At 41.2% G+C, this 72,089-nt stretch overlaps 1 protein-coding gene across 1 annotated transcript; it reads right to left on the bottom strand.

The window, feature by feature from the left end:
* Positions 1-16,212: 16,212 nt before the first annotated feature.
* Positions 16,213-65,831, bottom strand: ATP6V1F (ATPase H+ transporting V1 subunit F). Its single transcript, XM_044088637.1, has 2 exons — positions 65,548-65,831; positions 16,213-17,193 (listed from the first exon to the last, which is right to left on the bottom strand). Exons 1-2 carry the CDS (start codon positions 65,703-65,705, stop codon positions 16,992-16,994), a joined length of 360 nt encoding a protein of 119 aa, XP_043944572.1. The 5' UTR covers positions 65,706-65,831; the 3' UTR covers positions 16,213-16,991.
* Between the last annotated feature and the right edge of the window lie 6,258 nt (positions 65,832-72,089).

Below are 72,089 nucleotides of genomic sequence, written 5' to 3'. Positions count from 1 at the left end.
TTTATTTAGAATTGACATGTCCAGTATTGGTCTCCAGGCTTTGTCCTTTCTGGGTACCAAGAAAAGTCTTGAGTAAAATCCTTGTCCCTGCTCTTGCTGTGGTACTCGCTGAATGGCCCTCATGTCCATGAGGGATGTAACTTGTTTCTGTGCCTCTGCCCACTGATTGTGTGGCAGGTCTGGCATACCTTTTGCCCTTGGCAGGGTGTGAAAGTGGAACCTGTAGCCCTGGGACACTATATTCAAGACCCATTTGTCCTGGGTGATCATGTGCCAATTTTGAGAAAAAAGTGCTAGTTTTCCCCCTAAGGGGGCTGCCAAAAGATAACTGTTTGGTGCTGGCAGAGGGAAGTCATTGGGACTGTTTCTTGTATGACTGTGATTTGTCTTCTCTGCTTTTGGAGGTAGAAGCGCCCCACTGTTTAGGCCTGTATGAGCCCTGGGGCTGGGATCTCCCTCTGGGGCGTCTGTATCTGCCTCTTTGTGGCCTTTCTGACACTGGAAAGGACCATTTCTTTGTAGGCCAGTTCCTGCTAAATCTGGGTGGCTGTGCCTGTAAGAAATCCTTTACTGTTTGCATAGATTTCGCTTTGTCCTCCATTTTCTTCAACACCTCCTCTGCTTTAACACCAAATAAAGTATCATGCTGTACTGGAGCATCTAGTAATTTTGCTTTAACATGATCAGGTAGACTCTGTTCCTTTAACCAAGCAGGCCTCCTAATGACAGAACCCGTAACTGCGGCCCTGCAAGAGGCCTCCAGAGAATCAAAACCACATTGCAATGTATGCTTTCCCACTTGCTCAGTTGCATGCAATAAATCCTGCATTTCCTTATTTTCTGCACAATTAGAATTTGCCAACATTTTCTGTTTTAGCAGTGACATTAAGTATTGCTGATATTTAAGCATATGAAATTGACAACTTAAAGCCCTCACAGCCAAAGTAGCAGAAGTGTAAACCTTTTTCCCCCATCTGTCTAGTGCCCTTGAATCCCTGTCAGAGGGGATAGGGTTTTTTGCAGTAGAAGCCTTGACCCCTTTGGGACCCTGAGAAATAATTTCTGGGTCAGCAGCAGGGTTTTTATAAAGAAATTTATGAGAATCTGGAACCCTGTAGTATCTGTCTGGTTTAACAGGGGCAGGGGGTAAAGAGTCAGGAGAAAGGCCGGACTCTGAAAATACATCATCTACAATGTCTAACACAGGGGGAATAGCAAGAGGCCTGTGCTGAGGTAGTAAAAGAAAATCTCTAAGTCTTTTCTTTGATTCTGAGTAGTCTTGGCTCTCCCAGTGGAAGTGCTCCCTCATGGTATGCAGGGTTTCCCCAAAAGAAAAATCCTCAGGAGGAGAGGCTGAAGGGATAGATTTTTCAGCATCAGAATCCTCATAGGGAGGAAGAGAGTATTCCTGTTCAGAAGAGGAGTCAGAGGAAATGGAAACCTGATCTGAATATTCATATTTTGTCTCTTGCCTAGGCCTCTTATCAGGAGGGGGATGGGAACCCCTGATCAAGATAATTAGATCTTCAGCCATTTTGAGCATCTGTTTTTTAGGCATGGAATTCTGTCCAGGAGAATGCTGTACTTGCTTCTTTGTCTTTAGAGCTGTTTTAGTCTTTGCTTTGAAAGCTGAGGTAGGCTTTACATATAACTGGGTAGGTCTGAAAACACCCTCAGAAGCCGATGCCTGCTCAGCGGCTCCGGACCCATCCGAGGGAATAATTTCCAAGTGTCCAATACCTTGAGTATCCAGAGGCCTAGCTGGCTCCACGTGGGCATCGGCAGAGGCCTGTGGCTCTGAGGTAGCAGGCATCAGGGGCTGCGAAAGCGCCTCACTGAGAACCGGCAAACCGGGGACTGGCTTAGCAGGAGCCTCGTCGTCAGTTTTGGACCTCGGATGTCTGTCCTTTTCTTCTTCCTTGTGCTTTTTAAAAACTCTGGTCGTCGGCTGTTCCGACGGCATTATATAATTGAATCTTCAGCCAAAGTAATGAAAGGCAAAATCGTACCGATGCTTAACAGTGCGTTGGTTAAATCTAGCACAAAACTGACAGCTAGCAACGTTGTGATCAGAGCCTAGGCAAGGAATACAGTAAGAATGAAAATCCTTATGAGGTATTTGCTTCCCACAAGAAATACAATGTTAACTTTTTCTGACATCGGTCTGGAGCAAGAAAAAAGTTTCCCCAATGGGGTATTTAGCTTTAATGAAGACTTCGGATCTGAAATTCATCTTTGAAAATCTCAGGAGTTGGCCGACTGTCACTTGCGAACTGCTTTTGCTTCGGGCACCGCGCGGCAAGAAAGACTGAAGAAAATGGCGTCGGCTGCATCTTTTATACCCCTGGCGAACTGACGTCAGGGAAGAGGTGACAGCAACCGACGCCAGACCAAGACTTTGGAATTCAGGCCGACTGCGGGTAGCCTGCAAGCAGGATAACCCAACTGTAATGACTGCAACAGTGAAACACAATGAACATCTTGCTTTTGAGCCTCTGCCCACTGATTTAGGGGTAGATCTGGCAAACCGTTTGGGGTTGGTAAAGTGTAGAAGTGGAATTTGTATCCTTGGGGAAACTATATTTAAAACCCATTTGTCCTGGGTAATGAGTTCCCAGTTTTTTGCCTGCAGAGCAATCTTTCCCCCTAAAGGAGCAGTCAGTTGAGAAGGGCTTGAAAGTTTTAAAGTTAAGTCATTGAGACAGTTTACCATAGGGGGAAGTCTTACAACTCCCTGCTTTGGAAGTGGGAGCCCCCCACTGCTTAGTCCTGTGTGTATCTTGGGACTGAAGCCTGAGTGTTCTGCTGGTTCTGGGTTTGGACTGAGAAGGCCTGGTAGAGGCAGGAAAGGACTAATTCTTAGCGGGCCAATGCCTTCTAAATCTTGGAGGCTGGACTTGCAAGAAATCTTTAACAGTTTGCTTAGATTTAGCTTTTTCCTCCATCTTTTTAAGTACTACTTCTGTTTTGTTGCCAAACAGGTGGTCCCGGTTTAAGGGAGCATCCAGCAATTTAGCTTTAACATGATCTGTTAAAGATTGCTCCTTAAGCCAAGCATGCCTTCGAAGTACAGACCCAGTAACAGCCGTCCTGCAAGATGCCTCTAGTGAATCAAAAACACATTGCAAAGTATGTTTTCCAACTTGTTCAGCAGAATGCATTAAATCCTGTAAATCCTTATTTTCAGCATAGTCAGGAATCAACATCATTTTCTGTTTAAGCAATCCAATAATATGCTGCTGATACTTTAACATATAAAGCTGTCAGTTTAAGGCCCTAATGGCCAAGGTTGCAGAAGTGTATACCTTCTTACCCCATCTATCCAGCGCCCTGGAATCTCTAACAGAGGGGGTAGGATTTTTGGCAGTACTAGCCTTAATGCCCTTGGGTTCCTGTGAAATGGTCTCAGGATCTGCAGTAGGATATTTAAAGAGGAACTTGCGAGAGTCAGGAACCCTGTAATATCTATCTGGTTTTCTGGGAGCAGGAGGTAAGGAGTCAGGGGCCAAGCTAGACTCCGAAAAGGCATCATCAACAATGTCCAGTACAGGGGGAATAGCTAAAGGCCAGTGTTGGGGAAGGAGTAAGAAATCCCCAAGCCTCTTTTTAGAATCAGAGTAATCCTGGCTTTCCCAGGGAAAATACTCCCTAAGAGTATGCAAGGTTTCACCAAAAGAGAAATCCTCTGGAGGGGAAGCAGAGGGAATAGAGTCCTCTGCATCAGAATCCTCATAGGTAGATAAGGGTAAATCCTGGTCATCAGATGAAACAGAAATTTCAGAAACCTGACCAGAAGAATCATAAGCAAATTCAGTCCTAGGTCTCTTAGAGGGGGAAGGCCGGCTTCCCCGGATTAAAGTAATAAGGTCTTCAGCCATTCTTATTTGTTTTCTGGGCATAGAGGCCTGACCACGTGGTTGGAGAGTCAGTTTTCTAGGCATGGATCGAGTTTTAGGCCTTGAAGAAGAAGATGGCGTCGGTTTAATATCCAAGTCAGTACGCCTGAATACACCCTTAGAAGCCGGTGTCTGCACAGCGGCTCCGGACCCATCCAAGGTAGAGACATCTGCAGGTTCCACAGTTGAAGCATCTCGTGGCATACCGGACTCTGAATGGGTCTCAGTAGAGGCCTCTGAATCTGAAGTAGCGAGTATCAGGGGCTGCGAAAGCACTTCACTGAGTACCGGCAAACTGGCGACTAGCCTAGGAGAAGCATCGTTGGCAGCTTTGGACCTAGGCAGCCTGTCTCTGTCTTTATCGTTGCGTTTTTTCAGAATGTCGGTAGTCGGGTGGCTTACCAAAGCCATATCTGGATAATTGAACAGAGTACCAAAATATTTAGAAGCGTAAATATACCGATGATGAATAGTTCGTTGTTTAAATAAGGCACAAGACTGACAGCGAGGTACGTCATGGTCAGGGCCTAGGCAAGGAATACAGTACGAATGAAAATCTTTATAAGGTATTTGCTTTCCACAAGAAATACAATTATTGACTTTTATTGACATCGGTTTAGAGCAAGAAAAAGTTTCCCCAACAGGGTACTTAGCTTTAGTTGAAGACTTTGGTTCTGAAACTCAAAAACGAAAATTTCAGGAGTCGGCCGACCGGCACTTGTGAACTGCTTCGGCTTCGGGCACAGCACAGCAAGAAAGACTGATGTAATGGCATTGGCTGCATACTTTACACCCCTGACATCATGGAAGATGAGACAGCAACAGACACAGGACCCAAGACTTTGATAATCAGGCCAACTGAGGGCTACAGCAAGCAGATAACCCAAAAGTGATGACTGCAACAATGAAACATGAAGAACATCAATCAAGCGAAGTTAGAAAAGACTGCGAAGAGAAACTGGATAAGCAATTCACAACGAAAATGAGAAGAGATTTGTATGGCTCCAAATATGCAGTCTAGAAGATTTAGGAATTTTGTCTGTAAGTATTTGCATAGGTGTTTTAATACCTCAAGCAGACTTCAAAGAATTTTTCCTCAGGTATATGGCAAATAATGGATGTGTGATGGAGGAAAAAAAAAAAAGAAAGAGATAATAGGAGGTTACTAGGCTAATGACCCTAGGGCCCTTATACACCTAGCCAAGTACAACCTCTGTTTCCATGAACATCAAGGTATTAAGTGGAACCAAGTCAACAACTACTGTCCCTGTGCAAGAGGGAGACAGGTGACATTCCTGGTGTGAATGTGTGCAATCATCCACATTACACTTAAATAGGGTCAGTGAGGGGCTCTGTTTCACCTGAATTGGAAGTTTGTTCCAGAGTAGAGGTAACCTCTGTGAGACATATCTATCTCTCCAACAAGTCCTGTTGATACAGAGTTCCCTAGAGCGAGTTCATGTTATACCATTTGCTTTATGAATGTGTAGCACTTCCATTACAGCAGGAAGTGAGACTGCTTTATATGTAAGGCAAATGTAACCTCTGAGTAGTTTGCAAGACACAGAGTATAGTGACAGTTATTTCAGTCTGTCAACATATGACTGACTTTTTTTGTAAGAAACCTTTGAGGTCTTCCCAGTTGCTGCAGGTGCCTGGTAAGGTACATACCAAAGGTAGCATTATACCCTATTAATGGCCCGATGAGTGAGGAGTACAGAGGGGTTATAGCCTTTTTTGTTCTGGATGCAATGCCCTTACTTAAGAGGTGGGCGATGTAAAAAGTCTCTTACCACTGCGGAGATGTGGTAGTCAAAGGAAAGGTTGCTGCCAACCTGTCTGCCCAAATCTCTCACCATTGACTGAGTGCTTAGGGTGTTATTAATGTGAGTGCTTAGGTGGTAATCTGTAGGGACATCACCCTTGCGAAAGGGGATGATGCTGCATTTTTTGCATTGAATTTTAGCCCATGACTTTGGTACCAGTCGTTTGTGTAATTCCCTTTTGTAGTATGTTGACATTGTTTTTGGACTCTGACTGCCCCCAGTATGCAATAATAAGCAGTCAGCCATAGGCCTTTTGTTTAAGCTTGCACATCCGAGAAGTTGACTCGGAACAATAGGAGCCCCAGCACAGATCCCTGTGGAATACCATTGGTCAAAGTTCTGCTGGTGGAGGTAGTCACCTTTTTTGGCTGTATGCATTCTAGCTGTGAGCCACTTTGCAACCCACCTTACAATATATTAGTTTATCTCCATCTGGATTAGTTTATCAATAATGCCTTAGTGGAGAATAATGTCAAAGGCCTTGGCCAGGTCCAGGTAGGCCATATACACAGATTCGCCTTCCTCCAGGGCTTTGGTGACTGTCTCAAAGACGTTCACCAAGTTCAAGAGGCAGGATCTCCCATTAACGAAGCCAAACTGGGCCAGGTCAAGTGTTTGGAGATCTCCTATATCTTTGTTGACAAGGTCCATAATTACTCTTTCCATAGCCTTGCAGATTAGGCTAGTCAGGATTATGGGTCTATAGTTGCTAGGGTGTGTGAAGGCCCTCCTTTATGTAGCAGGATGACAGTTGCTGAGAAAAATAAAAAATGTATGTACTCACCATAACATTCCATCTATGTTGTCTATCTTCATTTATCCGTGATAGATGGGTTCAGTTCTGATACTGGAACTGACTCAGCCGTTACTATAGCTCGCACCAGCGAAAAACTCTCAAGCTTCACCTCTACCCACAATCCCTCTCTCTCAATTACCTCAGATTGAGTTTGCAGAAAGGATATAAACATATAAAAACAAGTATATACACATATAAACATAACAGGTCTAAGGATATATGATCTGCTCCACCAAAAATTCTTTAAGGTTGGGGGATGGGAGGGAAGTCAAGGATAAATGAAGATAAGACAACACAGATGGAACATTATGGTGAGTACTTAACTTTATCTAATGTTGGCAATTTTCATTTTATCCTTGACAGAGTGCACAGCTACATAAAATCTTGGGTGGACTCATAGGATATTCCTGAGCACCATTGAGCCAAAGGATGATCTTCCCCTAGAGATCAAGTCCAGTTTGTAATGAGTAATAAAGATATGGGGAGAAGCCCAAGTACCTGCTGCACAAATATCATCCACTGAAGCTCTAGACTGGAAAACTGCTGTGGCTATAGATCTTGTCAAATGTACTTTTATGGGCTTAGGCAAGGTTAATTTATTCTTGTCATAAATAAATGAAATGCAGTTTTTCAACCATTTAGCGAGAGTACTGCTTTACCCAACTTTGTACTGGAAAAGGAAACAAACAAACAACTGACGATTTTCTAATGTCTTTAGTTCTGTGAAGGTCGAAACATAACTATGAATGTCTAGTAAATGTAAGGCATATTCTCCTTTGTTGGAATGATTTGGGAAGAAAACTGGCAAATTAATCGCCCAATTGATGTTGGCCTCTGATACTACATTGGGTAGAAAGGAGGGGTTTGTTCGTAAGGAGACCCTATCCTTATGGAAAATTAGACAAGGAGGTTCAGACGAGAAGGCCTGGATCACTGAAAATCTCCTGGCAGAAGTAATGTCTATCAAAATAGTGTCTTCCAACATAAAAACTGCAGATCACATTCCACAGAGGGGTCGAAGGGGGAATGTATTAAGGCCTGTAGTACTAAGTTCAGATCCCAAGGAGTAGTGGGATGTTTGAACTGGGGTTTTAACAAAAGTGTGCCTCTTAGGAATAATTGACAAAGTCTATATGAGGCTAAAGAACATTCTTCTAAACCATTGTAAAAATTAGAGATTGCAGCCAATTGTAATCTGATGGTGGAAGGGGAAGCTCCAGCACTGAAAAGAGATGCTAATAAGTCTAAAATATGCTCTATGGAAGCAGAAAAGGGATCAATTTGCCTTTCATCAGCAAAAATGGTAAATCCCTTCCATTTACGGAACTATAGTTTTTGAGTGGAAGGTTTCTGAGCCGAAAAGAGGATGTGGCGTACTGGAGATGAAATATTAGGACGCCTGGCAACTAATGGAATTGGAGAACTATACAGTCAGCCTGAGGTTCAAAATATCTGGGTGAACAAGACTGTGCAGATGGACAAAAGTTCTGAAACTGGGTCCGGAATCCAAGTTGTCAAATCAGATAAGGCCAAAGAAAGAGGAACCAAATCTGTTAAAGACAAAAGGTTGCAATGAGGATTACTGTGTTTTTCAACCCGAGTGCTTTCTGCAAAAATTCTGGAATTAAAGGTATTGGGGGAAAGGCATACACAAGACCGGGGGGGGGGCAATTGTGGAGGACAGTGTCCTTGGGTGACTTACCAGGAGGGGGAAAATAATTGCTGCACTTGTTAGGAGGGACAAAAAGAGGTTGAAACAAGGTTAGCCCCAGTGATGGAATATCACTTTCATCACTTCTAGACGGAGAGACCACTCATGAGGCTGAAGGATGCAACTGCTCAGCCTGTCTACAATCACAGTGGAACTCCCCAGAATGTGCGTTGCTATTCAAAAGTGGTTGAAAGATATCACCCACTGCCACACACCTGAGGGCTTCTTGATAAAGGGGGTAAGACTTTGTTACTCCTTGCTTGCTGATATACCAAACCACTGACATATTGTCTGAATTGCAATAGTCCCCTGAGGAAGAGCAGTCTGAAAGGTCTGCAATGCAAGAAGCAATACTCTTGGCTCCAAGACACTGATGTGCAAGTTGGCCTCTAACGGGGACCAAGTAAGTTGGACCATCTTGCCCCAGATAACACCCCCCGCCACCCCATCTGAGAGACATCCATTGTCACTATGGCCATGGGCTCTGGAAGAACAGAGGGACGACTGTGGAGAACTTGTTCAGAATGTACCCACCAAAGATCCATTTTGTAACAATTGGTGATCAGGATTCAATCAGACAAGGCTTGGTGGAGGACAGACCACTGGGAAGCAAGTAGCCATTGCAGAATTCTCATATGTAACCTGGCTAAAGATAGAATTACTGAAGCTGTGACTGACCCTAAAGCTTGCAAGACTAGCTGGGCCAGAACCCTCTTTCTGTGAACTAGCTTTTGAATTTGTACCACTATTCTCTGTAGTCTTTTTGGAGGAAGGGATGCTATTGTTCTTTGAGTATTCAAGTACAGCCCCTATAAATTCAAAATTTTGCACTGGCGTTAAATGTGATTTTGAGATTTACCATAATCTCCAGATGGGTGCAGATATTGAGAGTGTAATTTCTAGCTGCCATTAAATGATGCCTGGTTGAAGCGGTTATGAGCTAGTCGTACAAGTACAGAAAACACTCAGAATCCTTGCAGTCTCAAGTGAGCTGCTACTACTGCCATGCATTTGGTGAACACCCTAGGGGCTTTGGTGAGATCAAAGGGCAGTACTCTGAATTTATAATGACTGGCTTCCAGCCAGAAGCGGAGGAACTTTCAGGAGTGTTTGTCCATCTTTATATGGTAGTATACACCCTGAAGGTTTGAGTACATCCAATCTTCTTTCTTCAGAAAGGGAAGAATAGATTGTACCATGACCATCTGAAACTTTGCTTGCCAAACAGATTTGTTCAGCACACTGAGATCCAAACTGGGTCTCCAATCCTCTTGGATGACTCTTCTGTCCACCTGTTTTTGGATTTTTTTCAATGCTGAATCCCTCTGATTGGGTGGAACATCGGGGATTTTCTTGAGTAGAGGGGGGAGGGTGGGAAAAATGAATGATATAGCCTCTGGAAATGATATGTTGCACCTAGGAATCTGTTGTTAAATTTAGCCAGGTGTTTAAGTGTAAGGATAAGTGTCCCCCAACTGCCTCCAGATGAAGACAATTGGGCCTCCTTTCAGGAATGCTGAAAGGGCTTCTCTATGAAGGAATCCCTGAAGCCCTGGTTTTGTGGACTACCTCTGCCATGGGGGCGGCGTCTTCCATTTTGGTTCCCCCTCTGCCCCTGGTGGAACTCCCTCCATGTGTCTTGAAAAGGCCTTTGGAATTTTTTGAATCACATTTTCCACCCCTCCTCTGGCCCCTGGAAAAGGACCTCTGGGGGGGTGGAGAAAAGTATGCCCACAACAGAAAGGGTCTTACCATCCTTCTCACACCTGGATAAAGTGTCTTTTACTTTAGGAACAAACAAAGATTGGAGCACTGACGAAAGAAGACTTTAATGGTTCTGCAAAGACACACACGGACATCTAGATGTGTCTCCTTATAGCTACACCTGCACCTACTGCTCTGGACATCCCCTCACCTATATGAGTGATCAGCCTCATGAACAAATTGGACACAGACTCCAGCGTGGCTAACTGGGATGCCACTTTGTCTTGGACTTCCTCAGCTACAACTCCCACTGGGGGGGGGGGGGGGGCTGACAATTCTTTAATCAGATCCCGTTGGAGTCTCAAGAAATATACCAAAAATTCAAGGACCTTATAGCGAAGGTCGATGAAGCATAGATCTGATTCCCAAATCTGTCCATAACCAGAGACTCCCTGTTGGGCTGATGGACAGAGAAACTGAAGATTGACTGAGCACATCCAATTGTCTTTTCCCAGAAAGGGAAGTATAGACTGCAGTGTCACCATCTCGAACTTTGATTTTTTCACAGACTTGTTCAGCCTGCTGAGATCCAAGATGGGTCTCCAGTCCCCTGTTTTTTTGGAACTAAAAAGAACCTCGAGTAAGTTCCGGATCCGGTTTGGTCTGCGGGGACTTCTTGGATGACTCTTTTTCTTAGTAAACTTTTATCTTTAGAGTTGCTTGATCCCTTTGAGAGGGTGGAATGTCTGAAAATGATCTTGTTTTTGGGGGTGGGGTGGAGAAGAGTATGTTGTATTCCCTGAATATTGACGGTACCCATTTGTCTTGAGTGATACTTAGCCAGGCTTTTGGGTACAGTGAAAGTCTGCCCCAGACTGCCTCCAGAGGTGGACAGGTAGGCCTCCTTTCAGGATCACTGAAAGGGTCTGCCAGAGACCATAACTCTGTCACCCTGATTTTGCAGACCCCCCTCTGCTGTGAGGTCGGTGTCTTCCATTGTTATTTCCCCCTCTGCCTCTGGGGGAAGATTCATGACTTGCGTCTGGTGAAGCTCTATGAGATTTTCAGAACCACATTTTCCCCCCTTCTGGCCTTTGTGGTAAGGCCTGGTAGGATTTTCAGAACCACATTTTTCCACCCTTCTGGCCTTTGGGGTAAGGTCTGGTAAGGAGGGAAAAAATGTACTCCCATGGCAGATAGAGTGTTCGCACCTGGTCAGAGTCTATAACTTTTGGCCCGAACAAGGATGAGCAGTCAAAAGGGGAGTTAGCGAAGAAAGATTTGAAGGGCTCAGCGAACTCGCAAAGGCGCATCCAAGAATGCCTTCCTCAGAGCAATTCCTGTACCACCTGCCCTACTAGCACCATCAGCAGCATAAGAAATAAGTCGCATAGAGGAGTCGACTACTGAATTTAAGGTAGCAAGCTGGGCCATCACCTTGTCTAGAAACCCTCCAGCTGTGGAACCTTGGAGGGCATCATCTAGCTCCTTTAGGAGATCCCTCTGAAGTCTGGTAAAATGGGTCAAATAGTTCAGTGATCTGAGTGTAAATGCTGCTGACGAGAATGTCCACTTCCCATACCTGTCCATCATTCGAGACCCCTTATTTCGGCAGATGGACAGATGAAGAAATCTCAGCTAGCTCCTTTTTGGTGGCTGCTGCTACCACCATAGCATCTATTGGGACACATTTGATTAAAAAGTCCTTGTCTGATGGAGCTGTTATAAATCTGTTGGGCCTCCTCGGAACAGGTTCCACAGATTCTGGATAGCCGTGCGCCTTTCGACTAATAACGTTGAGATGCTGGTCAAAGGGCAAAGAGACCCAAGAGGTCGAGAACGAAATGCCTCCAGATATACGGACTTATCTTCAGAAGGGGTGAGGGTCTTCCAGCCACCTCTCAGCTTCAGGATCTCTACAATATCTAAGAAGGAGACATCCTCAGAGGGTGACCGTGGGGACACTTCTGAATCATCCAAGTCCGTATCTGAAGTGACGTACTCCTCAGAGGAGTCTAGATGTTTTTTCTTACACGTTTTCTTCCGAGGGACCCTCCCGGAGGGATCCTCTTGGGAACTTTCAGAAGACAGGGACTCACCCAACGGGGCAACCTGGGGCATCGGTTCTCTATGCCTAGGGAAGGATGGTGGAGAGGCAGACACCACCACTTTTGGGGGGAGATTGCTTGGATCAGAGAGTGGAGCCGTCAAGGGTGACGGCACACTCATCACCTTGAAGGCACCACAACCTGGGCCTGAGAAAGCCTTGGGCTGCAAAGAGCCAGGAAACTCCTCTCGCACCAAGGAGGTAGGCTCCAAGGCCGATGTAGGCGCTGAGCTCACCCGCGCCGATGCCCCCCCCCTCCCGAAAGGTAAATTCAGATCCAACAAGGGTCTGATCCAACTCTGCACCCCAGACCAGACAGGGGAGTGTCGGCTCCCAGACCCTTCAACCGAAGATGGTACCGAAGAGGTTGGAGCAGAAGACGGGACCACAAACTCTGGGTGAGTCTTGGCCCCAACGGTTCCACCACAAACACATCCAGGCACTCCAGCTCCGAAACCATTCTGGTCAGAGGAGGAATAGAAGGGGCAGTAGCAGAATTCAGTTACAATTCCTTTTGGGCTGGATGCAAAAGGATCTTGGCTAGAGCAGGAGTCCGAAGCAACCTCCTGACCACCCGCTCCACATCATCATCCGACAGACTCCTGGATGATTGAGAGGATGAGGATTTTACACTGCCAGCCACAGACTGTAAAATAGGTGACTGAAGAACTGAGGAGACCGGCTCCAAGGTTGGGAAATGGCTCCGTATATGGCTCCTAGTCAGTTCCGACAAAACTGGTGGAACCGAAGGAGTAGTCTTTACTGGCCCGAAAGCCTTCAGGTCCGACGTCGTATCCTTAGATAGCTTTTTAGCCAGTTCAGAGGCAGGAGCTGAAGCAGCAGCTCTTTTTGTAGACTTGTCAGACTTTGGGGATTGAGATCATTTGGAAGAGGTCTGGTTCCCTTCTACTGCTTCAGCAAAAGGATACAATCCCTTGATCATAAGTTTATTTCTACATTCCTGCAGTTCTGTAGAACTGAACCCATGACAAATGGAACATGAATCTTGAAGGTGTACTGGACCTAAACAGTCGACATAACTAGTGTGTCTGTCAGTTAAAGACATTTTCTGAGAACAGGAATCACACTTTTTGAATCCTGACTGTTTCACTTCTTTTGCTTCCTTGGACATAGTGAAAAAACCACAGCAAAAACAATGAACACTGCCTAGGAAAACTAGGTTAAAGACAGAGATAACACGGCTAGCAAAACACTATAAAGCTATAAAACACCTCACTATGACAAAAGGTAATCATATAACTGCTACTCTACTTTTTTTTTTTTTTTCAACTAAAACAACAATGTCTCTAACTTAAACGACAAAACCTCTTAGGAAGGGATGAAATTAGAAGGAAAGAAACTGGCTCAACAATGGACAGAAAGGGGAAAAAGATGAACCCTTTAACTTAAACGGGTTCGTTAAAGGTAAAGTAAAGTTTTAAAGATGGGATAGGGAGTTGTAGGCCTAACGAAAGTGACGGCCAGCCACAAAAAGGTAAATCAGGTATTCACCACAGCCAAGACCTAAAACCACCGTCAATTAGCAAAACACAATATATGCACAAATTATTTGGAAATAAATCGAATAAGATCCATAAAAGTATTTCACTTAGCCTGAGCCTAGTGAGAAGCACCCGATCTAGTTTAACAACAAATGAGATCTGGGTTATCTTCCCTAAGCATGATGGGATAGGGTATAGCCTTGAGCCAGTAGAAGCTCTCAAGCTTTAATATTAGGCCGAGACGGAACCGATGCTCGGTTCTGAACCCAACCAGCAAGAATGAAGGTGAGATAGGACAACATAACATCAACTGGTGCCAGAGTAGATGTCACCAGCAGAAACTTCAGAACAGAGGGTTTAAATTTTTTTACTTTCAGAACTGACGGGGAGGTCAGAAAAGAGAGACTTCTTTTCTTGCCTTTATCCACTGAGGATGAAGACAAAGGCGATGAAATGTCTGTTTTCGCTTTGTCTCCAGAAGATAAGGCTTCGCACTAAAAGCTGAGGGACGCAAACTTAAGCTCATTTCACCTTTCCACAACAGCTCTGTGGCTAAAGGCATGACAAAAGCTACAGTCTTCTTGTAAATTGAGGGGGTCCAGACAATATACTCAGACAGAATGAAAATCCAACAAGGGTATTTTATAGCCATACTTCTTGCATTTTTTTTAAACCAGAGGGGCCCTTACTCTTCTCAGTCATGTCAACAAAAGAAGAAGAAGCTAGAAATAGTGACTTACACTCACATTCACACTATAGATAGAGAAAGAACTGACAGAGGAAAGACAAAATTAATTTTTATATATACATACAAACACACACACACACACACACACACACACACACACACATATATATCAGCAACGACAGCCGGAGAAGTACGCAAGTGTATACAGGGAGGGGATAAAAGCTACAAGAGAGAGAGGGGAAGGGAACTATCAACAATGATAGTGGGAAATACCTTTTCCCTTACACTTCTGTGTATCAACAATGATACTTAATGATTACACCAAGTGTAAGAAGAAATATTAAAGGAGATGGAAGTAGTTTTCCTGAGAAAAGGACAAAAAGAATTTACCTAAAACCAATACAGCTCAAAGCAGAGCTAATTACAACCATTTCAGAAAGCAGCAAATGAGATCTGAGGTAACAGAGAGAAAGGGATTGTTGGTACAGGTGAAGCAAGAGAGTTTTTGGCTGGTGCAAGCTGTAGTAATGGCAGAGTCAGTTCCAATATAAAAACTAAACCCATATGTCAAAGATAAAATGAAGACTGACAAAATCAGATCATATGTTTTGGAGTGTAAAGAGTTGGAATGCACAGTCTGAACTGCCTAGACATAGTAAGGCCTTGTTAAGTTGGTGGCTGCCAAAAAAGACATTACTAGAAAATGGAAATCAAAGTCTAAACCAGCTGTATCTGAAGTTGTGAACATTGTAACAGAGATAAAAGAACTAGAAGTGGGATCTTTTGAAAAGTTTAGGAGCAAACTACATATGAAAAAAAGGAAATTGTGGGAGCAATGCATGCAGAATAACGTTTTGGAGGAGGAGTGAGGTTTAAGGGAAGGCAGGTATGGTGCAATTTATTTAATGTTGGACTGATGACAATTGTATAAAAAATGTATGTAATGTACGTCTGTAACTGTGAACATGTTAACTTTGGTATGTGGTGTTCTTTTATATAAATACATGTTTGCCTATCTCAATAAAACTGTTAACAAAAAATATATAAAAGACTGATAGATGGCTTGATGGTTGGAAAGCACAGAGGAGAGAAAGCATATAGAAAAAACACTAGTCACAGCATCATCACTGGGTCTTAAATAAACAAACAAAGGGCTGAAAAATTTTAGTTCATCCCTATCTTTAGAATCCCCCTTTCTGTCATCTACTGCCTCAATCTTGCATTTCTGCTTCTCTCTACTTCTATGGTTATTACAGCTGAAGAAAGATGAGATCTGCAAGAACCTTTCCTTTTCTCTGCATCTCAAGAGGACTTGCTTTCTATAACCATTAGAAACACATACATTTATTTATTTTTAGTCCCCAGCCCAGTCCCAGTGCCCTGTGTCCATGCTGGGTCTACAAGCCCATTTCTTATGCCCAGACTTGCACTGTTTTTTGTTGCGACCACTCGTGGATGCTAAGGGCGTACTGGGTTCTCAACCATCTCTGCATCTATCCTGGGGGGGGGTCTTTATATGTCCTACCCACATCCTGCCCTGCCTCCCATGTTTGTTGATTACATCTGAGGACAACTTTCTTCTTTGCATAATGTCTCCCCCAAGGAAGCATTATTGACAAACTCCATTCCTACCAGGGATGGGCAGTCGCCAGCACCGCTTTGAACATGGGTCGACTAGTCCACACTTGGGGTTTTATTCCTATGTACCATTGGTGCAGCTATTATTGTTAAAAAGCTTGACCAAAAATTAATATTACAGATGGAGGCACTGCAATGGCTACAAGCAGTAGGCTTATGCCTACAGCAGAACTCAAGTGCCAGTATGAGGTGAAATTTAGCAAAAAGACACCGTTCAAATTTACAAGCATGGTGTCACTCCCAAAATACATAGACACAAAACAAGCTTTAGAAAATAAAATTGAAAATCTGGAAAAATACAAAACAGAGAGATTTTGTAAGTACAAGAATGGACATCGATCCTGTTCATGTGGAACCCAATAATAGAATATTTAATATATACAATAAAACATCAGCAATAATTTTATGTAAATTTGTTTACTGGTGTAGAACACTGATCAAACAATAACCGATTACAATCTCAGTCCAGGTATGAGGAAGTCCCAGCAGGTATGTGCAGAAGAAAATCTACAAACCTTACAGTACTAGTGCACACTATTATAAATATCCTGCTACACACAATGTATGATCAGTGTGTGTACACATTTACTAGAACAAAAATAACTAGATATAACAAAGCTGGGCTAGGGAGCTTCTGAAAAAACATTAAGACAGCACTACTTCTAGCAGCCGTCTGACCAAAAATAACTCAAGGCTATACAGAATAAGCATACTGCGATGGCTGGGCAAGGTAAAGTACTGCTGCAGATGAAGTTGAGCTTGCAGGTACTACCATATGAAAGGAACATACACAGATTAGGAAGAACAAGCCACCACTTAGTAAGCAGGACAAAGCTTTACTCATGGTCCAAGCTACAGAGCCCCACAACCGGTCGTGAAAGATTAATGTGCAATCATAACAAAACACACATGAAAATTAATTACACTGCAGAAATATTTTTAAGTCACACAAAACTATCATACACATGCAGTTACTCAAGATTTTTAGTAACACGTGGACCACTGTTTATTACTTAAATAACATAAAAAGATGCATTTATCAATCTTGATAATTTATCAATCATTTTGGATGAAGAAAAAGTCATGCTGCAAAGTTCAGCCATACAGGAATGTTGTGGCTCATTCATCGCATGTCTTCTGCACTGAACATGCCTTTTGCTCTGCGCAGGATCGAATCCTTAGAAGGATCATAAGGGTGTTCTTTAGATGGGATCTCCAACACTGCTGGGATGGAAAGGCTGTGAGCGTCGATTGCATGCCGTATCATCTCAGCAATGAACTGATTAATGAGAATAATTCCTATATCTTCCCGTGTCAGAAAACTCCTGAAACACAGAATAAAAGAGAGAAATGGAATAAAACAACAATTCAAAAGAGGGAACATCAGCAGGGATACACTACTGTACTCCTGACTGTTTAACATTGTATCTAAACTTCTTACCATCTTGTTTTTTTTTCCTATCTTCTCTCTAAACAAGTGGAAAGGAATAACATTTCATACAACACCCATAAAACAAATAAATGAACAGTGATGAAAATAACCCAAAAATTATTTTCACTCATTCACAAGAGTGACAATAAAACAGGTCCTTTCACTTTTCACTCCAATATTAACTTTCATGCCTATGAATGAGTGACACTAACCTGGTAATTTCAACAAATCTCACAATGACCAAGTTTAAGATGGATAGCTACTGGTTACAGAATTTTATGGCATGTATTCTTCGTCTCATGTTCAGAGATCATCACGATTCATTAAAGTTATGCTCCTTCGTCTAGGCTTTACTCTTAAAAAAAATTCAAAAAAAATGCCCTTCCCTTACCAGACTTCCAATAGGTGCTTGTTCAGCAGTGCAGTCAGTTAATCTGCAAGGAAGTTTCAATTCAGTAATCTCTTGCTAAACTATAATCAGTGATTTCACAAACATACCATGCTACCTTTAGTGTGTGTGTGTGTATGTATGTAATATATACAGTATCGAACGTACAGTTTCCCAACACCCTACAGATAGACATCCTAATGTCGAATGCACAGAGAATGACATGATCTGTGCATGTTCTAGGGATTACCCCAGAGAACAGTAAACCAAAGGCAAGTGTTTTTGCAAAGGGGCAAAGCCTTCTGCACCCCCCCCCACACGCCCTGCTAATTATGAAATCACACAATCCCTGGGGAATTGAAATATTCCCCTACTAGGGAACAGTCAATCTCACACACCTGTCAACCAAGTGTCAACCATTTGGCGTTAACCTACTGCATGTCAGAACATTGTGCGACTGATACAGTGACACCATTACATACCTACTCCCCACAGTGTTTCAGTCAGCCTTCAGCATAGAGGTCTCAACTACAACCAAATAACTGGTCAGCAAGAGCTCTGTGTATCGAATAAAAACAAAAATCAGTCTGTAATACCACCTTCTTTCTAATTCAGGCACTGTTTATGATCAGGACTCTAAAACCAGTGCAAGTTGCTGGATAAAAGATATTCCACATTCACTGCACACCAAGCATTCAGTTTCTACAATAACTTTTTAATAAGAGTTTTCAGACTACGTTTGCACAACTGTGCATTCTTAAGCATGTCTGTTTACCTCAGTTAGCATAACATTTACGTTTGAGGTAAAACTGAGAGGATTACACTTACTAATCAATTCTAGCTATTGCAGTTAGACATGTTTTTAAAAATACCTACAAATAGACATTCTCAGCACTGGTTTATAATGTATCATATATGCATAACTTGTATTCTATTATTCCCACATCAAATATATGCATACAAGTTATGCTTACATGATATAACACCAACACCATTATTTTCACATTAAATATAGAACTGTCAATCTTAAAGGCAAAAACTCCTGCACAACAAAACATATTTGTATAACTACAAAAACCATAAAACACAACTGAGAAGAAATCTTTGAAATAGGGCAAACCATTAAAAACAATAAACAGTTAAAATGAAATCCATAAAACAGCAAACCCTAAATTCCAAATACAGCCCGCTAAAACGATGCACTTATTCAAACAAAAATCAAAATATGAAATAAAGCCACAGAAAGCAAGTGATATCAAATACTAAGCTAAAAACATACTTCAAGTAATGAAAATAAAAAGTAAACAGATTGTAAATGACAAAAAGGCCAAGTATAAAATCATAAAACACATTAAATGCACAGAATGCTCCACAAGAATTAAAAAAAAAAAAAATAGTAATAAATGGCCAAGTATAAAATCATAAAACACATTAAATGCACAGAATGCTCCACAAGAATTAAAAAAAAAAAAAAAAATAGTAATAAATGAAAATCCAATCCAAAACATGCAGCAACACCCAGCATAACACATGGAATAAGAAAAGATGATCCAAACACAAACAATGCAGTTGAAACAATTGTAACAAAGAAAAGGAAAGAACAGTCTTTGCTCTGCTCTCTAAGAGAATGTCTTGACATCCATGTTTCCCAATCCTACTTCTGTATCTTTTCTCCAAATCTGGAGCATTACCCAAGGCACATACAAGAAAATTATACCTAGAATAACATCTTCAAGATGATCCATCTTCAGTAACCACTAGGACTTAAACCTCAGTGCTGCTAACAGGCCCTCTTTCCATCAAGCTCAGAGCAAACATTTCTTTACAGTTTAGAGGGCACTGGAAAGGCTGACGAAAATCAAACAAGGAAAAGGGCAAAGAAGAGGTAAAAGTGAAAAAATTATGACAGAGGGGTGTTTGCTACCAAAGCCGGGCGTTCTTTTTACAAACCTAAAATTATAAGTGTCCATGACGTCCATCTTTGATAAGAGGAGGTCCATTTTTGGCAAATTTTAGTACAGAAATTCTAGCTGTTCCTTGTATGGGAACATACCCTGACAACAGTGACTCACGGCACCTTAAAATGATATTCAGTTTGTATGGTTTTGAAAATGTGTTTTAAGAGAAGGTTGATCCTGCATAACTACTATCATTTAGAAAAGCATTAAGGAAGTAGGCTGTGGAGTTGGCCACTGTTCATGAACTCTCAGGGTTGTGGGTAAAGTTTCATCATGTTAATCATTCCAAAAGTGATCTAGTTTGTTAACTGTTTGGAAAGGGCAAACTATATAATATTCTAGTCCAACCAGGGCTTGGCAAATGTGTCTTTCCTAATCAACCTGGTTCTGCCCAGGTAATAATCTAAGTTATCTGTGGACATACGAACTGACATATTACCTGTGGTTGGAATACTATAGGAAGAACCAAGGTGAACTGAAGACTGGTTCAAAATTAGCTTACACAGCAATCCTGGGCATACAGATGAGCTAGTCTTAAAATGTCACTATTCTCCTTACGGAAGATCAGATCCAGAGGCTTGACAGAAAGAACACGTAGATCAGATATCCTCTTAGGAGTAGAAAATATACATAGTTACTAGAAAGTTGTTTTTTTCAGGATAACTTCAACTTAGACAAAGGTGAAGGCTTGAAGAGAGAAGGATCATAAAAAAAAAAAACTCCAAGGTGGAACTATGTACCTCAATTAGAGATGTGGTCAAAGCTGCAATCCCCCCTTGCAATAAAGGCATGCAATCTTTCAAAAATTTTGAATCTTGCCATGAATGAAAAAGCTGGAGACACCAACTGAACCATGATGGAATAAAACTAAAGTTGATGTTGACAAATAATGCAGTACGTTACTTTTCCGTTGAACCCCTACCATGCATTTTAGGAGCTGTATTGCCCGATTCCGGCTTATTTCTTGAACGACTTCCTACTCCGTCGTACACAATTGATGATGAATACTCACTTTTTCCTCTGTCTTGCCTGCCTTCTTGGGTCATACCTACGTTTGCCTTTTCAGTGATAGCTGCCACACACCTGCAGTGGGGTGTCTGACTAGGGAGTGTGAGAAGGGTCCGGAGGCATGTTAAATGATGACTCCAAAGTCCAGAGGGAACACACAGCAGTGGCCATTCATCTGTAATAATCAGTATTGAGTGGTCATAGGCAGAACATGTGTCAGCTGAGGTGATTAGCTGTTGAATCTGACCTGGGTTACTGGTCATCGGGTCGATGCAGTGGGACTGCGGGTCGTGAATAGAAATATGGCAGAAAATGTCGACCTGGCACCTGCACACAAGAGTAGGCTGTCATTGCAAAGGTTCAGTACTATTTAATACACGACTTGAAAGCCATGTCATCTGTCTGATTTGCAGATGACCTACACTTTACGTTGAAAGCAGCTGAGATCGTAACTGTCATATCCATGGGGACTGGGTGACAGCCTCTCTTAATAACTGTAAGCGGGAGTCAATCACAAACAGAGATTTATGGCAAGGGGGACAACACTTGAGAGAAGATAACACTAAACAGTTTGGGAAAAAGAACATGTAGTATCGGGGAAGAAATAAGCCAAAAGCCACCAATACAGCTCCTAAAATGCGTGGTAGGGGTTTAACGGAAAAATACCTGCAGTACTTATGCAACTGGGGAAGAAAAGCCCATCTGCTTTCAGGACAGGAAAAAAATACAAATCTGGAGCCTACAGGGGTTCTAGAGGTAGGGCTGAAGAGGGGGGAGACAGTTTGCCCAAGACAAAAGGTAGTAATGAAAAAGACTAACCTTTCAAAGCTTGGCTTTATGAATGAATCTAATCATTACAGTAAACTGGTGGAAGCAAAAAGGAGTACTTCTGGTTATTGGAGAGCGAAGGCACCCTTTGGTTGTCCTCCCACAAGGCAGGCTGGAAAGAAAACAGGAGAGCCAAGCAGTCACAGTGGCTGAATCTAGGGAAACTGCCTCTCTAGGATGATAGTATGCCACCACTAGGAAGCATTCTGGTTGGATCACCCACTGTCACATACTCATGGCCTTGCAGCACAATAGATAAAAGTAAATCCTCTTTTCAGCAGTGTAGCAAACAACTGTCATTTTATCTCTCTGAATAGAGACCGTCCTAAAAGTTTAGAAGAGATCTCACTTCCAGGACAATGGTGTAAAGACGAGACTCATGAAATAAATAGTTAATTAGATACTCTTGTCTTTTAACACCCTCACCACAGTGTAAATACTTTGGTGTTCACTGTCACTTGATCTGCAACTGGAAGAGACTCTCTAGCTGGTGGGCAACATAAAAGTCTGTCCACCATAGAAGGGTAAATGCTACATACCTTAGATTGCGAATGAGGTGGAGAGAAGAGACAGAATGACAAGTCCATTGAACTCAGAGTCCAATGAAAGATACTCATGTGAAGTATGATGTTAGGAACCACAGAGGTAGATTCTGCCATTGATTAAGCTTCAAAGCAGGATTCTGACAATGTTGTTTTGGAGGGAAAAAAAAAAAAAAAAAAAGAGATGTTGCTATGCTGAAGGACAACTTAAAAGCCTGGTAACTCCTCTTACTGAGGGACTAACTCATGAGAGCATCTTAACAGGGTGCAGAGGTGAGATTTAGAGATGCACATTTATTCTAATGGAGGAAAATACGTAATCAGAGAACTCCTCTGCAGAATAAGATGCTCCTGTGTTGGATCAGCAAATACCTGGTTGTCCAGGCTGGGAAAATCCTGCCATCGCAGCGGTCTGTGGTGGGCTGCAAATATGGACATGCATTTTAGGTGAGCCCAAACGGAAAGGTCCAAAAATGGTATTGGCCGACTCTTACCCAGAACAAAGAAACCATCTTATCTCTACACCAAGACTGCAAGGAGTTAAATATGTCGAAGTTCCAGAATGGATGGAATGCACCATGACATTATGAAAAAACTTTGGGAACAAAGGTTTTTATGCCAGAGATATTTAGAATGGGCGTGAGCTACTTTGTTTTGGTAGACACCAAAAAGAATCTGTAACAAATGCATTAGCTCTCTTTAGGGGTTTTAGCACCTCCTGCACTGCTAACATATTTGACTTTGAGTGGGACTTCAGGCAAGGATAAGACAGGCTTCAGAGTTGTGCTGACCAAGGGGAAATCCCTCAATAATTACTTATTCCCTGATCCAGTAGTTCTATGAAATCTGTTTCCACTTTGCAACATGAAGTGAGAAAATCTGCTGCTATTTCCTGTAGATGGGCAATGAGTCAATGCTGTTCCACTCTGCCCTGAGAGCCGACCACAGCCTCCTGATAAGGTCACTGGAAATCTATTTTGAAAGTTCACAGCCTTGCTGGGAAGATAATCTGAGATCACTAACTACTACCAATGTCCTTTTGTTGTGGCTGCAGGCCACGCAAGAACCACATCTGAGTTGGGCTCCTCTGCATTCAGGAGAATGAATGTTGCAGGGTATGAAACTTAATTATTTGTTTTATTTTACAGTTGTTTACCAGGAAAGTCTGACCAAGCAAAATGCTCTTTTTCAGAGGCGGCCCAGGGAGAAAAGCTCCACATTTATAAATAAACGTAAAATAGATTGTATATACAACATACGGATACAAATATTGGTTCGATCTCGGATACAAGAACAAAATGAAAATACATGTTATACATGTCACTGATACAATCATAGTCTGGGCAGGATACAAAGAATAGCAGTATTGTGAATGTAGGTAGAAAACAAGCCAGTTAAATATACATATGCTTAGTAGGTGTATATTACTCAAATACAAAAATAACAGACAGTGTTCCTTTAGCTGCCTTAAGACATCAATTTCCTAATCTGGGATTGTGCAACAGCAGGGCCATGATTCTGATGGGTGTGATTTGAGAAGATTTTTTTGAAGTTGGAAGTGTTAGTAGTTCTGATATTTAATGGTAGGGAATTCCAAGTTTTGGCTATGCAGTTGGGAGTAAAGGGAAATTCCAGCTGCATTATTAGTTTTGGATATATTTAGGAAGGGATTTGTTACTGGAATGCAATACCCTGCTACTGGAGTAGTGTATTAGTAGATTTTGAAGAAGTACTGGTATTTTTTTCTGGCCGAGTTAGTCGATGGGTGAAGGCGAGTTGATTATAAGCAAGTAGATTTGGTAGTTTGAGCCAGGATAGTTGTTTTAAAGGCAAACAATGATGGGATCTGAAATTTCTTACTGTGGCAAACATTGTGATTTTATTATAGCAAGCTTTCAGTTTTGCTAGGTTAGATTTCTTAATGTTTGTAAGAATTTATGAGACATACAGTAGCATAGAGATAAAGATGCATTCTTGCTATACTGGCCTTTGAAGACTAAGTGTCGATTTCTGTAAAGGGTTCTTATTTTTTTTTGTGAACTTATTTTTTGCTCTGTGATAAATGCATGCTGAATTTTATATTATGGTCAAGACTACTCCCAAGTAATTTTGTTTGGGAAATGAGAAATAATTTTATGCTTCAATGATAAGATATTGAATGGTGGGTGGGGGTCTCAGCTCTAGCTGGATAGAAGGGCATGAGTTTTGTTTTGATAGGGTTAAGTATAAGTTGTGCACGGTTTAGTCAAGATTCCATAGCAATAAAATGACTGCTGGGTGATTTTTTTTTGGAGTTTCTGTAGTGTCGGGGCAGCATAAATCAGTGTGGATTCATCCGCATATTGAACTACTGAGGCAAGTGGGGTGGCAGTATGAAGATTGTTAGTAAAGATAATAAAAAGGAGAGGGCCCAGAATAGATCCCTCTGGAACTCCCAAGGTTGCAGGCAGTAATGGAGAGATTTTGTTGCCATTTTACAGCTTGCTGGCATCCAGTGAGATATTGCTGGAACCAAGAAAGTGCAGAATGGCCAAGTTTAAGTTCCAAGATTGTAGTTAAGAGTTTAGAATGGGAGACAGTATCAAAAGCTTTAGACAGATCAATAAAGATGGAAGAAATTAAATTGCCATCGTTGTGATGGTGGTTAATAATGTTATTAAAGTTAACAAGGGTGGTGGTAGGCTATGATTAAGATGGAAACCATGACGAGTGCTAGACAGAAGACTGTTTGTTATTAAACAGTTCAAGATTTGTGAACGGATGCAACTCAAGGATTTTTAATAATGGTGAAAAGTATAGCTTCTTCTTTCAGCTTTTCCCCGGTTAGGGGTCACAACAGCGGATCACCTGTCTGCTCTTGACTGGCAGTGGAGTTTTATGGTATCGAGTTGCCAGCCTGGCACCCAACCTTCCACCGAAGGCACACACACGCACACACTCACACCTAGGGCCAATTGAATGTGTCCAATCCACCTACAGCAGGTCTTTGGGATGTGGGAGGAAACCGAAGCACCCAGAGGAAACCCACGTGACCACAAGGAGGACATGCAGACTCCACACAGAAGGCACCCCAGCCGAGGATCGAACCAGAGAACCTCTTGCTGTGAGGAGGCAACGCTAACAGCTGCACCACCGCGGCCGCCCAGTGGTGATAAGTATAGCTATTGGTCGGTAATTTGATAATTCTTTACAGTTCCACCTTTATGTAGTTGGACGATATGTGATACCTTCCATATTTTAGGGACTGTTGTGCTGAGATGGATCGATTTACTAATATGGATACTGGATAGGATATTGCTTCTGCAGCAATTTTTTAGATATTCGGCAGGTAGATAGTCAGCAGTAAGTGCAATAGCTTTAAGCTTTTTGAGATATTAAACTATGGTGTTTACTGGGACAGGTTAGAAAGAGAAGTTATTGGGATCTAGTCTGGGTAGGGGAAGAACAATTAATGTATGAGAGGGCTAGTATGGATTCAGTGAAGAATATATTAAATTCTGAGGCTATGCTGTTTTTAGTATCAGTAAGTGTTGGGGAGGGAGTACTAGCTTGTCCTGGTGTAGGATATATTTGACGGCAGGCCAGAATTTTTGTGGGTTTCTTTGATTTTTTGATTGGACACTGCTATAGTAATTTATTTTGTCCTGTCTAACATTTTTTTTTTGTTAGTTGTAGTTTTGTCGTTGAGCCATTTCTCCCAGGCCTTATCTCTAGTTTGTAACAGTGATCTTGTTTCTTTGGTTAGCCAAGGCGCATAACTGGATTTTATCCTTATTGTTAAGGGGGGGGGGGGGCAAGATGTTTAATTCAACCTTTTGTCAATATCCTGAAGTATTCAACTGCAGTATCTAAAAGGGAGATCTTTGAGTGGTGCCCAGTTGCACTTTTTTAAACTAGTTATGAAGTCTTGAGGAATATTTTTTTTTCTTACCTCAGATTTGGTAGTAGGTGGCAAGTTTATGTGGATTTGTTCAGCGTCTGAGAATGCAAGTTGAAATATGGTCACTGAGGATGACTGGGAGACAGTGTAGATTTAAATTTGGCCTGTTTTTAAGAATCTAGTCAAAGACTAAATGTTTACTTGATGTTTTGTCTACTCTAGAAGAAGTCTGCATTGTTTGTGGGAAACCATGTAGGTTAATGTGGTAAGAGGGATTTTGAGAGTTGCAGGAGAGCCAGTTCACATTAAAGTCACCCACTATACTTTTTTTCCCGAAGGAGGGATGTTGTCCAATTTAAGAGGTGTTCTAAAGTGGTCAGATTGTTCCCAGGTGGGATGTAGGCTGCCACTATGTTCAGATGTTTATTTGGATTAATTGTTAGTTTAGTAAACAGTATTTCGGCGTTGTTAAAGTTTGGGATGATTAGGTCTAGAGTTTCTAAACTGAGATTGTTTATGTGTAGAAATGCAATCCAGCTCTTTTCTGTTGTCTATCTAGCCTATGTATGTTGCATCCTGAAGGAAGTATTTCTTTGTTAGGGATGTCTGGTTTTAGCCAGGTTTCTATTATAAGAGATATATCTGGAGTACATAGAGCAAGGGTAGCATGCAATTCTTGTATTTTGTTCATGATGCTCCTGGGATTTATATTAAGTACAGTAGATCTATATCTTTTCTGGAGAGAGTTAATAGTTGTTGGGGATGAGTTAGGGTATGAAGCTCTAGATGGGTTGAATCTGTTTGGGTGCCAGGTTTGGGGTGAATGCCCCCACTAAGTAAGAGCTGCGATGGAATGTGTATACATTTTAAGTATTTTGATATAAACATTGTATTTCTAAGCCTAAGCCTAGTACTTATTATACAGCAGGAACTTCATTGTTACATTTGTTAATGCCCGTTATGTACTTCACAGATAAAGATTCTAGTTGTCTACTGATGTACTATGTTCTTCATCTGTAAATATGTTGTAAGTAATTTCTATGTTAAATTGTTAATCGCTATGTAATCCAATGTAACTACTGTCTGTTTATTTTACTGTGGAGCTTTTCTCCCCGGGCCTCCACTGAAAATGGACCCACGTCCAGTCGGACACTCCCGGTCAACAAATTTAAATAAATAAATAAATAAAATAAATTTCTGTGTAAAATTATGATTAAGATTGTTATGCGAGTAAGGTAAATGGTGCATGGTTTATGTTTGTGTGTTTATATATAGCTGGTGTTATTATTACATTTTTATTTGCTTTAATTGTAATGGGTCTGGGAAAGGGGTAGTGTACATAGATTGTGTTTTTTTAAGTTATGTATGGTTAATGCCTACAGCCACAAGTGCTTGCCCGGTTTCCTTCATACTTACGAGCGGTTCCATTATCCTCCAGACCAAATAGGAGAGGGCCTTGAAGGTAAAATCCAAAAAGGTCCTTTGTGTCCTTAGCATACTCAAACAGATCAGATCATAGTACTGGTGAATGGTAGTACTAGATCCTGCTCATTTAATAGCCCATTTCACAGCTCCGTATGCCCACTTGAACCTTGATAATGTTACTGAGACTGGATGAACTTAGGCCTTGATTTTTTTCCTTTGGAGCAACCTTTAGTCACCTCTTTGGGATTATACTGCAATTCATCTGTTACATCATGCAAACTACAGCATACACATAAGATAGTTTAGGGACTACAAGATAGGGTGGCGGACATGAACAGCTATCCCAAATCTGTTCACATCACGGGACTCTTATTCTGAGGTATGGACAGCTGGACTCTGTGAAGGAGGACATGATAGTTGTATCTAGCTTGTGAGACTCCACACAAATTATATTATTCTCTGAAGGTCAGAAAATCAAGTCTGCCATCTTCAGAGTTCTTCCACACTATCCTTGTGCCTTCCTGGAGGATATCAAGGATATTCACAAAAGATGGGATCATCCAGAAGGACCTGGGTGAGAGACTGCATGCTTTCTGGAGTCTTCTCTGGGAGGGGGAATACAATGGCTCAGCTGGCCAACCCCCCCCCCCCTCAAAGCAGTAACTGTAGGCATTTTTTTTATCCATTTAACTGAATACACTGGGCAAAATATCCCTTTTCAAAAGGTGTCAGAAGCATTACCTGGTTAAGCAACTCATTCCATGAATTTAGGATCACTGAGGGGGGAAAGGGGGGGCTGCCCATTTCACCATCATTAAGGTCCTCTGTAGGAAGATACAACACCAGGTCCAAAAGCTTGCATTTATAGGAGCACTTATTATGCCTCTAAAGAGAGGGGCTCAGATTCAAAAAATTCAAGAAGCCTCTTAGGGACTGGGATAGGGAGGAACATTTGAAAGGAGTTTAAGGAGTGTTGTAAATAAACAGAAGGGAGGGAGGGAATAACAGCCAAGCAAAAAAATCTTCAGAAGTACGGAGGACTGGGGAAGAGGCCCTAATAAATATGACACAAACTGCTATCAACAAACAAGACAGTATTAGTGGAGTTGTCATCATTAGGATTAGTGGTGATTTCATCATTAGGTTAGCAATGGAAATGCAGACACTGAAGGGTTAAGATTTTACTTCATAAGAGGAAATTTTCCTACATCATTTTGTAATTTCAATAACATTAAAAAGACACTTGCAGATTTCATATTGAGGACCTAAATAGTACACGCATTTTATGTGCTCAACACAAGATGGACTGGACTTGCCACAAGGACATTGGGAAAAAGTGATGCAAGGATGTTAATAGTCTAAAAAATAGCAATACTGACCAAGAGAGATTTAATTTTCTGCAAACTGGAAAACTTGTGACTACAAAAATAGAAATAAAGAATAGGTAAAAATATACTTATCACACCAGAGACACTCAAAATCTATTTAAAATAATTAAAGCAGCTTGGCGACATTTCTCTCTGTACAGAACCACACACAAGCAAGACAGAACAGGAGAGACATGGCTGCAACATTCATAATGGGAAGGGGAAACGTATTCATGTTGACTCTCTAAAAGGTAGTTTCTGAGAATGCAAACAATTTGAAAAATGTTTCTGAAAATACTCTGGCCACTTTTTGCGCAGATGGCAAGTCACCTTTTACTCCCACATGGGAAAAGAATCACCCACACCCCTCAAACTTATGGGGAGGTTGGCATATTGGTTAAGGTGTCTACTTTACTGACATAAGGTGCAAGGCTTGATTCTCATATGGAGTAATTGGCTAGGCTTCAAATGGCCCAAGAGGTCAGTTAGCCTAGTACTAATCTATGAACCTATATATACCACTTCTGAAAACCACCAACCCCCTCCACTTCTGAAAACCACCAACCACCCCCCCCCCAAACTTATAAAAACTGCAATCATACAGAAGTGGAGAAAGAGACAAACACTACTTTTGATGAAACTAGTTTTGTTGAAGCTACTTCAATCCTTTTACATTTGCCAAACTACTTTCAGTGAATCAACAGGAATCTAGGGGAAGCATATGTCAGCAGTCTGGGAAAGTTATTTGTTGAGTGTTTCTAGCACCTGTGGCCATGTCTTAGAGGATATCAGACATGATATTTTTATATAGATACACGTGTGTGTGTTTTCTTAATGCAGGAAGATTTCTTATTCGTGCAATTTTACAGTACAGACCACAATTTCTCTAAGTGCAAAAGGCTCTTTTAAGTGCATCATCAAAATTAACTGTTTATTGGGGTTTCCTACCTTGTTCTAGTGTAAACAGAATGAGCTTAATCACGCTTTGCATAGGAAATCGCTGCCAGTACAATTTCAATACATGCACCTGTAGCGATTCCAAGTGTGCAACTGTGATGATTCCACATGACTTGTTTTTTCTTTTTTTCTAAATGGTTGTGCAACTACAAAGTTATACTATGTAAGTAAGGATAATGGGAGGGGCAAAGGTCTCACCTGCCCCTCCCCCATTTTTTTAAAAATAATTTGAATCCGTGACAGGTTTGTTTCATCCAGTTAAAGTTTCAGCAAATTAATTTTAATCAAAACATTGAACGTGTGGCTGCTCAATAATAAATTCCATATAGTGTAAAAAAATTAAACTGTTTTATCCATGTTTACCATTTATTTTACAATGCAGAGTAGCCCAAATTGCGACTACCTTTCTAAAATACGTAAAGTAACAAAATATCTTTAGCTTTGAAGTCCTAACAAGTTAACCTTAAGTCTGTCATGCTGCAAGCACAGCTATCTGGAATTTTGTAAATAATTCTGTCATTTGTGAACATCGATTCGATTTACACAGAACTGTTATGTTATGTACTGAGCTTCAAAGATATATCCACAATGTACTCTACTGGTACATAAAACGGTCAACTTGCAATAGCCGAGATTAAATTACTTTATAGCTGGGCCATAAACAAGAGAAGATATCCCTCCGTTTCAGTGTAGCAGACACAATGTCTAGAGCTAGAAGTTTTTTGTATTGTCTTGGAGAGAAGTAATTACTAGATTTAAAATGTAAAAGTGACTTACTGCTTTATGACTTCCTAGCAGCTGCAAAGATCCGAGAGATACATATTTTTCACAGAGATGTTAAATGATGGACACTAGGGGTTTCGCTTGGGAACTAAAGTCAGGTGACAAAAAGCAATGTCATTTAAGCTACCCCAGCACTAATATTTGGTATTAATTTAAGAACTCTTTCAGAGAGAGAATGGGCATTCTGCATTGTATTTGACCTGGAAACATCCACTCATCATCATCATCATCATTGCATCTGCACTTGCCTTGCTCTGTAATTAAGATTTTAGGGCATAGTATCTCTTTTAAATATAGGTATGACTATAGTTAAAGATTAGTTTAGATGTTTTCTGCTTCTATTTCAGACTGTCCTGCATTGTTGTTTTAAATACTTCATTTGATTTTGAACTCTGAAGTAGCTGTGTTGATTTACTGAATAATGTCTTGTTCTTTTATTATTTTATTATGAAATATATTTAAACCTTTGTGGCTGACATTTGTGAGACATATTCCAGCCCTTAAGAGTCCTTGCACATCTATTTGGTGACATTGTACAGGCCACTCCAATAGCCTTGCTTGGTCAGACTACCATTTGGAAAATAGTAACATCACACAGTAGGATTGAACACCCTTTGTAAGGGCCTTATAGTAGCTGATAAGCAGAGGTTGGTGGCAGTGGAAACTACCTTATAGTCTGGGCAGAAGGGGGCAAAAGCTAGAAAACCTGTGCTAGCCTTCCCAGTGTGTGTGTGTGTGTGTGTGTGTGTGTGTGTGTGTGTGTGTGTATGCGCGCGTGTATGTATGTGTCAGCTACTTGGGCAGGAACATGAAGCATTGTTTGGACAGAGAAGGTGCTGGAGGTCTTGGCTTGGCCCTTCAGCTGAGATCTTAACCCTACAGCTGTGCCACTGGGAAGTCTTATTGGGGATCTGGAGAAAGAGGAAGAAACCAGTCCCAGACTGACTGTAATCTCTGTGTGTTCTTAAGGGAAATTGCACTTTACTGTGTGTGTACTTATCATCCTACCATTGTGTACGGGTCTATATTAGATAAACAAACTTTTGAAAGTCCGACTGTCATATGGTTGACACCATATGATGGAACTTTCAAAAGTTCGAATACCTAATAAAAAATAAATAAATAAACTAAACAAAACACCTACCTGAACGTTTTAAGCAGGGGGGCAAGCACCATGTACCCCCACCCCCACCCTTTAAAGATACCAACTCCGAGATCACATTAGTGCAGAAAAGAGAAATATTTCCATTCTGCACTGCATGGAGATCTCCGTTACAACATTTGAACATTAAAAAATCTGATCATATGGTGTCGACCATATGACACTTGATTTTTGAATGTTCGAACATTCAGTATAGACCCTTGTGCATTTCCCTCACTGTTGCCAGGGGTGAGGATCAAGGCTTCTTGATTACTGAGCCAGTGCAAAAGCGTGACACTCTCCTCCAATTCATTTTCCTATATTTACTGTAAGACATGAAGAGTACCAGGCACTGTGGTACAAAGCCCTAACTGTACCCCAGATGACCATGTCTAACTAGTGGCACAGGTGCTGGAAGGGCCAAGTGGGGGCAGGATGGAAGTGAGTGGCCAATGCCATCTTATCCCTCCTTGGGAGGGAGGCAGCTTGGCTTGCTGAATTTGCAACTACTGCAGCATTAAGAGCAAAGCGAGCCCAGTGCTGCAAGTGCTGTATCACTTGGACTGGAGGTTGCACATTGCAGGAAGTGAGTATGCACCTTCCAAGGAAGCTATAGTAGAGCTACAAATAGGGTAGGGACAGGACAGTCTGCAGGATCTGCAGACTGGCCCACACACTAAAGGCCGACTCTTACCTCTGTCAGGAAATGACTGGGCTAGACGACTCTGGCCCTGCAGGAGGAATGAACTGGTCAAGAGGCGCCACTGTGCTGAATAAGGACAATAAAAAGACCTGCTGAAGTCTCAAAGTATTTTAGTTCCTACAGTGTCCTAGTTGCCCCCATCCCTCCTCATTTCCTAGCAAGCTGGTCTGAAAGTGCTGCAGTGTCTGCAATGCCACATACCAAGAGGTTTTTCAGTTCAAGTCTTGGATGGAGTTCCTTCTGTGGAGTCTGGCTATTCTCCCTATGTTCATGTGGATTTCTCTCAGGTTACTCCTATTTCTTCCCACAGCCCAAAGACAAGCATTAGTTGGGCTGGTGTACATAGGTGTGTGTATCCAGTGCGTACGTGATGCAGAAAAAAAAAGGTTTGCCTAGTATACTCTATGAGGTCACAAGAGCTGGATGTGACTGACATTGAAAGGATGGGCTCTTTTACTTATATCATTCCAGGCATCTCCTACCAATCTAGACACGTCAACAAAAAAACTACCAGCACAAGGTCAATTTTTATACATCTTCAAATAAAAAAGTTATTCACTTAGTAATCCAGTAGTTTAGTAAAATACAAATAGAATTATAATAATTTTAATAAGGTATTCACAGGAATTACTTAGTCTTCTTACTCCCCCTTGCTCTTGCAGACCCTTTTCTACATCTACTGCTTTTCAAATGCAATCTTTAAAACCTTTCCAGAGATACAGCAGTAGTTCTTCAGCCATATTTTTCATTGTATAAAAAGTAGAAAGTCTCGATGTCTGGGAGCACTGCGTCGGCTTTAAGCATTTACCATCTTACCTTGTATAGCTGACATTCATTTGCAGTGTTATTGTACAATGTCAATCTGGCACATTATTAAACCTTAGCCAATTAATCTAACTATAGCCAATAAACCAAATTCTCACACTGTTGTCCTTAGCAGCTGCTGAAAAAATGCTGTCTGGAATAGGAGCACTACATATGTAGCCCTTCCAAAGTGTTTCCATAGCGATTTCCCAGTGAACATGTGAAAGAGAAGCAATCATGGGGACCATAAGACACACAGACACATACATCTTTAAGTAGATGCACTTAAAAGTTCTTACTGCCCTTTTCAAGCACTTAATAATGATCACCTACCAAACTGAGCAGGGCCATACATGATTACCTTGGTTTAAGTTTGTGTCTGCTTATCCAATCAGGACTAGCCTTAAAGGTAATCAAAGCAGTACTCCATTTGACCTGCAGTAGTAACTTATTCCACAGGTGGGGAACACATTCAGTTAGGAATCTTTCCCTCCAGCAGATTTGTTGGTGTAAATTTGTCCCTAGTGCAGGAGTTTGTACAGCTACCACTTTCATGAAATAGAAGCAAGACACAGTTCACCTTTCAGCAGCCAGTAGGCTACCAGGCATAAGGAAAGCCATACTAATTTACTGAGAAAGTTGAAGTATATAAAGTTTGTTGGAAATTATTGGGGCCTGTCTAGCTGAATGATACACTTGGCTATGTACATACCAATGAAGATCATGTATTCAATTATGGGTTTGATAGGGGATGAATGCAGCGGTAGGAGAACTTCTTTGGATCTTGAAGATATTCTGTTTAAATTAACTGAGACAGACAGAAGGGTTTCCTTACTATGGTAAAAATATGATGATCGAATGAGAAAGAAAGAGATGTTCAAATAAATACCCTGGCCTGACTGAAGAGCAGTATCATTTACAACATAAGACTTGGGAGCTTTTCTACCAAATGCTCCTACACTGCTCTTTTTTGCTTTTAGCTTGAGACCATTTTTGGCACACTGGACATGTGCATATTCCTGCCCTTACCGAAGCTGTTCTGCATCAGTGAATGAGCGGATGTCAGTGCCCAGCTTGCAGTTGCCACCAAACTTGGTACTGGCTTGGGTCTCTGCAAAATAAATGCCAAATAGGAGAAAATCCAGCTCTTTATATTTTTGCATTTCTGTTATGCATACCTCAACTGGATTGTATAGAATTCTTGTAATTTTCACTGTAGATGAAAACGCTCCATTACGATCAGTATTCTAGAACAGTTAAATGTATAAGAAAAGAAAACAAAGATGAACAGCAATGACTAAAATGGTGTTGCAGCAAAGTGACATAAAAAGGGAACAAAAAATAATAATTAAAAAAAAACTTTCTAAATTAGCACTGCACCTTAATCTTGTAATGAAGCCAGATGGAGTAAAAATAAAAAAGGATGAGAGAAAAAAAAAAAGCAGAAGAAAACAAAAAGATGAAGGCTCTGTAGGTTTCATTAGCCTTGAATTGTAGACAGAATACCTTCCAAAGATACTAAAATTCTATCATCCTGACTGACACATTAAGAACTATAAATAGCAATTCCACAAATACAGACATACCTCTCAACCTCTGACTAAACAAGTATAGCACTGACCCTTAAAAATCACAACAGATGGTCAGAAAGAGGAGCTCTTTTTTTTTTTTTTTTCAAAACAGAAGTTCTAATACTACACTATATATAGTACATGGGAGGGAATTGTTGCATAAGCTTTGTTTATTTTATAAGCTAACCCCCCATAACAATGAGGTGTGTGACTTTATGAGGAAATTAATAAATCTAGTTGGACCAAGGCTAAAACTGTAAGCCAAAATTATTGTTCTATGCCGAAATCATGGCAGCTGAAAGGTATGCCTACAGTTACTTACTATTCTCTTTTGTAGGATTCACCTTCTGTGCAGTCCCTTTTTTGCTCAGGACTATGTCCAGCTTACAGACACATGCTTTCCACTGGCATATTCTGAGCAGTCATAAGACATGCAGGATTAGCTCCAGGCATTAAAGGAAATGTTACTGTTCTATAGGAATGCAGCACATGCAACACACAGTTGTATAAGCCAATGTAAAGTTGAACCAGTAGCTTTCAAAAGGGGCTAAAACACATTCTAAATGCACAGCTGTCTACCCCTTGAAAATGACAAAAATTCAAGGGGCATTCATATACTACTTCTCCAGCAAGTGGCCAGTCTTTTTTCTCAAACCTAGAGTACCCCACAAACTTCCCTTAGATGCACAAAAGGCTGCATTACTTATTGCCACAAGACAAAACTCCCAAGCTGTTTTAGCATATTTATGCTTAACATTCTACGGCAGTACAATGTCAGATAGCAACATTTCTGCAATGATTTGGGAAGCGTTGCTTCTACCTCTCCAGCTTCAAGTAATTTGCATACATATGTAAAGATTATGAATGCTAATGCAAGCAGACGCAGGCAATTCTTGACTAGAAGTCCCTCTGCTGCTTTTTCTTCATCCTGACCTGCTGAAATACACTTGGGTTAACCACAAGTGTTATCTTTATAAAAATAAGACATCCCACTGACTTTTTAGTGCTCTTTATAGGGATTTTTGAAAACAGCTTTGTAATCACAAAGGTGAGAGATGTGATTTAAGGTCACTACAAGGAAGAATGTAAGTCACCCATCTGTATATTCTGGTACAATCAAGAAGTAGGTAGCAAAGTATTTCATGTAAATTTTGCTCAAGCATATAATTGTGCATATCCAGTTACAGCAATAAGTCTACTTCTGTGACAACCGACTGTGCGTTAATGCAGACTGTTCCAACGGTAGGGGCAAAGGACAATGAACTTACAATCATAATTAGATAGGCTACAAATACATGCCCCCACATGAATTAAAAGAGGAGACAATTCTAGTGTGGGTGCCAAGAAGAGAACTCTTACTAACAAACACTAATAACTCTGTGAACCCTAATCATAGTTTAACCTAGGAATGTGATCCATTCCAGTATGGGATTAAAATGCAAAACACTGGAGAAATTAAACCATGGATGGTTGAAAATGCACAGCAACTAACTGAGATCACTGCCGGGGTATGCTGTTTTTGTCTCAAGACACAGCAACCTCAGTTGAGATTACATTACGTGGGGATAAAAGAGGGGGGTGCAGCTTCATCCATGTGTTAATTGGGAAACCTTTTTTAGTCACAGAAAACTCTTAACTGAAATGCTGTTCTTAAAATATGCTTTACTTCAAACTACATTTTAAATTATTGGCACCAAGAATGGTAAGCAGTGGGGTAACTTCCAAGTCTTGGGCAACATTATCTAACCACAACTTTCCATTTGTCTGTTCAGTGTACCTGCTATGCCAGACATCTATTACAACTGACAACAAACGGGACTCATCTGGACAGCTAGCCTGCCCATTTCCTTAACTAACGGATAAGCAAATTGCACAATTCTTGAGTTAGGGTATTATGAAGCTTGCCACTCCATTCCACTATACCTCGAGGTAGGGCATTACGAAGCTTGCCACCCCATTCCACTGTACCTCGAGGTAGGGCATTATGAAGCTTGCCACCCCATTCCACTGTACCTCTCTTTACCTTATACCCACACAGGGAGACAAACCACGGAATGTGGATGCAGTTATGCAAATGGCACATGAACACCACATACACTAGCTAATAATAGAGCTTGCGATTAATGCTTAGAAATTCAGAGAGATGGAAGTGAGGGAAGGAACTCTGGAGGGCAGAAATCATTAATACAATAATAAAGAGGTGGGGTATTAAGCAGGTTCAGAGACTCTTATATGGCTAACATAAGGTTTACATTAGACATATAGAGGTGGGGTGGTAAGTAGTATATAGCTGGGAGGCGATTCGGGTGTTAGTGAAGACTAGTTGTGCGGCATATAATTGTGAGTGAAGAGAAATGGTTTGAAAGTATGACAAGCTGAAGAAAACTGCAGCATTTATCCTGGAGATGTATGGGAGCAGAACCATTGATTTAACATGTGAAGTTTTAGTTCCGTTTTAAAATGAGTTTGCATTCTGAAATGATTTCACATGTAGTGGGATGTTGTTCCATAGTTTGCCTACACTATATGAATACAAAAAGTCACTTGCAGTATTAGATGGTTTTAGTTATAGTAACTAGGGAGTCTTCTCCAGAGTGTAAAATTCTGTTGGGGGAGTAATGCTGTATTAAACTTGTTAAGGTCTGAGCAAACTTCCTGACTTAGACAAGTCTGTGTATGTATTGTAGTTCACTGAGAAAAGTCTAAGTGATGTGGTAGCTCTAACCAGTTTAATTTTCTAAGTGCTAAGCAACAGTGTGATTTACTGTTATAGTGTGCTACAAATGTGTCTACTTTATTATAACATGGCTCATGTTTGGACAGTTCTGACACTTGAAGGTTACTGAAGACTGGGGCAGCATTGAGGAGAGAGGACAGTAGAGTAGGACAGTAGAGGCTATAAAGGCTTTTGGCTGTGTCAGTGAGGTAGGCTTTTACTTTGCATATTGTACCCAGTTTTGACCATCTGTTTTCTTTTTTTAACCAGGTGTGACACTTGCCTGAATTTCAACTATCCTTCCCACATTGTGACAAACACACTGCTACAATTCCTACCACAAAAGTAGCACTGAAGATGAAACACAGTTATACTTTTGCCATAACCACCCATTTTCACACATTTTAGGGCATTACTTCTGGTTCTAATGTTATTACAGAAAAATGTAAACAGTGAAGGCTTATATGTTAGCATTTTTGCCACTATTTTTTTTTTTACTTTAATCATTACTAGTATCTAGTGTTAAAACTAGAGAGAGAAAAATAGCTGTAGTCCATGTTTGGACATACATACATACTGTTACTAAGCAAAACAGGTGGATCACTAAACCAGTTTAACGTCTGCCTTTATCACAGACGAAACAAGACTGAACTGCTCCTTTCCAGGAATACAGCAGGAAGATTCAGTACAAACAAGAGGCCTGCTGTATAAACTGTATTTGCCCAACCTTCAGCAATATTTACATATCACAAGAGTAATTTGTTTCTCCTTACTTTTGTTATGTTTATACTCCAGTATTCCATCCTCCAGGTTTAAAGATGCAACAATTTAATTTCACATTGCCTCATTAGCAAAAACATTGTCCCTGATGTCTAACACGTATACAAATTTTTATAGACCTCCTCAAATTTACAACTGTACCTTACATGAGCTTAAAACATGTACCAGCTTCTTCAGGAACACAGAGACCTCTTAAATACAATTACTATTACAGACACTGTTCATTCATTCTTATTCTAATTAATGGGCAACACAGTAATGCAGGGGCTAGCATTGCTGTACCACATTACTTGGTTCTTCAGTTTGGCTCTTGGTTATGATGCCTTTTACATGGAGTCGAAATATCCTCCCAGCTCCTATTTCATCCTACCTCCAAAAAGTAGTATCGACACTACATATAGCTTGTTTTTGTTTCTCCTCAGCTTAGTGTTGGTGCTTAAATATTTTAGCAAAAAAAAAATGCTAGAGAAATCCAATGCAATTATGCTACAGGCAGTGATATTTTTCAGATTTTCTCTCTTATTTTTCCCTTTTGATTATCCAACCTATTCGGTGATTGCCTGTTTGTTCCCATCAATACAAAAAGAATTGGTCATTGTATGGGGGCGATCCAGGTAGTCACAAGTTTTTTTTTTTCACTCGGAGAGTGATGTGTATACCTGCAGGTGTGAGGGGTTGTAATCCTTCCCTTGTTAAGTGTGTGCATTCTCACAGCAACACACAAAGGCTACCAAAGCATGCCCCTGGCCTACACATACATGTTATAATCTTCTCTTTCTAGTTCATGTCAGCAGTGCAGCTGACAGTACTACCTCCCTGCCCCAGACAGGCAAACTGACAGTCTCATTCCCACTTTCCCCTATGTGTTACTGTAAAGCCACAGTCACTATCCAGTTCCATGTCATTTGCATCACAGTATTAAGGGCTTTATCCCTTAAAGCATCATGGACCAAGTTTTAAACAGCAGTTTAAAGGGAATCCAAAACTCCCTCCGTTTTCCATTTTTCTTCTCTTGAAAGTAATGTGAAAATAAGTTTTAGCAGACGAAGAACTTACAACAGCTAGGACAATATAACATGCACTGCTACAGCACATGCACAACTAGTTAATCATGTTCCTCAATATAAATCTTTATAACTTCACACAACTTATTAACTCCCCAACCAGACCCTCCAAAGACCTCTTACCTGGCAGCACCTTAGACTGGATTCTAGTTTCCCACCCACACTGCTACTCCAGATCCAGGCTCACTCTTGCTAACACTTACCTAGCCCCATCCCTACTATATGGAGCCTCTATCCTTACCACCTGCACTCCCTCCCTCCAATCTAAACTCTCCTGTTACTATAAGATCGCAAAATTCGCAACTGGCCACAGATCCAACACCCATCACTGTACCTCCCTACACCAATTGAAATGGCTTGAACTCCCCAATTATCTCATCTATACACAACTCATCCAAGCACATAAACTTATATTTAACTCTTCTCTCTGCCCCTCCCTCATCTCAACCTTTAAAATGCATCTTCCTAACAGATGCCTATGATCCAGCCAACAAAATCTAATCGAACTGCATAAACCCTCCCGCCCACCTGGCAAACATCTTCTTTTCTTCTGCCTCGCACGCCACTGGAACTCCCTCCCACCTCTCATCCACACCACCAACAGTCTCTCTATCTTTAAATCTCTTCTCCACTCTCACCTAACATCACTGTGGGAATGCTCTTGCTCCCATCCTACATAATATCTCTATCTATATCCCTTCCTACTTCAAACACTCCTGCTGACACCTTCTTAGTAACTATCTCTCTTTATTCCTCCTTAAAACATTTATATTGGGGTACTTTGCACTACCTTTTACAACTGGAACAAACTCAATTATTAACACTGTGATTCTTTTTCTACCCTGACATTTGATTATTGCTAAAACTGTGATACTTTTCTACTCTGACATTTAACACTGGGATACTGCATCGACCCTGTTATTGATCATTGTTAAAGATACTTTATCTACTCTGACATTTTATTTTCTATATTCTCTTAACCTCTGCATCAGTATCTAGTAGATTCACAGTTATGTCTTCTTAGTACTCTGTGTAACTTAGAATTATTTTTAATATTTTTTGTAATACTGTTATTATAACTAATTGTATTTTTTGTAATGCTGTTATTATAACTAGTTGTATCTTTGGAGCTTTTCTCCCCAGGATTCCATTGAAAACGGGCTCCTCAAGGCCCAATGGACCACCCTGGTAAACAAACTGCAAATAAATAAATAAATGTTCCAGAACTGGCTGACTAAAAATCAACATAACACGATTCAGAGAAAAGTTTTCTTTTTTCCCTGCAAAGTACCTGCTACTTCCCCAGCTGCTCTCACTAATGGGAGATGCTGTGTAAATAAACTTGTTGGTCTACATGAGAGCTTGGTACCTTAGTCGTGTACCAACTCTAACCCTGCCCCTACACATTAAACTTATGAAAACACTTCTTCTTAAGAGTACGTTCAGACAAGTTATGTCTAAAAGTTTGTTTTTCCTTTTTTTTTTCTAACAACTTGAAAAGAATCTTGTGGGTATTTTGCAAGGTTTTTTTTTTTTGAACTGCAGGTTTGGACATAAACGGATGGCATCATAGTATGGAAATCTGCATGAGCGGCCACATGCACAGTGTACGATTCAGAAAAAAAAGGCTGCAATGTGGCCAAGCCAAGCAACATGGTAAGGCTCAGCATATGCTAATACCTTTTGTTAAGTGTTTTTCAAAGTGCAGGTTTCAGCATAAGTGCTGGCTTCTGAAACTTGCTGCATCATGGACCTGTACGATGAGCAGTCAAGAGGAAGATGTGCGAAATTCAGAACAAAAAAAAAAAAAAAAAAAACACAAGCTAGCAATGTGGCCAGGCCAAGCAAAATGATAAAGGAATGATGATTGTATAACGACATTGTAATGAGGAGCATTATGAAAATTAGGTTTTCCGTGTATGCTACTGAGGCAAAAACAAGATGGTGGAGAGATTCAGCAATGTACACATGCCTATGTAAAGGAGCAGCACCCATTAATTATTTGAACTCAGCCAAATGCTCATGTTCAGATTAAACAGATCACCAAGTAACATTAGAGGTTGATATATCATTAGTAAATGTGTATATGCAAGAGGCTCTTATTTTCACTGTGTGCCCAATGCTGTACGATGGCTCATCCAAAGGCCGTGTTTAACATTTTGTGGATTCCACACCACCACCATTGTGGACTAGTACTGTGTAGATAGGGACACTATACAAGGCAGTGTGGACATATGTTGGCCTCGTCTGCAGTCTCATGAGGGTTGTGCAGTACCTATCCCAGTGGATACCAAGGTATGCATGCCTTTATGTATACTGGGGTACCTTTGGCATCTGCCTTGAGAATACTATATCAGTTTCTCAATGCCATACTTCAACACATGGGGAGCATATGTGGCTCCCTATAGTGGAGAGGGACAACACCAAGTGAGAATGTGTTTTTTTTAATTTGGGTACACTCCCCCCACCCCCAACAACTGCTCTTTTAATGCACATAAAGCTGATACATATTTTGTGAAGTCCACGCATGGTACACTCAGTTTCACCTTGGTGGCTGAATCAGACTTTAAATACCTTGATACAAAAGGTGTAACAACCATTAACAATCTTTACATTTTATACAGCAGATTTACATAGAATAATTCTCCTTTTTTATATAGGATTGTTTCTTTTCTCTCGTTCAAATTCTAACAGTCATCCCACTAACGAGCATACAATCAAAAATCGTAGAAAACTATTTACAGTTCAGCAAACAATAAAACTAAACAATCCTACCCACCCACAACCATTTACATACACATGTATCCACTTGGCGACCCCTTCTGTGCCACAGCAATTCAATTACAAGCTAAAGTACTTACCCATCTCTGGTTTTCCATGTCTGGTTTCCCTAATCTTAGCAAGGATTTCTTCAGCCAGGTCACAATGCCGGTTCTCACTTATTCAATTTACCCACTAAAAGGAGTATTTGCTTCCCTTTACTAGCTCTAATTTTCATCTCTCCAGTTTCCCACAATGTTTTCTTCAGGTCCTGTATATGGGACTTGTCTTTTTCCCCCCAGTAAAGAGATTTCCAGTCCTGTTCTCATAACTAGGTCAGTCCTTTTGAATGGCAACCCAAAAGATAACAATGGGACAGAATACAGAAAGAAGAAAGAATTAAGGAACTGATATGGAAGGGTAAGAGAGCAAGAATCCATTGGGATAAGCTTATTAATAGCAGTATGGCTATTTTAGGCTACTTTTTGAACATGAACCTCTGGTCTACTTTAACATCATAGTCATGCTTAAGTTTGCTTGATCTCTCAAATTTGCATGTTGCAGTTTTTGCAGACATTGTCTACAGTCTTGTAGTTCTTCACATTCCCAGAAAATAAGTTCCAAAGTTTCCCACTTCTATCTTGACACATCTCCAGCACCCCTACCCCCACCAACGTACTGAAGGGAACATGCTTTAGCATATCTAGTCTACAAAAATATCCACAGACGCACTTCCATGCAAATATCCCAAACTTCCTGGCTTTGTTAGCTGTCGAGGCACAAGACAAATTTCTTTCTAGTCTTGAGTCTTAATTTGCACCTGTATTTTTTTTAGTTGATCTATTAATCCCAAACAGTTTAAATAACATAATAATTTAAACCAAACTTTAGATTCCACCAAGTTGAACACCTTATCCCTTATTATTTTCCCAGAACCTTGGTTCTTTGTTTTTCCTTTTCCAAATGCTTACAATTTCTTTATGTATAGTTGCACCAGTTTTAGTATCATAGTTGCAAATCATGTTATCCAATCGCCCTCTCCCTTCACTGCTTTCTGTTTTAATATCTTCTGTGTTCTGACTCAAGTACTCCGACACATACCATATTCCTTTGCCTGTACTTCTCAGAGTACCATCCTCTCACACACTTGTTGCAGCTTTTCTTATTCTAGCTAGAATAATCTGCTACCATTTTACATTATACTTACAATAAATAAGCCACATTTGGGTTGCTTTAAAACAGCCATCCAGATCTGGTAGCTTTAACCTTCCTGTTCTACCATCTGTATCCCCTTATCTCAATGCTCTCTTAACTTCTCAAACAAATTCCTGTAGTTCTTGCTGGATTCTGCTCCATAGTTATCATGGGGAGTGTAACAAAAGGATTGACCTACATACAAGGTCAGGAGGACTATAAACATCTTGATTGCCTGGACTTTTTACTCAAATCCATTGTTAGCATCTTGCATTGAATTAACATTTTGAGAACTTCAACCTCTGCCTTCTCTGGGATTCTATTACTGCTTTTCTTCTGGAATTCTATTTCAACACTGTTCATATCCTAGAGAAAAGTACCAAAAACAACCACACGAAGGAATGAAGTCCAGCCGAACTCGCTGCCAAGCACTCCGGATACACTGAAAGCGTTGCAATGATTTAAAATTTTATTTAAGTGTTCTTTTTTAAAAATCCTTGGAGTTTTTTATCTGAGGAATTGAAGCTAGAGTAGCTCGACGAAAAGTGGATTTTTAAAAACGAACGCTTAAATAAAATTTTAAATCATTGCAACGTGCTTTCATTGTATCCAGAGTGCTTGGCAGCGAGTTTGGGTTCACTGTTCATATCCTGTCAACCAGATGATCAAATATCCCATCTTCCTGTGACTCAAAAGAAACTGGAATTCCTGCACTAACCTATACTTGGGAACATGATTACTTACTATTACCTTTGCTTTAGCCTCAATTTTATACCCCACCCCAGTTGTCCATCTCTTTTTGGTACATTGAATAAGGTTTTCATATCCTACTCTGGTTCAGTAATAAACATGATGTCACCAAGAAAATACAAAATTTTCCCATAGACTGTGCCCATTTATACCCAGTATGTGGCTTGTTTAATCTGCATTACCAAAGGTCCAAGACAGAGGACAAACCATAGTAGGGAAAGATGGCAACCCTGCCTAATGCCTCTTGTAAATCTGAGAACCTTATATTACATTTCACTTGTTCATAGGTAGGTACTAGGCTATCGGCTCAATGGCCTAAGTAAGCCTAGCCAACAAGGTTCCTTGGCTTACGCCACCCAAGAAAGTTATTTTCCTGTGCCCCTGTCTAGCAGAGCCATAGAAGTGATCTCTGGGGTCTACTTCCCATTTCTCATCAACTCAAGATTTTTCTTGAAGAGTGCTAATGAGGAATTTTGCTTAACATAGATGGGTAGTTTGTTCCAGAGTATGGGTAGTCTCTGGGGCAGGAATCTATTCCTCCAGCATGTCCTGTTTATTGTGGTGATCAGGTTTAGGTCCCTAGAGCATGTAGCTCGGAGGGATTGGGATTTCTTTAAGTGTAGCATGTCCAACAGCTCTGGGTTTGACAAAGCTTTATATGTTAGGCAGACATCACCTCGGAGTAGGCGATATGCTATGGAGTAAAGCTGGAGTTTTTTGATACTGTCAGTGTAGGGCATCTGTTTGAGGCCAGTAATCCTCTTTGTGAGGTACTTCTGTGGCCTTTCTAGCTGCTGCAGATGTCTTGTGAGGTACATTCCAAAAGGGGCATTGTACTCTATAATGGGTCTAATGATTGTTGAGTAGAGGGGAACAATGACCTCTCTTTTTCCTGGATGAGAACCCTTTTGTGATAAGGTTGCCAAGTAGGATTTCCTGACTACTGTGGAGATGTGATTATCAAAGGAGACTACTGTCCACCTGGGTCCCAAGGTCTCGTATCACACATTTGGCGTTAAGCAGACTGCCGCCTATGTGGTAGTTCATGGGTACAGAGTTTTTACCAAAGGGGATGACGATGCACTTTTTGGCATTGAGCTTGAGGCCATTGCTCTGACACCAGGCATCTGTCTCCATGAAGCCCTTCTGTATGATGTCCACATCATTTGGGGACTTGACTATGGCTCCTAGTTTGCAGTCATCTGCAAACTTCATCAGCCAAAGGCCTTACTCCACTTGTCACTGGTTTGAAGTCAGATTTGGAGTCTGCAACTTTTACAGTGTGGGTACTGTCAGTGAGCCAGTTGGCAACCCATCTTGTGACATAGGGATTTATACCTAGTTTAGTGTGTTTAGCTATAATTCCAGAATGGGGGATGGTGTCGAAAGCCTTAGCGAGATCAAGATAGGCTGTGTGAACCACCTTACCCTAGTCTACAGCTTTGGTGACTGCCTCAAAGATGTCAATCAGGTTCAGGAGGCATGATCTGCCTTTCACAAACCCGAACTGGGTGGAGTCCAGAATTTGGAGGTTACCAATGTCTTTGTTTGAGTTCCATGATGATAGGTTCCATGGCCTTACAGACCAGGCTCGTTAGGCTAATAGGGTGATAGTTCCCAGGATCAGTGGTAGCTCCCCTTTTGTGGAGTGGGATAACTGTTGCTGTGCGACATTCAGTGGGCAGAAAGCCTAACGTGAGGCTATGATTGAACATGGTGCTTAGTTGGGGAGCCAGTTCGTTCTGAAGTTTGTGTAAAACGCAGCCTGGGATGTTGTCCGGTCCCATAGAGGTTGTGTTTTTCGCTTTAGAGAGTGCAGCTTTTACCTGCATAGCTGTGATTACAGGGACTCTGCATTCTTCCTGTCTAGATATGGGCCCTTTACCGGGGGGGGGGGGGTAAAGTTAGCACTGAACCTATCTGCCAGGATGTTGGCAATATTAGTTGGTTCTGTAATTTTCATGCTGTTGTGCTGCAACTCAGAACCGATCTGGGTGTTGCCATTGAGATTCTTGACATAGCTATAGAATGCTTTGTGACTGTCCCTAGAATCAGTGTCGATTTTGTTTTCATAGCTAGCTTTGGATGATCTTATAAGGGATCTCGGCTTATTACAGAGGCTGACCAGGGAGCTCCTCCACTCATTGGATTTTACTCTTTTGCAACAGTTTCTTCCTTCTGTTGTAGAGTTTGTTTATGGCAGGGGGCCACCAGATTGGTTTCCTTTTTTTTTTTTTTTTTTTTTTTTTTTTAGGAGGATAGCGTCTTGGTTCTGTTTGGGATAGCACGATCCATGCACTCGTTAAGTGCATATAGAGTGCATGCGTGTAGGATTCAGCAGTTGTAACTGTATTGTCCATCTGCATGGATGTCATGAAGTTCGCAACTTCTGTCTTAAGAAGCATGAAATTGGATTTGGAGAATTTATTACCATGGTTTCCTTAATGGGGGCGGGATGTGGATATCTAGGGTGATTAGCTTATGGTCAGATATGACAGAGGAGTGGACTTCAGGTGTGGAACATCGGTCACGTATGTTGGTAATTACTAGGTCTAGGATACTGTTGCCCCTGGTGGGGGTGTGAATAAGTTGAGCCAGGGCACTGGAATTTATGAATTCCAGTAAGCATTGAGTGAAGGAGTTGGTACAGGAGTAGTTTTCACAGTTAATGGTGGGTTAGTTGAAATCACTTATTACAATGTTTGGTTGAACCCTAATATTTTCCAGTATATCAAGAAAAGAGGAGTGGAAATCCTGGGGCATGGTGGGGGATCTGCAGCAAGCTACAACTTGGATTGCAGTTTTACCCAGAGTTAGTTGCACTTGGATAACCTCAGATGCATTATGCTAAGTAACTAGCCTGGAGGTGTGGATATCCTTAAGGAATATGGGCACACCTCCGTCTTTGGTGTTCAGGTCCAGGTTAGATGGTCAGAAAGTGTCGTATGAGTTATGGCCTGGTAATGCAGGGGTGCTCTCTGGAGCCTTGAACCAGGTCTCAGTCATTGCACAGGTATCGATGTTATCCATTTTAAGGAGTGCCTCGAGGGAGTGCATTTTGAGATTTAGACTTCTAGCATAGAGTAGCATTACCCTCAGTTTTTGCTTGCCTGTTCCTGTTACGCAGTGGTGAATTCATCATTTGAACCTTGCCTAAAAAGGCACTATAGAGGTGGCAAGAACCTTAGCCAGTATCAGGAATCCCAGGGGTGACAGGTGCAGGTCCCCTTAGAATGACTCCAGAAGCTTAGCCAATTGAAGTCAATCATTTTGTCCTTGTACTGTGGTATCATTCTGGGCGATGGCAGGGATGCTACTCAGGGCTAGGGTGATGCCTGCTGGGGCTAGACGATCGGACAGCTACAGCTATTCCATGTCTCTTTTCATGTAGTGCAGGGAGGTACGTCTCGGTCATTCACACCAACATAGACAATGACAAAGTCAGATTTGTACTTATTGTAGAGTGATGCGAGTGTGTGGGTTATTTGGCGGATCCTGGCACCCGACAGGCAGCGGACAGTAACCTTCTCTTTGTTTAGCCTGGTGAGTGGGACATCAGTGTGCCTGACTATAGAGTCACCTATGACTAGTGTGTTGGGCACTTTGTTTTGCTTTATGCACTGTGGTACCTCTGCCTCTGCATACGAGACCACAATGATCAAGGGCCATGATCTCCAGGTGCACTCTAGTCAAACATTTAGCCAGTATTGTCATAAATATTTTATACTCAGGATTCAGTACTGACAATAGATCTGCAAGACCTAGGGTCAGATAGATCCTTCCCCTCCTTGATTATGGGTCATCACCACCCTATTCCAAAAAAGAGGTTTGTTGCCACTCCTCTATTACTAAGCAGCCTTCCCCATAATTCTGTTAGTACTTTTTCATTTTCCAGATCTCTACTGGAATGCCATCTAAGCCTGGTGTTTTACCAACATTTTTCTTAAGAGCATCTTTTCATTTCCATTTTAGCAATCCTAAATAACTCTTTACCCACATTTCCAACTTGTGATAAATCTAAATCCAGGCATGCTTTTCTTTCCTCGTCTGCTTCCTAGTCCAGTATTCTAGTTGTACATGTCCCATAACAGTTGCATAAGATTTTTAAGTAGTCAGGCCCCATGCTTTTCTCCCTTGTTCTACTGTCTTCAATTTTAATTATACTCCTCTCTGATTTTTGCCGTCTACATTTCTGTGTGAGGAGCTCGGTATTTTAAGGTTAACATCAAAGAGGAGACATTTTATCTGCATAGCTCTACATTCATTAACAGTATCCAGATAATCCCTCATTTCACTCTTTGCTGAATCCAGTTACATTCTGACTTTATCTCGCCTTGCAACTCTTTCTACATCTCCTTTATTTTTGTTATGGCTCAAATACTTTCTCTGAATATTTTCTCAGATCTCTGCAGATTATATTGACACTCTATTGCATATTTTCAACTTAATGCCACCCCACCTTATTGATAAAAATTGTCCACACTATCATTCATTAGACTTTAGCATGCTTTCCTCAATAATGGTTAGCATCTCATTTAAGATAGGAGTCCTTCTTAAGCAGATTGAGAGGGATTGGCACTTCCCTATCCAAGTATTCTACACTAGACTTCTTAATCTTAGTTTGTATTGGCAGATGATCCAATACAAATACTGTATAGGTGATAATATTCATAACTAAGGTCATATGCTCCCTTGTGATACAGCACCTATCCAGCCATGCCCATGTGTTGTTATTGTGCCTTCCTGAATACTAAGTATAATAATGACGCCATGCACTCTTAACACCATGCAAAAATTCTATGATACAGCCCATTACCCTGTGGTATTGGGGACTACGGACTGCACCCACCTGGAAACTAGCTCATGAGACCCATAACTAATCCACAAAATCAAACAGGCCATGGCTACAACCGTGCCCAACTGCGCACAAAAAAGACTACTGAGCAGGGAGCTGCTTAAGCCCTGCTTTCACTATCTATATTCATCCAGTGATGCCCTACAGTATGACTTTGGCACAGTGTCAGTGTGTGCAGTTACACAATCTCATACTTAGGGAGCAGTTAAAGCAGGGTGGGCACATGCAGAAGTTGCCAGCACACTATGCAGTGGAGGTTGAGTAAGATGAGAAGTCACTGAAAAAGCCAGAATTAGGGGATGCTCATGACAGATGATGGTGGGCATTGAAAAGAGGCAATGGCTTGAACATAGCTTCGGAGCACAAGAGTAAAGCAGCTACACTACAAGTAATACAAGCAAAACCAACAAAAGGCTACACTTACCCATGCATAAGTTGTTGTGTGCATGTCCATGTGTGTGTGTGTGTGTTGCTTAAGAGCCACTGTTGGTCTGTGGATGTACTGGAGTCTGTGGTAGTCTGAGCATGGGTCTGCACAGACTCTGCCTCCACAGTAGTTGCAACACTGTAGCTTGGTCTACTGTACAGGTCCAGGGCATGCAAGGCAGAGGGTTCATCAACCCATGTTTGCCCTCACCCATAAGAGCTACCTCTACTGGGAATTGCATTGGATGTCTCACAGTTCTAGCCAGATGCTGGTGTGCTGTGTGACCTTGACAGAGGTCTGCTACAAGATGCGTCACTGTGCTGATGACTACGACCATAAGGTCATCTTTTTTCCTGGGTGCATACAACTTCATAACACGTTACAAAGAAAGCACTACCACTAGGGAATGGGATCTTGGTCATCCACAGCCAAGCTGGCTATCTGTGGGAGTAGCAGTTAACTGGCTCTGGGAATGGCCCCTTGCCCCTGGCAGTCCAAACAGAGAAGATATTCCACGTTCCAATGACGGAGTCTATTCAGGCTACAATCACATATATGGGACATGCCCACCCACAGGTCATTCTCGCATCAACATATATTCCCTGTCTTTGACTGCACTATGGGCATGCTGGCCATGCACATATGCTGCAATGCGACAACGGACACAAACATCAGGGAAGAGCAGCAACTGTCTGTGCTGAAGAAGCAGTGGTCACATTTCCAGTGTCCAACACATATTTTATACTCCCTGGCTGTGCCAACTCATCCCTGCCATCATTAACAGAGGCTACAGATCCTCCAACACGGGGGGGGGGGCAATTCCTCATTGCTGGTGCCAGACATAGAATCATCATAATTAAACAATAAACACATCATTGAATCATAGGAAGTTATTAGGCTAACAGCCCTAGAGCACTTACAAGCCTAGCCAAATTATTACCCTTATTTTCACGATCAGCACCTACTGCCCCTGTCCAAGAGGGGTACAGGTAGAACCCTGGGGTGTATTTATGGTCACCCATCCAATCGTCCAGATTGTGTTTGAAGAGGGCCAAACGGCTTCTCTGTTTGACATGAAGTGGGAGTTGGTTCGACATGAAGTGGGAGTCGGTTCCAAGGGTGAGGTAACCTCTGGGAGACAAATATGTCCCCTCCAGCAGGATTTTATTAATGTCACATGCCAGGTTACGTCCTTTAGAATGAGTAACCAGTGTACCATTTGACTTATGGATATGCAGCATTTCCAATAAAGCAGGGTCACAGATTGCCTTGTATGCAAGGCAGAGATCACCTCTGAGTAGTCTGTATGAAAAAGAATAAAGTGACAGTGATTTCAGACGGTCCCCATAAGACAGATACTGACGATCTTGAATTTTCCTTGTGCGGTGCCTTTGGGGTTTTTCCAATTGCTGCGAGTGTTTTGTCATGAATATTTCCAAAGGGGTGTTGTACTCAATTATTTGTCTGATGAGGGAAGAGTACAGAAAGGTTATAACTTCTTTTTTGCAAGAGGCAATGCCCTTATTTATGAGATGAGCAATATAGAATTCTCTTCCTACCACTGTGGAGACATGGTGGTCAAAGGAGAGGTTACTGTCAACCTGTGTCCAAGTGCCTCACCACTAGGGGCGTACTTAAGGTGTTGCTATTGATGTGGTAGTTGGCAGGAAAATCACATTTACTGAAAGGAATGATAATATATTTTTTTGCATTGTGTTTAAGGCCATGACTTTGCACCAATTATTTTTTTTGTGTAAGACCCTCGTGTAGTATGTTGACATCATTTGGAGATTCTATGACCACTCCCAGTTTGCAGTGGTTCAGCAAACTTTATCAGCCACAGACCTATAGTTTTTGCTTGTACTTCAGAGAAATAGATTCTAAACAGTAGAGGTCCCAGGACTGATCCCTGTGGAACACCACTGATTACAAGTCTGCTGCTGGAGGTGGATTCACTCATTTTGACTATATGAGTTCAATCAGTGAGCCAGTTAGCGACCCATCTAACTATATAAGGGTTGATGCCTAGTTGGGCGGGTTTGTCAATGATGCCCAAGTGGGGGATAGTGTCAAATTCTTGGCAAAGTTCAGGTAGGCTGTATGCACAGATTTCCTTTCATTTAGGGCCTTGGTGACAGTCTCAAAGAAGTCCACCAGGTTTAACAGGAATGACCCCCTTTGACAAATCCAAACCGAGTAGGATCAAGTGCTTGGAGATCATCTATATCTTTGTTGACAAGGTCCACAATGATCGCTCCATGGCCTTGCAGATAAGGCTAGTCAGGCTAACAACTATAGAATGCTTTGTGGTTGTCCTTTGTTAAAGAAGCTAATTTGGACTTGTAGTTCGCTTTGGAAGACTTCACATGAAGTCTTATTTGCTTGTTTAAGCTGGGGAGGGAGTGCTTCCAGTTTAGAAGGGCTCGCTCCCTCTTACTCTTAGCAATTTCTTCCTCTTACTGTAAAGCCTGTTAATTGCAGCTGTCCACTAGACTAGTTTGCTCTTCCTTGAGGAGCTTGTTTTGGTCCTATCAGGTATGGCCAAGTCAGTGCAGGTATACAGATGTTTGTATAAAGCACTGGTGTAGAGCTCCGCATAGTTGCCAGTTTCATCTGAGGGAGAAGGTGCAATGAAGCTATTTATACCATCCTGTAAGAGATTATAATCTGCTTTAGAGAAGTTTTTTAGTTTAGTTGCTGCTGGGGGGGGGGGGGGGGGTCAGGTGGGATAGTTACTTCAAATGGGACCGGTTTGTGGTCAGATCTCACCAGGGAGGACCTCACAGTGGGGGGTGCTACAGTGGTCTGCCAAACTGGTAAACCCCATATCCAGGATGTTGGCACCCCTTGTGGGGTTGTCCAGGGTACTGGAGTTAACTAAGTCGAGGACCCTTTGGGAAAGTGAGTTTGAGCACAAATAATTTAACCAATCAATGGATGGGTAATTAGTTGCCCAAAACCATGGTGTTTGGATGTATCCTGATAGGCTCAAGCAAATCCATACAGGCAGAGTGGGTGTCCTGATTCATGGAGTGGGTCCTGTACCTGGCAAGTGCTCCTCAAATGTCTCCAGGTAATCATACTATTTAACTAATCTGTAGGTGTAGTGATCTTTAATGAATACTGATACACCGCCTCCTTTAGTTTTCATGCCTTCAGTTTGAGATCTGAACGTGTGGAAGGAGGTCTAACTCTGTATGGCTGGGATGCTCTCCACAGCCTTGAGCCATGTCTCCGTGCCTGCATAAATGTCTGCGTCTTCCAAGGTGAGGACAGCTTCCAGTAAGTGCAGTTTTGTGTTCAGACTCCAAGCGTTTAGCAACATACACAACCTTAAGGTTGTTTTTAGATGGAGTTAGAGAACAAAATATCCAGTGTAAATAGGACCCAGCACCAGAATTAAAATGCAACCAATCTTTTACAGGTATAAAAATGATATAAAGTAGTGCTTTATTCGCATACCTTGTGCAGTTGGCTGTGGATGTTGAAACCTTGATGTACCTGTTTATCGCAAGACAGCTTTAACAAGTGATACTGACTAAGGGGTACAGACGACTACAGAGAAGTTAGCCCACATACCAGGTTCATCTCCCAGCAATTGCTTTACCATTGCAATAATCAATACACCTTCCCAAAACACTTCAGAAGTACTAAAAAACATGCAACTGGTTGAACAGCAGCTAAAGTGGTACAAATAAATGGACTTGTATCAGCAATTACCTTATAAAAACAGAGATACTTTTCCTGAAGGTTCCAAACTATGTAATCTGCAGTATTCTTCTTTATTACAGTGATTTTCTCTGACTGCCATTATGCTTCTACTGCGTAAAGTCACCTGGCTGGGTGAGATAGGTTTGCTAATTAGGGGTCAACTCATTACAGTTTCTCAACTGCTCAGTTTGTGCGACACAAACACTCACTAACCATTGTGCTCAGTTGGACTTCTCATGAACACACCTGGATCCTTGTTGGCAGCACTGTGCATGTACTGTCCAGGCTATGCATCCAGGGTGGGGGTGGGGCGGGACTGTAATTCCACATATAACCCTCTGAAGATGAAGTCACTACAGTGTCTAATTTTTTACCAGCATACACAGGCATCCAAGACCGCCATGTTTCATACCTTAAAGTGCTTTGCTACTGTGAACCACAATAACACAATATCTGTATATTCTGAGCCAGCCATGGATTCAGAAAAGGAAGTGTCCACTGATAGCCTAGTATGAACCTATCTGCCCTAGGGCATTTATAAGCCTAGCCAGAGTGTATTTGGCTTTCGCCACCCATTTTAAATTAATTTTGCTATGCCCTTTTTCGAGGTTAGTATACTGTGCCTCTGTCTAGCAGTGACACAGAAGTGATACCCGGGGTAAACCTACTATCTCCCATCCACTCATCAAGATTCCTCTTGGAGAGTCAATGAGGGACTCTGCCTAACCTGGACTGGGATTTTATTCCAGAGTGAAGGGAGCCTCTGGGTTATGAATCTGTCCCTCCAGCATGTCCTATTTATTTCAGTGCTGAGGTTCAAGTCTCTCGAGCGAGTTAGCTCGATGGGATTTGGATTTTCTGAGGTGCAGCATGTCCATTAATTCTGGGTTGGACATGGCTTTATACGTCAGGCACAGATCGCCTCTGAGCAGGTGGTATGCCACTGAATAGAGCTGGAGTTTCTTTAACCGGGCAGCATATGGCATCTGTTTGAGCCCTTTGATCCTCTTGGTGAGGTACTTTTGGGGTCTTTCCAGTTGCTACAGGTGTCTGGTAAGGTACATCCCAAAAGGGGCATTGTACTCAATTATGGGCCTGGTGAGGGATGAGTAAAGAGGCACGATGACCTCCCCTGATCTAGATGTGAATCCCTTCATGATTAGGTGGGCTATATAAAATGTTTTTCTAACCACTTTGGCCATGTGGTTGTCAAATGAGAGACTGCTATCAACTTGGGTCCCCAGGTCCCTAATTACTTCTTCCATACTTAATGGATTACTACCTGTGTGGTAATTTGTGGGCACTTTGTTTTTGCCAAAGGGGGTGACTAGTCAGTGTGAGCAGATGGGATATACAAGACCTGATGTAAGAGTAAATTTTCTGCCACTTTCTACTGTGAAACATCAAGAGAGTAGTGCTTATTTTAGAGTGCAGGGATGGAGTGAGGAAGAGCCCAAAATATTACTGGACCTCCTGCATAAGCATTATACCCAGAGGCACCTAGAGGAGGACTAAAAAGGACCTCAGTATAAGAGTAAAATCCGGAATTTGTTTATCCTAGGTTAAAACTTGGGCAAATGGCATTCCATACATGGGATAATGGTGCCGTCAACATTGCAGTGACGGCATCACCACTGTACTGTAAGCTATAACTTATGTTAGCCACCCATGTAACCTGTCATTGTGTACCATCCACAAATATTACACAGTCCTCTTATTTCTACAGGCACTGAAAAAAATTAAGTGAATAAGCAGCTGTTCACAAGTCTGGAGTGCCCAAGAGTGTGCCAGGGTGATACTTCACACTGAACAAATCTTTATATTAATGTAAGTAGAAATTCAGTCCCAAACATTTCATACATCACTACCAATTCTATGATACCTGACGCAAGTCAAAGATACCAATATGACTGTTAGTGTGTTTGTGCAAGCTTCCTGTCATACACCTGGCCAACAGGGTCAGAATATTAAGGCCGTGCTCCCACATTGTGAGGATGCTTGGGGGTTTGACTATTCCCACCACATTATCACAAAATATTTCAGCTGAAGCCTTTGTCTCATTATCCCAATTACAACATTGGGGGAGGGATATGCAAGAGCAATACTTTGGGTGGATGGACATCTGTGTTATGGGCAATTTTTGTCAAGACATTTGTTTCCTTTGCTTTCAACATGTGAGTGAAGTGTATAACTAAGCAGAGTGATTTCTTGCACCTATACATTTGTCTCAGATATTACTTCATCTTGAACTACAGAATCCCACTGGTTTGTCCAACATAGCTTACCACGTTAATCCTCTGTTTATCAAAATACAGGTGATAACAGTTGTTGATTCTCATCTGTGTAAGCCAACAGCCTTGCTAAATTGAGAAGGACATTAGACTCAAAAGTATCACAGTTGAATTATATATCAGCTTCGTTTTTTCATTGTATTTGTACTCTCCACTACCTTCTTTGATGCTATTATTTTAGTGTTTTGTTTCTCTTCGTTTACTGTACTAGTATATGCAGTGGCATCACGACCTGCACCAATCCCTTTAGCAGGGTCTGTCAGCCTCCCACAGGTGGAAGTAGCAGCACCAATACCACCACCAAAAGCACCCAGCACATCTGGGTTCCAGCCTGCCACAGTTTCCTCCGCACATCCTGCACTACCCAGTTCAGGTAGTGTTGAACAATATGCTGTGACACCTGCACCCACCAGTAGCAGTGCCAGTGTCACCCACTGGCCATTACAGACATTGTGGGAGATTACGGACAGGAAGTGCAATGCATGAGTTGGTCAGATGGAATTCCTCTTCCAACAAACTGTTGAACTGCATCCCCGTGCAGCAGGAGACAATAAATGGGGCTCAGTGGTGACTGCAACTGGGACAGAGTAATTTCTCACTGGGTCACAGAAGGCAGAAACTGCAACTACAGACATCCCATTCCATCCCCATCCTTGTGTTCCCTCCCTTTTGTGTTGAGCCCTCCCTTCACCACCCTCTTTCCTCCACTTGTCAGAAGTATACTTTACCACTGTGGTCTCCCCTCACTGTGTTACCACGTGTGATGCCCGTGCCCTGGCCCAGCAATCAAGGAGCCTCAACCCTCACCACTAACACCAGAGAGGGCATCTCATATAGGAGAAAGGATAACAAATACACACGGTAAAGTGCAATTTCCCTTAAGAGCACACACATTCAATCTGGGGCTGGTTGCTCCCTTCCTCTCCAGGTCTCCAATAAGACTCTCCAGTGGCACAGCTATAGGGTCCAGATCACAGCCTAGCTGGCAAGCTAACCTCCAGTACCCTCTCTGTCCAACCAGTGCTTTGTGTCCCTGCCAAAGTAGCTGAAACACACACCGAGATAAGTATTTATACAACTTCACAGACACTCTTGGGAAAGGCCAACACAGATTCTCCAGCTGTGCCCCTATACCCAGACTATACGGTAGTAATTCCTGCCCCCACCACCTAATAATTATCAGCTACCCAAAGGCCCATAAAAGGGTGTCCAATTATTACTGTGCAATATTATTATCCAATAGTAGTGTAACTTAAGCAATCAAGGCTTATTGGAAGGGCTTAGTACAGGATCACTTATAAGCATGCAATGCACTCTAGAGCTTAAATTATCTCTACGTAAACCAGCCACAGTTGAAAAGGGTTTAAAAGTATTTAATAATGCTAAAAACACAACACAATACTACTACACCACAGTGCTATTCAAGAGTTCAAAGATCACACCAAAACTAATAATTCAGTGGTACAATTCTGACATAACAGAAAAACACTTACTCTAATCTTTTCCAATTCCTAGCTATTGCTACAAGAAAACATACTTCTAAAGTAACTTACTTGCACAAAGCATAAGGCAGTGCCGAGTTGGATAGTCAGACAAAAATGCTTAATAATCTCTGGTTCTCACTGTTTAAATTGCTATTACATTTCTGATACACATTACATCATCTTTTACATTTTCCTGGTGTTCCCAGGCTGATAGATTAAACATCTCCCTTTTGTCACCTTGCAGCTGGTCAGGAACAGAGCAATAAAAATACATTTGCATGTTTAAATCTTGCAATTTAACTCTTAGTTAAAACAAAAGAATGAATGTGCTAGTCCAGACAGAATGACCAAAGGATATATTTGAAATCATTTTAACTTCAAAAGAAAGATTTGAAATGCTTGACTTAGTTTTCCTTATAGCAGATGGCAATGTTGCTACAATCTTGAAGTTCAACATTTTAGTATTTTCTTTCATTTAAGAAACAAGCCTGTATTTTACACTTATATTTACAAATGCCAGAATTGTGTGTCAAATTCTATTTGGCTAGGCTGGCAGCCTTCACCCATCTCTACCAGTCTTCACATTTCTTCACCCATCTCTACCCAATCTTCATACCACATACCCTGTCAATCATGCCTGTTTGTCTGTCTTCTGCTACCTAATCTAACCCTCTTACCTTCTTTATTTTCTTTCCCAACTTACCCTCTTTTTATGCATGAACAATGTGTACCTGTTCCATAAAAAATATTTAGCCCACCTCCTCCGCCTCCATCCTGCTCATTCCTTACTTTACGTCCCTTCTTTTTTACCTTCTGCTTACTTCTTTTTGTCTTATACTCCTATTTCCATTCCTTAATGTGGTCAAAAAAAAAAAAAAAAAAAAAAAAAAGAAACACAAGGCTTCCAAATCACTATCTTTTGTGATTGTACTGGTGCGCGAAGGTTTGGGAAGAGCACCATTGATGCTCACATACAACCAACAAGAACAGGCACTGCTCACTGTGCGCTGCTATGTTCTACACGTCCAACTACAGTCATATATAATGACCTCAGCTGGCATTGGCAATGCAAATGAGGATGGCATTGCTGAGGGGCAGCCGGCAAATACAACACAAGTGTCAGCATCTGAGCAGTTCCCTTTGCAAAGACTTAAAATAACAACTACGTGTGTAGATGATAGATTCGCCCCAAAAGTGGTACCATGACATTGGACTAGTTGCACATGAAGAGTAAACAGAAAAGGGCTGGCCAAAATTGCGACAACAAAGTTTCTGAATCCCAGGGAAAGTGTGCTGATATTTCTGCACGTCGAGTTTTACCATACAGTACTGTGCACTCACTCTCACCATTTTCATATCCACTTAAGAGCAGTTTTTATCATGCTGTTACTACTATATCATTTTAATCATACCCTACTGACAGAGGGCATGGTCACAGGGAAGCAAAGCAATAATGACAACCCCCCAGTGCCCCATTCCCCCGGCTGTAAATTGTACCAGTGAATACGATGGTCAGAAAACTGAGGTACAAAAAGAAAGATGCAGAAGCATCTACCCGTTGAAGAGAAGGTCTGTACAGCACTTTAACGGGTCTATGGTGAAAAGGTTGGGAGGAGTGAATGAGACCCGATTGAAAATGTCAAAGGTGGCAAATAGTAATGTAGGGTGGTTGCTTGGTTGCCGAGATCAGACTGAAACTGCACTGGTGGGCCTCATTTTCAGAACTATGGCAGAATAATGCTCATCAGCCCCCATGGGAAAGCCTACATCAGAGTACTGAAAAGGAGACTTGATCTGATAAGCAAGTCAATGTGAAGACACTCCCAACCTTAATAAACTTTGCTGTCTCTTCTTGCCTTCCCTTTACAGGTAGTTTGAATCATTACTTACCCCCACTGAGGCCTTCACTGATAGATCTCCACCGACTGCCTCTCTGGTTTCTTTGCATTCCGCCTGGTTTACACCCCTTGTGCTATCCCCCTCCCCCAACACTAAGTCTTTATTAGAATCCTGCTGAGCATGGAGCCATCTTTAAATTTCTAGTCTCCCACCAGGACACAAGTGCTCTTCAGCAATTGCATTCTGCTTGCTGGTAAGCCACTAGACCTCAGCAATTTGTTTAAAGTGTTCAGACTTGTAAAGTAATACTTAACTTTTTACTCGTCTTGGTGGGCTCTGCCATGCTCTGTTGGCTCCCCTGCCCCCACTACCTCTACATTTGTAGTAATCACAGCCACACCTACACCTCACCCATGCATCACCTCCACCAATCACAGCTCCTCAAGTCAGATCACATTATACCACACCAGCTTGTTCCACCACAAAATACTCCCAACCACTCTCATTCCCACTAGACGTTACTTACATCACCCACACTACTTCCCCAGCCACAACTAATGCAATCCCATAATTCCTACCCAGACCCCCACCTAGAACCAACTTAAATTTTATAACCATGACTATCCCACAACTAAGTTAAGTCTGTCTTCGCATAATTCTTTTATAACACCACAAGTTATCACTCTAGCAATATCCCTAAACTTAGCAGCATAACACTGCATTATGCACTCTCATATACAGACACCGTACATTATAATATCTGCCCACAATTGTTCAAGAACTACATAACGGACCAATTCAGAACTAAAACATATATGCTGTCATTCCTACTCCAAAAAAACAATACGTTCTCACACTCATCACCAAACTCAAACATCTGTATCACCATTTTAACACCAGGCTCACCATAAGTGGGGATATCCACCCCAACCGAGGCCCAAATCCATCCTGTCCAACAGAAACTGCTCCATCACAAATGTCTGAACATAACACCCCCACTATCTTCATCCCTGGGTAAATCAACAGCAGCAAAACCAACCATCATTTAATGCTAAATATTAATATTAGAAGTATCAAAAATAAAATACCTAAACTCCAGACCACAATAGCACACTACTCCCCAGACATAGTTGCTTTATCAGAAACCTGGCTAAATAAAAACATAACCAACTCTTCTGAGTTCTAAGTCCTCCCTACCGGCTACAATATCATTAGACAAGACAGACCACTTCGTAAAGGGGGTGGAACTGCCTTGAAGACTTCTTATCCTGGTGTTCTTCCACATACTCACAAGAAACCCTTATTCTGGGGGATTTCAACCTAGATTGTTCACCTGCATATCAGAACCACCAAGTAATCTAATAAATCTCCATGGCTACCAGCAGCTAGTCCAAATTCCAACTAGATGTGATAAAAAAAATCTAAAATGGAATCCATCCTTGACTGGGTCATAACTAAAAACCCCACATTGTACCCCCACGCAGGCAGTCTCCCAGACACCTTAAGTGACCACAACATAATATACCTTATACGTAGAACAAGCATATGCAAAACTACTAACTATATATCCACTAGAAACAATTCTCTCCTGACATCCTCAATACTTGACTCTAACTGTGACTGGACCCTCCTAAAAACCCTCCCACTTGACCAGGCTGTAGCATATTTCAACAAAATATTTCTACAACACCTAGACACTCTCTCCATTGCGCAAAATCAAGGTTAGAACCTCTACAAACCCATGGCTCAGTAAAGAAACCAGGCTGTAGCATATTTCAACAAAATATTTCTACAACACCTAGACACTCTCTCCATTGCGCAAAATCAAGGTTAGAACCTCTACAAACCCATGGCTCAGTAAAGAAACCAAACAAATCTTCAGGTCCAGAGACGCTGCCTGGCTTTACTATAAAAAAAAAAAAAACAAAGAAACACAAAGCCTAAGTACAAAGAACTGCGCAACCATGCAAAAAAATCCATTAGGCTGGACAACAAATCCTACTACATGACATTACAAATGAAATACCAACACAACCCCCAAAAATTTTGGAAAAATGTAAACCAGCTACTAAAACCCACCCAAAAGGCTACCCCCAAACCAAAACTGAGATCACTCTACCATATCAAACCATTTCTTACCAACAACACGAGATCAGCCATTGCTCGCTCCCAACTTCTATCCACCCTACTCTATGCATCTCCCATTCTGACTAATCTCAACAAAACTGAACCAAGCAAAATGGAAGACTGCTATAACAGAATTGCCCACTTTGCTGCAACGTGCTCATATAGAACTCATCACTGTACTGCTTTGAGACAGCTCCACTGGCTTGAACTGCCCAGCTTCCTAAACTACAATCAGCTCTGCCTCTGTTATTCGATCTATTACCTCCCCAATAAGTGTCCTGCCCTCAAAAACCTAGTACAACATCACTCAGCCAAAAGGCCTCTTAGATCATCAAGCAAACTACTACTAGAAGTCACCAACAGCTACAATAGCTTTGGAGATGCAATATATAGTAGTTCAGTGGCTAAAAAATGGAACTCTGTCCCCACTAGCATTCAAAACACATCATCTAAAGCCTCCTTTAAAGACCTCATCAGGCAACATCCCAAGCAAAGTTGGCAGTGCCATGACTGCTTCCCAGGCTAGTGAAAGCAGATAAGGTACAGATACTAAACCTAGAGTACTTGATAATAGTTTTCAATCTTACCCACAAAACACTAGCTAATCTACAATGTATGTACTGTGCCTGTATACTATGTATGTATTCTACCTATGTTTCAAATTTCAGCTCTACACCACAAATCTATTAAAATTACCTTTATTTTTAAATTAATATTTGTTTGTTCTCTCCACTGTAACCGTTGACGTGCTGCATACCACTGTAAAAACATGTATTTTGTAATTTGTGTGTATACTAATCATGTCTAAATAATAAATATATCTGTAATTTTTCTATGTGTAGCTTTTCTCCCCGGGCCTCTGCTGAAAAAGGGCCTTTTCGGCTCAGACACCCCCGGTTAACAAATGTAAAATAAAATAAATAATTGAGTCTTTCTAATTCATGAGCAGTAATACCAATTCTGACCTGCAATGTCTTGTTGGTGGAAGGGTGACACTGCAAAAGTTTATGATCCCAGGTCTATGCTGCTTGCCATCTAGTCCCTTTACTTGTGGAGCAAGAGCTGTGTTCCTGTTCTCTGCTTTAAGATGAGCACATTTAAAATGAGTGCATCTTCCCAGCATGTGTTCTGTGCGCTCTCCTGTTTATGATTTTCAAGGACAAGATGACAATACACGGTACAGGTCTGGAAACAATATCCAGTTTGGGGATATCATGCATGCATCTCTGCTGCTTGCAGACTATGTTGCTCCCTTGGTCTCAAATGACCTATCTCTGGCATCTGCTGGGTAGTTCACTGCTAAGTTTGAAGTGGCTTCAATAAAAATAAGCACCTCAGAATCAAAGGTCATGCACTGCTCTTGAAAAAAATAAAAAGGTGTACTTGACAGGGAGCAGCTACCTCAAGTGATCAAATGTATGCATTCTGGGGTCTTGCTGATTTGTTAGGGCACAATATAAATGGGGAGATGGTACTGTACTAGACACTGGTGGTGAAGTGACAGCTAAGTCACAGGAAGAAACTTTCAGCTTACCTGTGATTCTGCATCTCGGTTCGTACCCATTGTTATAAGCCTTGCATAGTGACTAATGTGGTTAGATCGTAGGTACAAGTAGTGGAAATGAGTTTCATTCATGGGGAGGATGAACTCAGTATGTGATACACTGCAAAGCTGAGAAATCGGTGAGGATCTAAGATTATAGCCACTGCTTCACCAGATTAAAAAAATGTCTGTTAAGATGGTTTGGACACCATGAAGATTTCCCCTGGACACCTTTTGAAGAAGTTGTGTTAAACACAAATCACTGAAAGGATACCCAAGGGCAGAACAAAGACACAATTACAACAGAATATTTGGACCTGGTATAGTATGAGATGGGGACTTTTAAATGGATCTGGAAGCCTGGCCTGGCCCACTCACTTTATTACCAATAAACCTCACTAAGACGAGCAGTTTAGAAAATACATGAACGGATGGATGAACTAAGCATGCTTGTCAGGACAGGCTCCAGCCCAGTAACCCTGAGTAAGATAATGAAGGTAACAAATAATGAATGAATCAGCCAAGGCATAAGTGTACCCAAAACATGCAGAAAAAGGTAGAAGTACCTTTTTGTCTTCAGAATAGGAGAAACACGACAATCAAATTTAATATCATACTACAAGAGGCAGAAATTTAACAAGTATCCCATAGCCAGATTGGGGGGGGGGTTGGTTAAACAACTTGGGTCTGACTTCATTTAAGAAAGTCCTAGACAATCAAAATATGGAACTGCACACTTCTAGAAATACTGTCAACCCTAAAAGTGGTTATTTTATCTATGAAAATATGAAACAGGTTTAACTGTAACCCTCTCACAGATTCTTCCTAATTACCAGTGCATCATATTCAAACTGCTCTAGTTGCTTACGATGCCAGTTTTCACACATCTGGGACAATGTTTAGCAGAGTATGGAGATTGTAGCGTATTATAGCATGTTCCTAACTCTTCTCACACAGGCATGGTTTGTAATTACGTTACAGTACTGACATGGTCACAAGACATTTATACTCTTACTCTCCATATGAAGGCCGCCTAATTGCTTATACTTTTCTCTTCTATCAACCAAGGACCACAAACCAGTCTCAGGACTGCAAGCTGCCATTTGGATGTTCAAGTACTTTGCTTTCTTGGAACCCACAGTGGATTCTGATCAAATCACTGAACATGCATCAGAAATGCAGATGAAAGCTCAACTACTCCATCAGTAGAGATGGTATGCTGTGTGTTACTTTTACTGCTGATTTTTTTTTCCATTTTCTGTTCAAAAACAGTCAAACTAAATTTAAAAGGAAGTGGCCAATGGCTCCTAAAAATGACAACTGACATTTCAAATGACATCATCTTTCTGTCACTGCAAAATTTAAATAATTCATTCACCTACTACTCACTTGATCCAGATGAGGGCAGTGGAGTGTGACAACTGTAGAATATCTTGACAATCATACAATATAAAGGATCGCCAAGTCACCTGTAACTATTAGTAAATTAGTCAAATATTTAAAGTAGCACAGATATCAAACTCATGAGAAAGAGATACCAACTCACTGGAGGGCAGAACCATTGCCAGCTACCTTGTAATATGAGGTTCTACAACTGTACACAAAACTAACAAAACCAAACAATATTAATCATAAAGCAAAGGGAAACTAAACCATATCACACAATGTTCCTCAGATAATGAATTGAAGAGCACGGAAGAAGCAAAGAAACTCAAAGGAAGACAATGCCAGAAAAAACAACAGACTTGAGAACAACAATCCATATTCTAGCACTGCCTATGGCTACAAAGACCACTGATCATGTTTACTGGCATCAGAAAAAATATTTTGTAATAAGTGAATCAACTTCTTAATCAAAGAATCTCAGTACTAAACCATTCTTTTGCTTTGTAATAAATATTTCACCCACAATTTACTAACTGTAGATAAAGCAGACTACCGCGCAAAGGAGAACATAAGGAGACACATTGGGTTGAAAATACCCTGAAAGGGCAAGTAAAGTGCACCTGGTGCTCATAGAGATCAGCTCTTAGCACCATACAGATGAAAGAGTCTTACTTAAACACTGGAAACTTTAATAATACCCACTTTGAGGGGGAAAAATATGAAAGGGTAAGTAAGCTGTATACAATCTTTCTACTTTGGTGCTTGTCTAGAACAGCTTCTAGAGTCTCATTCCAAATGTTCATTTGAGGTTTACTGTTCTCTAAACAGCCTGACAATTTCCTCATCTTAAATGCCCAGTCTAATATATTCTTCAAACATTACTGTATTCAGTTTTATTATCTTTGTGGGGTTAACATACCACTCAGCTTCTTAAGAGGTTTCTTTTAGATCCTCATGGTGTCAAAGATATGCACAATGTGCAAACAAACTACACTAGGTGGTGGTGGTGTGTTCTGCCCAGCAATGATTTTGTAAAAATGAATACTGCTTTGTGCCTAGTGTTTCTGTAACAGTACTACAACCCTAAACTGGCTTAGGCTATGGAATTACAGTGCTTTATATCAGCCTGCTACATAAAGACTTTACAAACATGTTTGGACTTGGAAGGATACAACTGCATTTTTAACTTAGAATTCACCCTAATGTTCTGCTTTTCAGCTTCCTGCTCCTCCAAGGTCAGCACTGAAAGGAGACCACATGTGCTCAAGAGAACTACTCTGCGACCAAATAAATTAATGAAATAAAAATCACCAACAATGTAGTGTTATTTATTGTTAAAGTCTTACTAGATAAAGGCTTTTCAACCAACATCAAGTCTCAAAATGTTTCTTACTTTTATCAGTAAATTTAAACAAATGCTTAAAATGCACACAACGGGGTCTACGATAACAGCATGGTCTCTTGCAGGCTTCCATTGCACAAAATTAACATATCTATCTAAAATAAATGCTGCCGTCATAGTCCAGTTGCTACACTCATATCCCTACTGACATCCAATCCACACCAGAAGGGATCTCCTCCTTATCCCATACACACTTTTCACACATCATACTCGTCCAGACGTCATATCCCATATAACCTGGAATGTTTCACGTCCAATCGTCCATCAGTCTATACCAGAACTCCCTCCCTTCCAACTACACCTCACTACATGTATACAATATTTCAAAAACTTAAGGTTTACGCTGACCTTTTTAGAGAAGGCTATTATTGTACCAACTTGCCCTTTCCTATGAAAAGGATGCTTTTGTTTTAGGCTATCTTTTCAATGTTAGTAGCCTTTAGTGAATCATATTTCTATCCACCGTTCTTTCATCTTCTCTTTCTGAAATGGAGTCTAAGAATAACAATCAAGCTGTATTATTGACAGTTCCTCATTTTTCCTAGGTCAAGCATCACTCTCACCTGAAGGTCTCCTCGATCTCAGTTACACTTGTGTCTTTCTCAACTACAAGAAAATTAGGCTTTCGGTTTTTGTTCAATTCACCTACTCCTCCAAGCAAAAAGCCAGTGCACGTATCTTCATCACCAATAACAGCAATTAATTTACCACGGCCTGCCATAGCTCCAAACACTTCCAAAATGAATAATCTTCTCTAAAGTCACAATCAAATAACAGCGACTGTCACCGGTAAAAGCATGCGCAGTGAAAGGCTTAAACTACTTCCCCCATTTCAGTCAGGTGATAACAGTGACCGTCAACATCTAGATCACGTGCAGATATCCCCCTCCCCTTTACGTTTGTGACGCCAAAAAGTAGGCCGTATACTTCTGATAAGTGAGGGTGGTACAATCCTAAGTGGAAACAATGTTAATAGGAAGAATGTATGTGTGTGCACATTGCTGAAAAACAACAAAAAAATGATTGTGTTTGCAAATAAGGAAGTGTGCAATCTTGTGTATAAAAGTGGTGGTTGCTGTCCTAATGACGCATGCTTCTCGTGTCTTTTGGATTCCATTAAGTGAAACTAGTGGCTGTTTATTTTTTCTCCGAGGCCTTCCTTCTGTTAGGAGGAGATTTCAAAAAACAGAAAATACTTCCCAGTGTTTATTAAAAAGAATACTAGTTTGCCTCACAGCAAGAGGTTCTCCGGTTCGATCCTCGGCTGAGGTGCCTTCTGTGCGGAGTCTGCATGTCCTTCCTCCTACATCCCAAAGACATGCTGTAGGGGGATTGGACATTCTAAATTGACCCTATGTGTGAGTGAGTGTCGAAGGTTGGACGCCGGGCTGGCAACTCGACGCCGTAGAACTCAACAGCCAATCATTAGCGGAGAGCTGATCCAGTGTGGCGACCCCTAACTAGGAAAAGTCGAAAGAATAAGTTAGCTTTAAGATGCATTAAAATGTAAAAGTGGAGGGTGTTGCACCGTTTCGGAAACAAAATGGGAGCAGATTATGGAGGGTGTTAAAGCGTTTCGGATACAAAAAGGGAGCAGATTACCAGCAATTTGATATACAGCGAATTGAGTACATGGAAACTGCATCTTATAACTGCTCACGGCGTTGTACTAAAGCAGTACTCGACCAGATGCGCAGTAGCAAATCCCATTTATCACCAACGTTCGGTAATGGTGATCTCATGGGGTTGCCACCTTTTCAAATGCCCAAAGTGGGTAATTTTTTAAAAAAAACTTGAGATTTTGCAGGGCAGTACATACCCACAATAAGTACAAAGGACAGAGCTTCACTTTTTTGCCAAAATAAAAGTTTATTCTTGTAGCATTTGAGTTTATGCTAATTCTTATAACGTGTAGGTGTTTTAGATATAAAATAACAGTTTTATGCGACTATTTAAAAAAAACTTTGGAAATATTTTTTAGCCTACAAATCATAGGACAATTGCGATTTTCAGTGTTTTTTTTTTGGGGGGGGGGGGGGGCTTTGTATTAGAACATTACCCCGCAGACGCGCAATAGTGGGTGTGGCCTACGTGATTGTCTTGACAAGTCCGTTTAACGTTGCATGCAAAATAAGGCTGAGTGACAAGCCATTATGAATATTCTATCTGTAACCGTTTGTTGCTGCTCCTTAAGTACGGCCATTCCAAGCTAGTTATTGTGTGTGTACTTTAATTAAGAGATGTAAGAACAGGTTCGAATATTAGCAGGTCAGAAGGCACTGAGACAGATGCCTGTTGTCAAAGCCATGTCCTCAAGCCATACCTCTCAAGTTACGGGTCTTAAAAAGTTCGTGTTCCTCGAAGTTCCACATTGAAACACTCTGTCACACATTCAGTGTTAGGAATTTTTTTAAGTGAAATCCATTGTAAATAGAAATTAATCATATTAATTCATTAAAACATTTTCTTTATAAGTAAAACCAGCATATTTTAACCATCCTATGATCTTCCTAGTTGAAGTTGTTAGTAAGCCATTAGTATGTGTTCCACATTTTGCCCATTTGTTCCACATTATGAGGGCTAGTGTTCCTCATTTTGGACATAGAAGGTTGAGAGCTGTGCCTCATGCTCAATGCCAAAAAGTGCATTGTCATCCCCCTTTGGTAAAAACGCTGTACCCATGAACTACCACGTAGGCGGTAGTCTCCTTAACAATGAAAGTGTGATGAGACCTTGGGACATAGGTGGACAGTAGTCTCTCCTTTGATAATCACATTGCCACAGTGGTCAGGAAATCCTTCTAAGTGGCACACATCACAAAAGGTTTCTCATCCAGATAAAAAGAGGTCATTGTTCCCCTCTACTCATGATCTCTGCCTAACATACGTCATACATACATATGTCAAACCCAGAGCTGTTCGGCATGCTCCACTTAAAGAAATCCCAATCTCTCAAAGCTACAGCTCTAGGGACCTAAACCTTGTCACCACAATAAACGGAACATGCTGGAGGTATAGATTCCTGTCCCAGGGACTTCCCATACTCTGGAACAGGCTACCTGTCTATGTCAAACAGAGTTCCTCAGTGGCACTATTTAAGAAAAATCTTGATTGGATGGGAAATAGGAAATTCACCCCGGGATCACTTCTGTGGCTCTGCTTGACAAGGGCACAGGAAAATTATTTTTTTTGGGTGGTGAAAGCCAGGGAACCTTTTTGGCTAGGCTTGTATGGGCCAGAGACTTCCCATACTCTGGAACAGACTACCTATCTATGTCAAACAGTGCTCCTCATTAGCACTCTTCAAGAAAAATCTTGATGACTGGATGGGAAATTCACCCCGGGGATCACTTCTGTGGCTCTGCTCGACAGGGGCACAGGAAAATAATTCTCTTGGGTGGCGAAAGCTAGGGTGCATTTTTTGGCTAGGCTTGTATGGGCCCTAGGGCCGATAGCCTAGTACCTACCTATGAACCTATGAAAATCTATGTTATTATGAGAGACTAAAATATCTGAACTTGTACAGTGTATCTTTCTTTCTGGGTTAGGTGGCCGAATGGTGTGGTACGAATTGAAGCCTGGTAATGCAGGGGTGCTCTCTGGAGCTTTGAATCAGGTCTCTGTCACTGCACAGATGTCAATGTTCTCCATTTTAAGGAGTGCATTTTGAGGTTTATACTTCTAGCATTGAGTAGCATTACCCTCAGATTTTGCTTGCTTGTACCTGTTACGGTGGTGAATTTGTCATTTGAACCTTGCCTAAAAAAGGCACTATAGGGGTGGCAAGAGCCTTAGCCAGTATCCGGAATCCTAAGGGCGACAAGTGCAGGCCATCTCTGGCAAAGCTTTGTGGACTGTCAATCATGTCGTCCCAGGCAGGCAAATACTGGATCCCCTTAGAATGACACCAGAAGCTTAGCCAAGTGTTGAAGTCAGTCATTTTGTCCTTGTACTGTGATATCATTCTGGGTGATGGCAGGATGCTACTCAGGGTTTGGGTCATACTTGCCTGGGATACAAGATCGGAGAGCTCCTCCATGTCTCTTTTCATGTAGTCCAGGGAAGTACGTCTCAGGTCATTCACACCAACAAGTGAGGAAAGTTGAGTGCTGTAGTAATTTGCAGCTTATGTAGTGTTTACAATGAGTTCTGAGCAAGTGCTGAGTTCAAAGAAACAGATTTGAGTGCTGAAACTAGAAAACTGGCTAGTTATAAGAAACAAAACTAAGCTAGAAGGCTCCCCTCCAACACAGAAGGGCTTGGCGGCTCAGAAGCTTACAAACAGTCTAGACCACTTAACAGGAAAGGCAGGAAACAAGCTTAAACATTTTTTTTGTTCTCTTTCCCAGATGCTGTCTTTGTACACAGTAGGAGTGCCTGAAATCAGAATATGGTCTCACTGCACTCAGTTGAGTGAGCAAATGAGATGAGCCCAGAAGGAGTATCCAAACACAAATTTACAAGAGGGGTGGGCAGTTTCAAAGCCACTAAGATTAACACCAAAACAGAAACGGAGGGTGGGTGGGAAAACTAACTGCCATGAATGCCCTTAGTATATTTCCGCTGTACTCTTTCCAGTTTAGTCATGCTTGTTTTCCTATAGGGTTTCCATATTGTTATTTCATACTCAAGTTTGGGTCTAATGTAACTAACAAACAATGACTTCATTATGTTTGATTTCCTAGACTTTATAAATCTTTTTATGCAATCTATAATTCTATAACTATCATTAGCCAATTGGTTGATATGATTAGAAAAACTCATAGCTGAATCTGCCCATATACCCACGTCCTTAAGTGAGTCTACAGTTTCAATCACTGTGTGCTGTATTAAATATTCACCTTTCAGTTTATGTCTCCCAAATCTCATATGCTTAGTTTTTGATGTATTTATCAACATATTATTCTCCTGTGCCCAAATGGTCAATTTACTCAAATTATTTTGCAGACATGCCTTATCTGTAACACTTGTAATCAGTTTACCCAATTTCAGGTCGTCAGCATATAGACTGTAGAACACCTCAGATGAAAAAGTAAGGTCTGAAAGATGCAATCTAAACAAGTAAGGGCCTAGTACAGAGCTCTGTGGGACACCTTAACTGTAACCAAGGATTCCACCTGTCCTGTTGGTGTGTGATACTTGCCATGTCCTATTTGTAAGCCATGCAGCTATCCATCTTATCAACAGTACATCAATACCTAGTTGTACTATTTTATTGATCAGTGTTTTGTGCATGACCCTGTCAAATGCTGAAGTTAAATCTATAGAAATCAAATCACAGCACAATTCTTCATTCATGGCTGTTCTATTGTTATAAAACATCATATTACATGTGGTAATAGATCTATTTTCAACATATGCATGCTGATATATGGTTTCAAGTCCCAACCTATCCAGTTCTGACAATAACTTATCCAGTATTACCTTCATTATTTTTTTCCACAACATGAAAGTAGACTTAAGGGTCTATATGATTCTGGGTTTGTCCAACTCCCCTTTCCCTTAAAGACAGGTTTAATAAGTGCATGTCTCCAATCTTGAGCCGTTATACAAAGACATTTTTTAAGAAAAGTATTTTTTTCCTTCAATAATGTCATTGTATAATAGCAATAACCAACTCCTCTCATGATTAAACCACATCACCTGTAGGTAAATCTTCAATATACCACACCACGTCGTCGGTTATTGCTTTATTAATGTACATTAACTACACTGTTTTCCATATTCTTTTTGGTGATGTTGACTATATGATGATTATTCAAATAAGACTAGCAATTGCAGGGAAACGTAGAGTAGTGGACGGTCCTTGCTACTGCGCATCTGGTGGGGTAATGTTCTAATACAAAACCGTCTTCCCTGGCCTTATGAATATTTATCGGCAAATTGTTGAGGGTTGAAGATAGAAAACAGTAACAGACATTCGAGTTTCAGACTTCATATCCTTCAGAAAATTCATGCTAATGCAAAACCTGTCATTCTATCAACTTTCTATGTTTGTAGGAGCAGTATTTAAAAAGTGTCCCTATTTTGGGGCATTTGTCCCCCCCATTATTTATGGCTTTGTCCAGATTTCTTGCTCTAAGAGGTTGAAAAGTATAGTTAGGGCTAGGGTTAACGGTGGCAAACTGACTTACTAGAGAAATAAAGTTGCAATTCTTGTCAGTGATGAGGCATGAAAAGTCCTTAGCAAAAATTTTTCTCCTCTGGCAGAATTGCAGCATTTATTCATTTAGCTCTGGAGCTGTTCATTCTCAGGAACATTCACAAATCACGTGTACAAGGGTGATTTCAATATTTGTCAATCAACTAGGGCTGCCACCTTTCCCTGTGGCTAAAACTGGACCAAGGCCACACCGCTGCACTACTCATAACCCCACTCATTTCTGTACCTTTCCCGCCCACTTTCTGTCCATTTCATGACATCACCATGATATCAGCCGGTGGGGGACGCCCTCTTTTCCATTCCTGATGTCTTCTTTCTACCAATTTAATAAGCTTTTCTGTAGAAAGCATAGTAAATCCACTGATTTGACAAACTCTAATAGTCTGTTTCTTTTTTTGAAACAGAATACCGGAGTTTGTACAGTGTTTTCCAGACTACCAGACAATCTGTTTCATTTCCGCCTAGCCCAGAAAAAAATGAATAGGTGGCAATCCTAGGAGTACTGCTCTACAACATCATTCCATTTATGTCTTGCCAGTACTCACCCTTTAGAGTTACTTCCTATTTCAAGGAGAACTAGTCAGTCACACTAGAGGTGAGACTGTGAATACCCGTACGGAAGGAAGACAAACAGAGGCAGTATGTTACACTGCTTGATTTACAGTGGGGGATAATTTCAGCAGCGGGGAAGCTACCCTATAATGAACTTCTGACTTCATGTGCTTTATTTATTTTTGTGCTGAAAGTTTAGATAACTTGTTCTGGTATATTGGACTTATGATTTGTGTAGAAACCAGATCCAGTGCCACTGGGTTCTTAATTGCATGGATGGCAACTTGGCAAGGCATATATTTCCCCTCATAAGCCATAAAAAAACTGAATAAAGGGGCGGTGCTTCCAGTCGTTTGTGGTAGTTTTGGGGTTTTAAATCACTGATGATGTT

Source organism: Protopterus annectens, chromosome 11.part0 (genome assembly GCF_019279795.1).
Source record: "Protopterus annectens isolate FY-2018-M chromosome 11.part0, PAN1.0, whole genome shotgun sequence".
In the NCBI taxonomy this organism is placed as follows: Eukaryota; Metazoa; Chordata; order Ceratodontiformes; family Protopteridae; genus Protopterus; species Protopterus annectens.
The sequence above is the reverse complement of the archived record's forward strand: the minus strand, read 5'-3'. Positions and strand labels throughout refer to the sequence as shown.

Excerpts from the sequence above, each read along its gene's own strand:
- ATP6V1F (XM_044088637.1), bottom strand. The coding sequence starts at position 65,705 with ATGGCAGGCCGTGGTAAATTAATTGCTGTTATTGGTGATGAAGATACG. Across the intron at positions 17,194-65,547 it reads GAGATCGAGGAGACCTTCAG|GAGTTTTCTGACACGGGAAG; the intron begins GTGAGAGTGATG and ends TCTGTGTTTCAG.